Source organism: Pongo abelii, chromosome 14, assembly GCF_028885655.2.
Source record: "Pongo abelii isolate AG06213 chromosome 14, NHGRI_mPonAbe1-v2.0_pri, whole genome shotgun sequence".
Taxonomy (NCBI): domain Eukaryota; kingdom Metazoa; phylum Chordata; class Mammalia; order Primates; family Hominidae; genus Pongo; species Pongo abelii.
The window spans coordinates 55,482,609-55,554,697 of record NC_071999.2 but is presented as its reverse complement, the minus strand read 5'-3'; the positions used below and the strand labels follow the sequence as shown (position 1 = coordinate 55,554,697).

The 72,089-nt window shown below is 38.9% G+C and overlaps 1 long non-coding RNA gene across 1 annotated transcript; it reads left to right on the top strand.

The window, feature by feature from the left end:
- The first annotated feature begins 35,419 nt into the window (after positions 1-35,419).
- On the top strand, positions 35,420-41,907 carry LOC103892240 (uncharacterized). Its single transcript, XR_656459.1, has 3 exons — positions 35,420-35,590; positions 36,825-36,880; positions 41,402-41,907. It is a non-coding gene; the product is annotated as an uncharacterized LOC103892240 (long non-coding RNA).
- The last annotated feature ends 30,182 nt before the right edge of the window (positions 41,908-72,089 follow it).

Below are 72,089 nucleotides of genomic sequence, written 5' to 3'. Positions count from 1 at the left end.
GGAGATGGTTGGGTAGATGTTGGTCAAAGAATACAAAATTTCAGTTAGATAGGAGAAATAAGTTCAAGAGATCTATTGTACATCATGGTAACTATAGTTAATTACAATGCGTTGTACTTCTGAAAATCTCTGAGAGTAGATTTTTAAGTGTTCTCAATATAAAAAATAAGTATGTGAGGTAATGTTCATGTTAATTAGCTCAACTGATCTGTTCCACCAGGTGTACATGTCTCAAAACATCATGTTGTACATGATAAATATATGCAATATTAATTTGTCAATTAAAAAATGAACACTTTTGATACACTCTATCCCATACAAATTATACCTCAGTAAGGTTGACTTTTATATACTTCTTTAAAAAAAATCCCTCTTCAGACTACATTTCCCCTTTCAATTACTGCTCTATTTCTTTTGTCAAACTCTTTCAAAGAATTGCTCATAATATTTTTCTCTAATTCCCCTCATCCTATTCTCCCTTAAATATGTTACAGTCAGGCTTTCCCTCATACCACTCTAATAAAACTACTCTGGTCAAAGTCACTAATGGCTTCCCTTTTGCTAAATCCCTTTGTGAAACCAATTATCAACTTAACTGAAAGTCAAGGAGAGAAGTCTCTAAAGACACTAAACCTGCAGACACTTGATCTTTGACTTCCAATCTCCAGAGCTGTAAGAAAATAAATTTTTACTGTTTTAGCCTACAGTTTGTAGTATTTTATTATGGCAGCTTTAGCAAATTAATACAACTAGCAATAACCAGTTAGAATATAAAATGGACATATTCCATTTATTATAGCCACACAACAATAAAATACCTAGGAGTAAACCTAACCAGGCAAAAACAATGTTTTATTTAATTATTCTTAGCATCTATCATCTCCATGAGACTCTAGGCTAGACAGTGCAGGGACCAGATTTTTTTTTTTTAATCCACCATTGTATCCCCAAGCGCCCGGCATAAACAGTAGTGGGATTATCTGCTCGTGGCTGCTAGAGAGGTCTTGGTTTGACATACGTTTTAGGTGTTAAGGGTGTTAAGAGATTAGATTGGGGCCTTAATTTTGATCCATTTCCATACCTCCAGATCAAGCAGGCTTGCTTTCCCTCATAGAGGCTTACCTAAAGCAAAAGTGATCACTTCAATGACATATTCCTTTAACAAGTGGAGATTTAAGCCAAAGATACTTGTTGCAATGGAAGTACCATGCCTGATCACAGTGAGCCCCAGCCTCTGAGGGCCTTGGCAATCTGTCAGAGGACCCTGCAAATCTCTTCTCTGCACCCTTGCTGCCAGTTCAAAAGGGAGGTTCAGGAGAGCACTGTGGTCGGTCCTGCAGCTTCTCCCCCTGGCACACAACCTCCAGCTGTCATCCACATTCCTAAGACAGTCCAAGATCATACTTACCTTGAGGACTCAGCTGCTACATATTCCAGGAGCCCTATCCTTCCAGAGCTTCACATGGCTGATTTTTTCTCCTCATTCTTTAAGCCTCAGTTTAATGTCACCTCCTCGGAGGCTCATCCAGACTCAAGCCCCACCCCTATGCCCCATCTCCTTCTATCATCCTACTGTATTTTTCTTGGCTTAATGTTTCCCTTTGCTTTCTCCATGGTGGTCTGCATTTCCCCCTCTAGACTGCAAGCTCCAAGGGACTTTCAGTCTTGTCTTCAGTCTTCAGAGTTAACTGCCCCTCCCCTGACAGTGCCTGGAACTATCCCTGGTGCAGGGTAGGCACATAAATACTTGATGAACACATAAGTCATCAGCCCAATAAAGTCAAGCCTAATTCTCAGGGTTAGATTACATGCAGAGCTGTAGTTCCTGACCCTAACCTTGACTACTGAGAGGGATTGCCTCTTTTCCCTCCTGGTTTTCACAAGGAAGGAAATTTTTTTCACTAAATGCCTTCTTTACTCCTCCCACCAAGGGAAATAAATTAACTTGGGTGTAAAGTGATAGCCATTCTCCCACTTTTCTAGGTTGAGATAATCTATCAAAATTCCCAGGGAAAAAAAGACATTTCCTTTCTCCCTCCTTCCTTCTGTAGCTGAACTATAGGGGGCTGAGGCTGAGGCTGAGGCTAAGGCTGAGAGGCTCATTATGGCTCTCATACTGGACTATACCCTCAATTTAGCCTGATAAAGTTGTCCATCTGCTTACTTATATTTTATCAGTTGGCTTATAAATCAGGCAGGAAATAAGGGTGGATTTATTAGGCCCCCTCAAAGATCCCAGTAATGATTATTTACTAGTGTTTTTGTCTCAGTCCATTATATTGTTTCAGCAGAGTGAGAAGGCTGAGACTCTTCAAATGGGCACCTGACCATTTAACTCTTAGTTGAACCATAGAAGGCATAGTGAAGTCAGCTATTGGGAAAGTTTGGTATTCACTGTTGCCATTGCCATCTTGGAATCAATACAGTGGTGAAAGGCATTGAGATTAAAATGTCATCTACAAAAAGATACTGTAAGGATGCTCTCATTGAATTGAGGAGAGTCATTTATCTGCCTACAAAGGCCAAATCTCAGAAGGTTTATTTCAGATGCCAAGCTTTCTCTCTCTCTCTCTCTCTCTCTTTCTGTGTGTGTGTGTGTGTGGATGTGGATCCACACACACACACTCGCACATGCACATGCACAAAAGTGAAATAGCCTTGCAGACTCTCACAGCAGACACTAAATATTTGTTGACTGATTAATCTTGAAATGTGCATGACCTATAAAATAAAATTTAACTTTAATAACATATGGTAAGAAAGAGGAAAGATCATGTCTTTGTATGGGAGACTGAATACTTTTAAATTATTTCTTTGTTCAATAGAGATTTATTTAGAAATAAAATAATCTGAAGTTCATTTGAATATATAAACAAGCAGAAACAGGTAAGAAGATTTTGAAAAGGAAAAGTAATCCAGAATACATGACCAAGTATTAATATATATTATAGCACTATTTTAATTAATCAATGTGATATTGGCAAGAATCATAAGGCTAAAAACAGATTATATTATATATTAGAATTTAATGTTTGATAAAGAACCACAAACTAATAGAGAAATAATGAATTATTCAATATTCTAAGTAAATTTTTAAAAATTACTTAGAACTTTATACATTATATAAAAATAATCTCTAAATGGATTACAAAGTTAAATGTAAAAATGATCCTATAAAGTTGGCATACAAGTGTCTCTATTGGGATGGAGAAAACTTGCTAGGCAAAAAGTAATTCTATAAATCTAAAAGTAAAGTTGATTACATAAAGAATCAAAATGTCTATATATCGAAAATGTCATTAACAAACAACTAAGTGGCAGAAAACCCTGCATCTGGAAGACAATATATTAGTATTCTTAATAGACAAATAATTCTCACGAGTCAATTAGAAATACTTCAAAACCTACACACACACACATACACACACATGCACGCATGCACCTTTAACAGGCCATTTTGAAAAGGAGGGGACTGAGACCAAGAAAAGCTGTGTAACTTACACAAGGCCACACAGACAGCAGGCAGCAGAATCCAGATTGGTTCCAGAATCCATGCATGAAACCACCATACCTTGATATATTCATAGACAAAAGATGGGAAGGGGAGAGCAACAGCAGATGCTAGCAGTGTTTTCTTCTGACTTGCAAACCAATATATAGTTTGTATTAACTTTTTTGGAACATGAGGGTTGTCTCTCTATCCTCATAGATAGATCAATATAGATCAATAGATCCCATGCTGGTGGCTCTGCTCTTTCAGACAAAACCATTTTCTGGTGAGTCCAGGACCATGTTCTAAGCAAAGGATCCCATGCCTGGGTCATTACAGCTCTGGGTTGAGTGCTGGCCCAAAACATAGGAACCTTATAAGCCACAAAGGCCCTGTTGGGGCCCTAAGGCATGGCTTTGTCTCCCTCTGAAGCTGTACCCTGAAACTCTGTCTTTTCTAAAGCAATCCATTCATATGAGACATTCTTCTAAGCAATAAATCTCTTACATTATTATTTCTGCAGGAGTCGGGGGGGCCCAGACTGTCAGAGTTTTCTTGGGAGATAAAATTGTTCTGGAAATGATATGTTGGTACATTTATCTTCATTTTCTACCCTATCCCCCCAACCACTATGTAGATCTGGAAAGTCCTCTCCTGCAGCAGAAAGGGCTGTGTCTTGGCATATGAAGTAAAGCAGATGTCTACCTTTCATCTTTTCTCCACCATTCCACCATGACTTAAAGAAAACCAAAATTTTTGTTGCACTTCCTATAAATTTTCAGATAAGTCACCTTCTGAAATTAGTATCCCAGCCCCTGCATAAATGCTTTTTTTTCGCTATACTTGGGCTTCTCCTACTACATACCAATTACTGAAATTCATCTCATACTTGTCTACAAATGTCACTGTTTTCTTCTTCTGACCTTGTTCCCTGTTGAGTCTGCAACATCCCAGACCACAAAAAGCAAATACCAGGAGTATTTTGGGGAGACATGGCCAGCTGAGTTCACAATTACTTAGTCTGCTCCAGGCTCTCCCAAAGTCAAGGTCTGCTTGAATTTTGCTAGTGCTTTTGTTCCATGTCCTAACTTTCACCTCTCTTTCAACATCTTTCTGCATGTAGGTTGCACATAGCATCATCTCCTACCTAGAAGCATCCTCTAGCTATAAGCAAGTCTCTCTAAGCCTATTTTCACAAAAGAGGCTTTCATGCTTACCTGATTCCCTGGAAGGCAAGCCATCATCCATCACTGTGCTACAGGGTGGTCTCTAGAGCTATCATATCCTCCACTTTACTGCTTCTCTGATTTCTGCTCCCAGACCCTGGGAAATCCCTCTCAGTCTTATGGGTGAGATGAAATTTTAAAACATCAGTTCTCAGTTGGACCCTTGTGGGTAAAAGCCACCTCCCTTCAATCCACACTCAACACTTTCCCATTCCCCATTGCAATTTTTCTTTGTTTACTTTTTTATTATGTGTGCAGATGTCATCCTCACTCTTAGAATGAAACCCCATAAAAGCAAGAATTATTTAATTCATTTTTAATATCCCCTAGGCACTTTTTCACCAGCATCTGGTACAAGGTTTTATTCATAGCAGGCGTTCTGCAAATATTTTATTTACTTACTTTCTTTGTTTGTTTGCTTGCTTGCTTGCTTCCTTGCTTTAAAGAGCACCTAGATTTTCAGGCCAGGGGAGAGTGCTCATGGCCATCTTAAAGTTTCTTCAATATTTTGATTACTAAAGCCAACTGACATGGAGGATATAGGGCTAGAAAGAGAGGGAGCACCGAGCAAGTCTGGAATTCTTTCTTTTGATCTTCTGTAATTAACTTGCTCTGTGAATATGGTACTTTCCCTCCCAAGGCTGCAGCAGATCCCCGTTCTGACCACTACTTCAACATGCAACACTCTTCCTGCTCTGCCCAACCTTGTCCTTGTGACAAGCTGCCATTCCTTCTTCAGGACTCATTCAAGGATTTCCTTCTCTGGAGAGACTTTCCTGCCTCCTGCTGAGGTCCCTCTGCTCTCAACTCCCATAGGACCTGATGAGAATCCCTAACATATCCTGTATCTGTTTGACTACAGTTTGGCTGCATGGAATAAACAACTCCAAAATAACAGTGGCTTAAACAAGACAGAAAGTTTCTTCTCATGTTAGGAGAAAAAAACCCAACAAATTATGAGTAAGCAGTTCAAGGCTGGTGAAGCTACTGCATGGTACCATCAGAGACCTAGGCTTCTAAACTTCAACACTCTAGTACTTGGCCTCCATACTCAAGGTCACTTCATGTTTCAAGAAGGCTGCTGGAGTTTCAAGCCAGAAGAAGGAAAAAAGGCAACTAGGAAAGAGCAGCCCCTTCTTCTCCATTAGCTTCCTTTAAAGCACTCCTGGGAAGTCCACAGAACACATTTCTATTTACATTTCCTTACACAGACAATATTTTTGCTTCTTTATGATTTTCTTAATAATATTTTCTTTTCTCTAGCTTGCTTTCTTATAAAAATACAGTATAAAATACAGTATATATGTATTATAAGGAAGAAAAAACATGTTTACTATTAAGTGGAAGTGGTCCACTTAAGTGGATTAAGTTCTGAAACCTCATCATCTTCATCTTCATTTTAAGTAGGCTGAAGAGAAAGATGAGGGGTTAGTCTTGCTGCCACAGGGGTGACAGAGACAGGAGAGGTAGGCACACTTGGTGTAACTTTACAGAAAGACATCATAATTTCTGCCTGACTTTTTTTTGCTTTTCTATTTCTTGAAAAATGATGTTTCTCTATGGTACCAATTTTTCTTTCACCATTTGCTTTAGTTTTAGTGCCCATATCATGGAAGGGTCCATGCATAAAAGAAGTCAAAAGCAGTCTTGAATAATCACCCTTCTGCCTGACTGTCAACTGTCAATTTGTCTTCTGGCACTGCTTCTGTGTCATCTTCCTCATCACCTGGCAGTGGTTCAGATCCACTCATCTCCATCAAGTTATCCTCTGTTAATTTCTCTGGTGTGGTGTCTATTAGCTATTGAATTGAATAATTGGAGAAACAAGATCCATATCTTGAAACGCTTCATCTTCCACCTTTTTTTGCCTTATCCACAGTCTCTTTTATGATTTCCTGGGTTGGCTCCATCATAAATCCTGTGAAGTCATGCACAACATCTGGACACAGTTTTCTCCAGCAGAAACTTGTTTCAAGCTTGATGGCTTTCATGGCCTCTTCTATAACAACAATGGCATCTGCAACGTTGTAATCCTTCCAGACCTTCATGATGTTCTCTTGGACTCTCTTCCACAGTATTGACAGTCCTTTGCAAAGGGTACCATGTGTAATGAGGCTTAAAGGTCTTATGACTCCTTGATCTAGAGACTGAATTAGAGACATTGTGCTTCGGGGCAAGTAGACCACTCAACACCTTCAATGTTGAAGGCATGAGGCTCTGAGTGGCCAGGGGCATTGTCCATTATCAAAGGAACTTTGAAAGGCACTCCTTTACTGGCAAGGTACTTCCTGACTTCAGGAACAAAGCATCGTTGGAACTAATCCAGACAAAGAGTTCTCGTTGTCCAGGCCTTCTTGTTGTACAACCGAAAGACTGGCAGCTGGTGTTTATCTTTTCCCTTCAAGGCTTGGAGATTGGCAACTTTCTGGATAAGAGCAGCCCGGTCATAAACTTGACCACATTTGCACAAAACAGTAGAGTTAGCCTAACCCTTCTGGCCTTAAATCCTGGTGCTCACTTCTCTTCCTTACTAGTAAATGTCCTTTGTGCCTTTTTTTTTTTTTTTTTCCAGAATAGGGCACTTTTATCTGCATTAAAAGCCTATTTGGGAAGATATCCTTTCTCTTCAATGATTTTCTTAATACCATACGGGAACTGGTCTCCTGTCTCTTGGTTGGCAGAAATTGCTTCTCCTATTATCTTGATATTTTTCAAGCCAAATCTCTCTCTAAAATTATCAAACTACCCTTTGCTAGCATTAAATTCTCCAGCTTTAGATCCTTTACCTTCCTTTTGCTTTAAGTTGTCATATGATGACACTGCTTTTTCTCTAAACATATTAGAGTCTAATTATGTCATATTAGGTATGACTTTCTTATAGCAATCCTGCACCCACACTAGAGCTACATTTTTCAATACAAGATTAAAAGTATTTCACAAAACTGCAAGATTTCCACACCTGCTGGTGTCACTGCAGCAACAGCTTCACAAATTTCCTTTTCTTTTTTTTACTATGGCCCTTACACGGGATTTACTTATCTTGAAATGGTGGGCAACTGCAGCTGCAGACCTCAATGTATGGTATCTGTCAGGCAATTCAACTTTTTCTTGTACTGTCATTACTTTTCTCTGCTTCTTGGGAGCACTTCCAGCATCACTATGGTGTGATTCAAGGTTTACTGTATTGTACCAAACACGATGAAATGTACAGGAGAACCCAAAGAGATCACTTTTTACTTTGATACACAATTCCTTAGCATCACACAGCATTTAAGCAAATACTCACAGCAGGGGAACTCACTGCAATAGCAACTGAAGGTGGCTACAAAATTATAATAGAACAGTATGTACTACAGTTAATTTTATGCAGCTATGATTTAACACTGAATCATTACTTTTAAATATTTCTACTGTAAATGGTGCCATGTATGGTCTCTTTGCATAAGTTTTAATAAATTTTAGCTTTCTATAATAGATTTGTGTATATTTTATGGTAGTAAATCACAAAATAGACTAGTACCTACAAATATTTTATGGATTCATGACATACCCCTTTTTCTAGGCTACACAGTTTGTCTGCAACTTTTTTCAAGCTGTTGCAAATCACCAACAAATTTTCCAATATATTTATTGAAAAAAATCCATGTATAAGTAGACTCACGTGGTTCAAACTCATGTTACTTAAGGGTCAATTGTACCATCTATTTTTAAGACCCTGGAAGGAAATAAGATCAGGCTTCAAACAAGACTCTGCATATAATTTATAAAGATTTGATAGAAGTAGCAGAAACCTGATCAAGCCAAGGTAATATTAGAGAATCTAAACTGACACGTAAATATGGAAGAATTGTACCTTGTCAGCATCCTATCTCTCTTTGCTCTGTGAATCCAGTGTCAGTTGCTCTTTCCCTCTGATTCACTAGAATCAAACAGAGCTTTCACAGACCAGGGGAAGAGGCTAAATGATTTGCCTGCTACTAACATGTTTAGAGAGAAATTCAAATCTTCTGGCTTTAAGTGTGTTAAATTACTCAACATTAAATTACTGACCACATTGTCAGTTCATGGCAAGTTTCAGTTGATAGGTTCTTTTTGATCAGTGACTATCTTTCAATGGTCATTTCCCAGTTTTGGTTTCTACCTAAACTTCACTACTGGTCAGCCAGAAATTCAATTCACTCTTGGTGGCTGGATTTATTCCCATCAAATGGAAAACACTTCTGTTTAAATAGGAGCTTGCTAAGAAAATGCAAGGACAGCACAAATTAATGAACAAATGCTAATCAACCCAATTTGGTGAATCTCCCACAAATAAAACCAAATCTAAGTTCCACAAAATATCTCGATGACTCATTTTTATGGGAGAATGTGTTGTAGTCCCAGAGCTCTCTCTGAGGACATAAACAGTCTTAGACTTCTGAAATAATTTGCCCTTTGTACAAGATAGACTCAGTTAAAAGAAACTATAAAAAAGTTATTAAATTGTTTGACTAGTTATTCTACTTTGACACCATGAAAAGTCTAGTTCATAAGAGATTTTCAATATTTGAATAATTCTTAAAAGAGTTAATGGTTTTGAAAGTATACCGTGTAAAAAGTAAGGGCAGGCTTTTTCAACTTTTGATTACCAAATGTGAGACCCTGTGAAATGGAACCCAATATGACCCTGTTTTAAATGTCTATATTTATTGTCTATTTTATCCTGGGAACAAGGCCTAATCCAGAGACATTTTGAGCTCATCAAATATGTAAATTGTTTCTCAAACACTTTGGGGTTACCACAAAACCTAAATTGTTTTTAGCTAACCAAGCACTTTCTCTCTTTGGTTTCAAAAGCCAATTGTATTTTTTTTTTCAAGAAAATTTAATTCAGATGTTTCTGATTCACTTGCACTTAAATAATTAAAATGCTATTTTGCAAGAACTGATTGGTGTGCAAGAAAGCTTATGAGTCTCTTGTCTAAGCTTCTTTAAATCTGTTTTCTGAAAAACATGAAGTCTTGCTTTGCCAAAAGTAAACCAACTCCAGTGGCATATTTGGGTCGAAAGTCTGATTTCAGAGCAAATCCAAAGCTATCCATTTGGAGAAGGGTGAATCAGGCCAAGGCATCTCTTCCAGAGGCTTTGCTGAAAACCTGCTTCTAGGCCCAGGTAGATTTCCAACACAACATGCTGGGAGGAAGTGATAAAGACACAGAAGGTTTTATCACAAATACAACTGGAGCGTCTCAGGCTGGTAATATTTATTTTTAAAGATAATCTTGCTTTAGTTGATTTCCAAGCATCACTAATGCTTCAAGCTAAGATTTTTTTTTGAACTGTGAAAGTTCACATGCATATTCCCAGGAATCTACAGTTCTCTATCAGAATTTAAGTGTTTGGGGCTGAGGGCAGGTGTTACTTCTATCAATAGCTTCTGGAAATTACTATAAGGACATTCTAGATCATCTGAATGACAATCTTGGAGCCAATAACCATCACACAAACACATTTTTGTTTGAGATCACTGTCTGACTACACCAACTAGTTAGATTTCAACCACACCCTACTAATGAGTAAGGCATTGATTGCCTCCTCTCCTTCCAATCCAACACTATCATTGTGAGGACTCAATGGAATAACACAGGGAATGAGAATCTAGCACATTGGATGCATTCCGTAAATAGTAGGTACCATTATTTTGCAGGCTTTCCTCCAACACATGACACTCAACAGCATATAGTTTTTGCCACTTCTTAAGGTGAACCCATTAAAAATAGTCTGTATCAAGTTATTGCATCTAAGTGCAATATAATCAGCCCAGGTCATATCAGTTTCCTGGGTTTCCTTAGCAGATTTCTAAGACTGTCTCCCCTTAACCTCTTAGCTATGGGATTCAGAAGGTATCCTGTGGCCCTTAAGAAATTCTCACCTGCAGCCAGATTTATAGCTGTTTTAAGGGAAATTTAAACCACCAGCCATTAGCAATGAATATTCCTGGCGTCCATGAGGAAGGGGTGTCATAATACATATGCCATAATCCAGAATACTTCATGCTAACAAAAGAAACTCTTCTTAAAATTCTGAGGTTAATAATGTGAGTTTTCCTCTCTTCAAGGGAAAAAAAAAAATCCTCCATGTCTCTGAAAATTTTCTCTCTGGCTTCCAGATGAACACCCAACCTTGAAGGAGTCTCGGGGTTTTGTCCTTAGTTACACCAAGATCACACCATTGACAAAGGCAACTGGACATAGACAATAAAAAGCCATTATTGAGGATTCTACTGGTTGATGCAATTGAACAAATATGTATTGAGCACCTATTGTCAGTCACCATGCTTGCTGCCATCGAAGACAGAAAACAACGAGACCCAATGTGGCACCTGTCCTCAAGTTAACATGGCTTGAGAAAAGCAGATTAGAAAGAAATATAAATAACTAACAACGCAAGCTAGAATGTGAAAAATTTCATTAGATACACATAAAAAGGTCTAAGGTAGCATAAAGGAAAATGAAAGCATGTGACAGACATGCCATCTGAAATGCCTCTAGAAAGAGTGGTAATATTTAGAAGGACAATACCATAAGTGATTAATTCGTTTTCTACTCTCAACAGTTTCCCTATTAAGGGGTTCAGGCAGTATCTTTGTATACTCAGCTGTTAGTGCCTAGAGCACAATAAATGCTGATTAATGTTGAATTAAGTAATGAGATCATCAATAAAGTTTGTAAACTTAATTTATACTTGGAAGGTACAAATAAAGGTTGAATAACTGAATAAGTAAATGGGTCGAGTACTCCAAATAAATTAACTTTTTGGGAAGATCACATCACCTACCTCCTCATTTACCAGGGAAGAAAACTGAAGTGCAGAGAACTGACTGATGGGACTGGCCTTGCTTACAGGGCTGGAGAGTAGCAGAGCCAAGACTAGAACCTCAGACCTTTAATCCTCAGTAACCTTTCCACTCATTCCAGGAGCTAATCACTTTTTATTCTCAGAATTCAACTGTATTCTGCTAAATAATCTCTAATTCAAATTTATATGATTTTATGGCAAATGGAGCTTAACTATGTCAATTCCTTTATCTCATAGCTGAAGCCAGATTGATTTCTCCACATCACCATGGCGATAGCTGGCTACTCTCTACAGGAACCCAACTCCAAACAAAAGGACTTCATAACTGGCTGTGGGTCCTGCTGATCAGGCCTGGCTGGGAGAAGCTGGCATGGAGTCTGGGGCACCCCCCCACCAACAACAGGGCCACAGTATCAAGGGTGCATGTCCCCCACAGAGCCACAGTGTTGAGGGTGCAGAGATGAGTGGAGAGGGAGCAGAGGGAAGCTCAGGGTCACTGAAAGGATTGTTTTATTTTATTGCTTTTTGTTTCATTTTTTTACAACTGATATCCACATTTCAAAACAAAAGAATAAGACTTCTGGTAGATTTCCTCAAAGGCAACTACTGAGAGATTTGCCAAAGCCATTGCCCCAGGGGTTGGTTTACATAAACAAGGGCATTGGAAAGCCATGTAATCTGAACTTTTCTCTCTGGCCTATGCCAGCATTTTAGCTGCCAATAAGTAGACTTGCTTTTTGTTTCCAAAAATAAAAAGTTATTATACTCTTGCTACCCAAGTCTACCCTTGGCCACTCCACGGACGATCACTAAGAGAAGAGGGATGCACTTTGTGGTGTTGTTTTTGGAAAGCTCCTATTTAGAAAACCCTTGAGGGTATGCTGTCATGAAGGGGCTGGCTGCTGTGGACAGGCAGTGACCATCTAATGGAGCCCCTGGAAGTACCTCTCCTGCCAGGGATACATGGCTTCCATTAGTCAAGAGCTTGCTGGCTTTCTGACCTGGAATTCTCTCCCATTGTTATACATATCCAGTGCTTCTCTAGCCTGGACATGAAGGTAAAGAAGGAAAAACATGGAAAATGGTACATCTTCTGTAACTCTGAAAGAGAAAAAATATCCTAGGTTACTGCCAGGAAGGACTCAGAAATGTCAGCTTTCTCTTGAAATTATGGAAAACATAGGAAGTTCCAAAATCTCCATTTCAAACCGTTTTTCTCTGCTCCTCACAGAAGTCCTCTCCTCACACTCTGTCTTCTACTCAGGGTGACCAACTTGTCCCAGTTTGCCTGAGACTTTCCTGGTTTTGGTCCTGGAAGTCCCTTAATGGCCCACATACAAGGAATGCCATCTTACAATTAACATAGAAAAACAGGAAATAAGAAAGAGGAACATCAGGCCAGCCTCCACTCCTGCAGGCACCATTCAGAATTCTCCACAGAGGGAAGAATATTGTCTTCTAGGCTGGAAGTTAGAAAATCAGCATAAATATCAAGGGTTCTAATAATAGTCTATTGTGAAAGATTTTGAGACCCTTGCACTTAATATGACTTGTGCAAGAAATTTCATCATTACTTTTACATTTCCAAAGTCAATTTTCTTCTAAATGAGTAGTACAGTGAAATGCTCATTCTACACTCTCCTATCTCTGCTTCTCTTGTCACACTGCCTTCTCCCTGTATGACCTTCCTGCATTCCTCTTACAGGTACTTTGTGATGACATTGGGCCCCCTGGATAATCTAGGATAATGGCCCTATTTCAATATCCTTAACTTAATAACATCTGCAAAATTCCTTTTACCTTGTAAGGTAACATATTCATGGGTTCTGGGGATTAGGACCTGGACAGCTTTGAGGGGGCCATTAGTCCTCCTACCACAGGAGAAGAGAGGCTAGAGGTGGGAAGAGAGATGGGACATAAAATGGTAAATCAAGATGACCTGGCCTCCTCAATAGCAATAGGCAAGATTTCTCCCTGAGACCTCTACCAGCTAGCTGTTCTCCATGTATAACAGGAGTTAATGCTCCTCACAGGGACATTTCTGTGAAGAATGCTAGACATTCCCTCCATGTCTTAAAGGTAGGGCCAAAAGCTTCACCAAAACTCCAGTAGGCAGCTAAACTTTTTTTTCTAACGTGGATATTAGAAACAAAAGTCACAAAACAGAGAAGTGTAGGAAAGAAGAGATTTAATTTGGGGGTTTAGAATATGAGTGGGTCACAGCTCCTCTTTTCACCAGTGTTTTAGCTATGCTTATGCAGAAACGTTGTAGATTTAGAACAACTATTTTATTTTGTTAGGGATAAACACTGAAGAAGAAAATATGTATGCAAATGTACACACAAATTACAGAGTGGGACTTGCACCACTCAGCATGTTGAATGGTATGGATAAAATGAACCACAGCTATTTTATTTATTTATTTATTTTTATTTATTTATTTATTTATTTTTATTATTATACTTTTAGTTTTAGGGTACATGTGCACAACATGCAGGTTTGTTACATATGTATACATGTGCCATGTTGGTGTGCTGCACCCATTAACTCATCATTTAGCATTAGGTATATATCCTAATGCTATCCCTCCCCCCTCCCCCCACTCCACAACAGGCCCGGTGTGTGATGTTCCCCTTCCTGTGTCCATGTGTTCTCATTGTTCAATTCCCACCTATGAGTGAGAACATGTGGCGTTTGGTTTTTTGTCCTGGCGATAGTTTGCTGAGAATGATGGTTTCCAGCTTCATCCATGTCCCTACAAAGGACATGAACTCATCATTTTTTATGGCTGCATAGTACTCCATGGTGTATATGTGCCACATTTTCTTAATCCAGTCTATCATTGTTGGACATTTGGGTTGGTTCCAAGTCTTTGCTATTGTGAATAGTGCCACAATAAACATACGTGTGCATGTGTCTTTATAGCAGCATGATTTATAATCCTTTGGGTATATACCCAGTAATGGGATGGCTGGGTCAAATGGTATTTCTAGTTCTAGATCCCTGAGGAATCGCCACACTGACTTCCACAATGGTTGAACTAGTTTACAGTCCCACCAACAGTGTAAAACTGTTCCTATTTCTCCACATCCTCTCCAGCACCTGTTGTTTCCTGACTTTGTAATGATCGCCATTCTAACTGGTGTGAGATGGTATTTCATTGTGGTTTTGATATGCATTTCTCTGATGGCCAGTGATGACAAGCATTGTTTCATGTGTTTTTTGGCTGCATAAATGTCTTCTTTTGAGAAGTGTCTGTTCACACCCTTCGCCCACTTTTTGATGGAGTTGTTTGTTTTTTTCTTGTAAATTTGTTGGAGTTCATTGTAGATTCGGAATTTTAGCCCTTTGTCAGATGAGTAGGTTGCGAAAATTTTCTCCCATTCTGTAGGTTGCCTGTTCACTCTGACGGTGGTTTCTTTTGCTGTGCAGAAGCTCTTTAGTTTAATAAGATCCCATTTGTCAATTTTGGCTTTTGTTGCCATTGCTTTTGGTGTTTTAGACATGAAGTCCTTGCCCATGCCTATGTCCTGAATGGTAATGCCTAGGTTTTCTTTCAGGGTTTTTATGGTTTTAGGTCTAACATTGAAGTCTTTAATCCATCTTGAATTGATTTTTGTATAAAGTGTAAGGAAGGGATCCAGTTTCAGCTTTCTACATATGGCTAGCCAGTTTTCCTAGCACCATTTATTAAATAGGGAATCCTTTCCCCATTTCTTCTTTTTGTCAGGTTTGTCAAAGATCAGATAGTTGTAGATATGCGGCATTATTTCTGAGGGCTCTGTTCTGTTCCATTGGTCTATATCTCTGTTTTGGTGCCAGTACCATGCTGTTTTGGTTCCTGTAGCCTTGTAGTATAGTTTGAAGTCAGGTAGTGTGATGCCTCCAGCTTTGTTCTTTTGGCTTAGGATTGACTTGGCGATGCGGGCTCTTTTTTGGTTCCATATGAACTTTAAAGTAGTTTTTTCCAATTCTGTGAAGAAAGTCATTGGTAGCTTGATGGGGATGGCGTTGAATCTATAAATTACCTTGGGCAGTATGGCCATTTTCACGATATTGATTCTTCCTACCCATGAGCATGGAATGTTCTTCCATTTGTTTGTGTCCTCTTTTATTTCATTGAGCAGTGCTTTGTAGTTCTCCTTGAAGAGGTCTTTCACATCCCTTGTAAGTTGGATTCCTAGGTATTTTATTCTCTTTGAAGCAGTTGTGAATGGGAGTTCACTCATGATTTGGCTCTCTGTCTGTTATTGGTGTATAAGAATGCTTGTGATTTTTGCACACTGATTTTGTATCCTGAGACTTTGCCGAAGTTGCTTATCAGCTTAAGGAGATTTTGGGCTGAGACAATGGGGTTTTCTAGATATAACCAGAGCTATTTTATATCAGAGACCAATATAAGGAGAGAGTCCCCAAAGTCGGTTTGCATGAGGGTTTTGTTGATATCTTAGCAGAGGTTCAAGGATGCACTTAGTCATCCAGTCACCTGGCAGTCTGAGGCTTTCTTACCCCTCCGTTATCCCCGATGAGCTAAGCAACAGTAGACAGTGTCTTCATGCAAGGGGCACTGAGCACAGGCCTCCAGTCTTACAAGCCTACATCCTTGCCCAGAAAGGAAGGAATCCTGCAGATTGGTTATAAAGATCTCCATACAGGGCATTTGGTGTGGAGATAAACATAAACCACACTTTTTTCCCTATAATTATATTTACAATCTTTTAAAAATTCAACTTCTGCAGTAAATCTAAGTGCCAATGTGAGAAGAGCTAAGCTGTCCATTTTCACTTTGCCAATTTCCACAAAGAGAAACAAAGATTTTTTTCATGTGTGCAAGAATTCCCAAATTTAGTCAAGACTGGAATTTCACTGTTTTTATTTTTATAGCAGCAGTGTTTTGCCCATGGGGTGGGAGGAATAAAGAAATGGGAAAAAGAAACAATTTGCCATTAACTTAACAGGAATTGAGGGTGAGGAGTAAAAATCATAAAGTATTTTTGATTTTCTTCATGAGTGATTGGGTCAGTTATTTGGTCAAGCCCATAGGAGGATGTCAAATAATGCTGATACAGGGACCTTGAAAAATCACCTTTTGTTTTTGTGGAAAAAGGAGAGAGGAAATTGAGGTGAAACTGCAAAATGTTTCATTTTTTTATGAAACCAGCAAAAGAGAAGGTCCTCTTCAGCTGCCAGTGCAAATGTTTTTGCAAAGTTCAACTGCCAAGTGTCCTTTGATGCCTGCCAATTTTCATAATTGAAAGATACCTTTTTAAATGACCTTGCTGGTTTTCTATTGGGCTAGAGCAACCTTCCCACATCTCGGTCATTCTCTTCCCTCCAGTAAGACCCAGTTCCTTCAAGGACTTCAGTGAAGATATGTGACATTAGAAGGCATATTGCCATGAGAACGCGATACTCGGTGGCACTATTTTACACCAAAGGGATTTTTCACCATAGTTTAAGACTTTTTACTACAAATTACACAGTGAAATGCAAACCAATAATCTCCAAGCAGTGTCAGACAATCAGTTCATACATGAGAACCCTATTGGTCTGCTAGGAATAAAACCAGCTCTCACCCTGTTATTGAACAACTTTGCATAAAACCTGAACTGGGAGAATAACCAAAGAAGTAGAGTGGATGCAAACACTAATGTCTATAAGAAAACTATTATTTTTGTAGAGGGAAAGGCTGCAGAAAGACACCAAAAGTGTGTTTTCATTGCACTTCATCAAGTCATTTAATAAAACTGCCATTCCTAACACACTACTGGCTACTTTGGAATTGTTTTCACAGTTACTCAGCAGGAAACTAACATTTGAACTTACCAGTCTTTTGAGTTGCAAATTCAATTTTAAACTTTTTATTTACAAAGCCTCAAGAACATCTGTCACTCCAGGCAGAGGAACGATAATAACATCAAGTTTTATGAATTATTACTTTCCAATCAAGGGTGACAGACTTGCTTATAAGAACAGGGTGAGACTTTTCATAAGCAGTAGAGTTCCATCCAAGTTCTCCTGATTCTATTTTGCCAAAGAAAGGAAAAGTATATTACATTTTAAAATAAAATTCCTCCAAATAAAATCCTACCAATGCTTAATGTCTGTGAGTTCTTGTGGTGGCTTTATGTTGTAAATGCTAAGGTTTTATATTACTTATATAAGCTTTAGTCTCCAATAGAGCTGGCAAACAAAACCCAAGAATGCTGAAACAGCTGTAGTACTGTATCTGAGTCATTTGGACCAAAACAGGCAGCGGGGCACGACGCCGGAGCAGTGTTCTTTCAGCCCACTACAACTCTTAGCTTTTCATTTCAGCTTCATTTCAGCTTCCAGACAAAGAACTAGTGATGGCTGCGAATCTCATGAAAACTCAGTGAGGTATACAAGTTGGATATTAAGGCAGGAACTTGCTAATATTTTTAAAGGGTCACTTCAAAGGAAAATTCCACATTCTTAGAATTAAATCCAATTCCTTAGAGGCTTTGATTCTATTCTTGCAAAGGGTGAATCTTACAGATATCCAAACAGCCAGTGCCAGTCAAGAAGAGATGTATTTTAAATAAGAAAGCCACACAAGGATGGCTACAAATCCTCTACATTAAACTGCATTAGTTTTCACTTCCATTAATTCAGAGTCAGTTACAGAACTGGCCTGAAGTTTGGTAATCAAATCAAGGATAAAAAGAATTATAATTTAAATAGTTTAAAACAGTTTATTAGTCTTTTAAAAATAATTTAGAAGGATTTCTTCAATTATAAATCACTGACATATTAATTATAAATAATGCTTAAAGAGTGGCACTCTAATTATAAATAAGGCTCATCTGTAGGTCTTCCAAGACACCCTGCAAGGCAGCTGTTCTTTGCATACATAGTTCAAGTTACTCAGTGTGTGAGAAGGTGGTAAACTCTAGCTTTAAACACAGTTTATTAAAATGTGTGTCTCACAAATTCAGGTTGCCTCATTTCCATTAGCCTAAAATAGTAAAATTTTTACTGTAGTCCTTTAGTGCACATTTATTCTCAGACCACCAACTCATCGTGGAACCTTAGGTAAGTTAATTAACCTCTCTGAGCCTAAATGTATTCCTCCAGAGAAATATTAGTTTCCATTCGATTAATGAGTTAATGTATATAACACACTTAGTAGAATACATGGAACAAGGCAGGCCCTTAGAAAATGATGGCTATTATTAATACTAGTTGTAATCATAAAAATGGAATATGATAGATTCAGCTGATGTTTTAAGCCACTAATTTAGAATTTCTCCGATTTTTTGAGCCACAAATCTATAATAATTAAAAATGATTTTGACAAGAGTTCAAGAGGAAATGGTTCCCTTGTTTGCCAAAGTGACTTGGTAAATAAGGGCTGGGTATCAGTGAGGAAAGCCATGTGAGTGAGGAGATCCACAAAGACTCAGACTGATCACTGAGATAAAATCACATTTCACCATGTCCCTGGCTGCCTTCCCCTCTACACTCCAAGTCTCCAGAAAATGATGGTCAACATGCTGATTTTAATATGACAGCTTTGAAAGGCTTGTGCCCCTTCACCTCCATTTTCTGGAAACCTCATTTTTCTTAACTCTCCAAGGCAGCTTTCCAGCCAAGGAATCTATGAACTAGTTGGGTAGAGCTAGTTAGGTTCTTAATCCAAAAGAATGTCAGGTTTCAGTGTCAAAAGGGAAGGGAATCTGAAGCCATTCTCACATGCATCACTGTCTTTCATATGGGAAAGAAGGCTTTGGTGGTGAGTGCTATGAGTGTGTGTCTCTACTCAAAGGATTAGTAAGGGTCTTTTCCCCTTAAGTAATTAGAGAACAGACCTTTTTTATTAAAACATATCTCCTAGAAAGATATGTTTGGATATCTTCATTGAGCTCTTTCTACATGCCAGTTATTGCTCTACATTCTACTGAGGAAAGAGGAGTGATAAGATGTGATTTTTGTCCTCCACTTACAAATGCAGGTACCATGTGCAGGACCTGTTGCTATTTGCAGCTCCAAGTCTTAGACCTGTGGTTCTGCCCCTAACCTTCACCTAGAAAGAGACATCACAACCCAACATAGATCTCTGTTTTATGTTTTTCCTTGCTTAGGAGGAGCTGTATGATACAAATTTCCTTTGCAATAAAGATATTCGTCTGACAGGCAAAGGTTTTATTTCTTAAAAGTGAGTTCAAACAAGCCTCCAGAGATCGGTCAAAAAGAAAGTTTACTTCTTCTCAATTATGGTATATATTTTAAAAGGGATTTTTCAAAATATAATTTTCCTTTCCTAAAAGTTCTTCCTCAGCTCTGCCACTTATCTGCTGTGAGAGATCGTGGCCAATTTGCTTACCCTTTTGTGCCTCAGTTCCTGCATCTGTAACATGGGAAAACAATAGCCCCTGCCTATAGGGCTGTTGTGGAGGCATAAATGACAAAAGACAGAAGTCTCTTGGAACAGTGCTTGGCACGCAGTAAGCATCCAATAAAGGTCAGTCATCATTATGACTGTTATTTTTCTTTTTCTTTCTTTTTTTTTTTTTTAAGACAGAGTTTTCCTCTGTCGCCCAGGCTAGAGCGGAGTGGCACGATCTTGGTTCACTACAACCTCCGCCTCCCGGCTTCAAGCGATTCTCCTGCCTCAGCCTCTCGAGTATCTGGGATTACAGGCGCCCACCACCATACCCAGCTAATTTTTGTATTTTTAGTGAAGATGGGGTTTCACCATCTTGGCCACGCTGGTCTCGAACTCCTGACCTTGTGATCCACCCGCCTTGGCCTCCCAAAGTGCTGTGATTACAGGCAAAAGCCACCGCACCTGGCCATTATTGTTATTTTTCAATTACATTAATATTGGTTGTAGTATTCTCCTGCTAGGTTGTTAGGCAGACACTGTGATAGAGTGTCACAGAAGAGTGAAGCGGTTCTATATGTATTATAGTATCTCCTTAGTAGACCACAGTGCCATTAAACCCTTAACCATGCTATGTAGCTTAGAAAATAAAACCACTAAGTAAGAGTATAAAAACTTTATTTTAGCCCCAGTTCTTCTATGCATTTGCTACATCATTTTGGATAAGCCAATTGCTAGGATCACCAGGCAAAAATATAGAATGCTCAGCTAAATGTAAATTTCATATAAATAATATATTTTTAGTAGAGTATAAGTATGCCTTATGCAAACGATAAAAAGTTATTCATTATTTACATGAAATTCAAATTTTCCTAGAAGACTTGCATTGTAATTTGTTAAATCTGGCAGTCCTGAGCTTCAATCTCTTTATAGATAAAATAATGATACTGAATTAGGTCAGTGTTTTCCTAACCCTACAGAACATTTTCTAGGAGATATGTTTTAATAAAAAGAATTCATTCTCCAATTAATTAGGGAAATGCAACAGGTTGTTGCCCCCTTTTAGAAATTTACAGTATAAAGTAGTATACTGAATGTTACAAAAACCCCAGCAGTAAATAAACCTGCTTGACTTTGTTTAAGCCACATTTACTCAAAGTATTTCTTCTGTCCCTTTGCATTTATAAACATCTCTAGAACACCTTTTGGGACATGACAGACTAGATGATACCTAAGGATGTTTCCAATTCTAAAAGTTTAGGATTCTAAGGATCCAAGATTGAAATTATGCAGTCTTAAAGTATCCCCCAAGAAACAAAATGTAAGCATTAATCATCTACTTAGTACAAGGTGTCATCCATACAGACAAAATTTCTGAGTAGAATTCAATACCTGGTCTTGACTAGAGCAGGTGGTGTTACCAGAAACTGAAAATAATAATGTTTTCACTCCACCTATTCAGCACTCAACATAGTATCAAATACAGACAACTAAATAGTGTTGAGCATTTGTTTGACTGTAATGTCTATCAAAGTGACATTGCATTCAGTCAGCATTGTTTAGAGGAGTAATGGCTCAGCTGACTCCACTTTTCATCAAGGTTGCCAGGTGAGTTAAACTAAATTCTGTTCTTATTAATTCAATATAAGTTCAATAAATGGTGGCTTGTTTAGGTGTCATTAAGAGGGAATTTCAGAATTCTTTAAAAAATTCATTAAAAAAATAGAACTTGAAGTGATGTCAGTGAAAATGACAAAGTAATGACTTCTGAAAATCCTCTCCCCCATAAAAGCAACGAGAAAACCAGCAAAAATTGTCAGAATTAACTTTTTCAGAAGTCTGGAAAGGAACCAAAAGCTTGCAGCAATCCAGATAGTGTTTATTCAGAAAAATGGCTGAATCTCAGTAAGTACAGAGAGTTTTGTGGCATTTTAACTTGTCCTATTCCAATCCACTCTACCTTCTCCAGCTCTACAGTAGATATAAAATAAACAACCCACAATCACAATGAAAAGCAAAAGCATTGTAGTCACTGGAAAGGGCAAAACAAGGTTGGAGCTTCTTTGAATCCCCATGCCCAGAAAATTAAAATTATTTGACCTCTCTGGAGGTTCCCTGGAAGACCCTACTCAAAAGGTTGTCCTTATAAGATCTGCTTCAAAAGTCATCTAATGCAAACAAGCCTTTTCCTCTGGAGCATTTGTTGAAAACAATCTGTTGAATATTGCAGCTCCCTGAAGCAGTGAGACACAGTTGATACAAACAATAGACTAACCAAAAGGCTTCAAAGGAAAATCTGAGATGTTCATGGGGAACTCTGAAAAGCTAACATATTCCTGGGAATCTAAAAGGCTACATGCATATGTGGAGCCATGTGCAAGTTCAGGACTATGCATATTGTCAGGAAAAACAGAGAATGCCCTGTGCTCTCAGTTCTGGCTAAACTTGAAGCTTTGTATAAGCAGGAAGTAAAGGCTAAGACAGAATTGTCAAGTTCTTGACTTAGTGTCAAAGCCATGCTCCAAAATGTACACAGAACCTCTCAGCAAAAACTTTAGTACTTATTTCTTCCAGGCATGTAAAATACTTTCTGTCTGATCATTAGCTGACCACTGAGCAGAAACTTCAGCGGCTACTCATAACAATAACAACAACAAATACAGGCTTTGTAATTAGTTCAGAAACCACTACCACCAGCAAAGAATTAGCTCAGAAAACAACTACCACCAGAAACCCTAGAAGAAGGAAAGTCTGATTTTCAGTGCCACATCAAATTATTTTAAATACCCAGGAAAAAAATAGGACATGCAAAGACAGATAATAGTCTATCTACAGAAAAAATAGAGTAAGCAACAGAAATTATCCATAAGAAAATACAGCCATTGGACTTACTAGACATAGACTTTAAGTCAGAAATTTAAAAAATGGTCAAAGAACCAAGGAAAATATATCTAAATAATTATGGTAAGTATGAGAATGATATTTCAGCAAATAGAGGATATCAATAAAGAGATAATTATAAAAATGGACTGAATAGAAATTCTGGAGTTGAAAAATAAATAATTGAAATAAAAATTTACTACAAGGGCTCAACAGCAGATTTCAGCAAGCAGACAAAAGAATCAGTAAACTTTAAGATAGGTCCATTGAGATTATCCAGTCTAGGTAACAGAAATAAAAGAGAATTTAAAAAATAAGCAGAGATAATCAAGCCTAAAAACATGCATAAATGTAGTCTCAGACATCAAGGATAAAGAGAAAGGGGGAAAAATTAAAAATAATGACTGAAAACTTTCCAAACTGGAAGGAAAATGTTAGACTATATATCCAAGAAGCTCAACGAACTCCAAGTATGACAAAGTCAAAGAGATCTACACCTAGATACATCATAATGAAACTGTTGAAGGACAAAGAAAGAATCTTGAAACCCGAAAGAAAGAAACAACTCATCAGGTCAATGGATTCTCAATAAAAATAACAAATAATTTCTCATCAGAAACCATGGAAGCCAGAAGCAATGGAATTATATACTCTAAGTGTTAAAAAAAATGTCAACCAAGATGTCGACCTAGAATTTTATATCCAGCAAAAGTATTCTTCAAAATAGTGAAGTTAAGACATTCCTAATAAACAGCTGAGAGGATTTATCACTAGCAGGCTGCTCTACAAGAAATACTCAAGATAGGCCAGTCATAGTGGCTCATGCCTGTAATCACAGCACTTTGGGAGGCCGAGGCAGGTGGATCACCTGAGGTCAGGAGTTTGAGACCAGCCTGACCAACATGGAGAAACCCCATATCTACTAAAAATACAAAAATTAGCCAGGCATGGTGGCACATGCCTGTAATCCTAGCTACTCAGGAAGCTGAGGCAGGAGAATCACTTCAACCCTGGAGGCAGAGGTTGTAGTGAGCTGAGATCACACCACTGCACTCCAGCCTGGGCGACAAGAGTGAAACTCCATCTCAAAAAAAAAAAAAAAAAAAGAAATACTAAAGATAGTCCTTCACACTAAAGTCAAAGAACACTAGACAGTAACTCAAATTCAAATAAAGAAAATAAAGAGCATTAGAAAAAGTAACTACATATACAAGACAGTATAAATGTATTTTTTTATTTGTAACTCTGATTTTTCTAACTTATTATTTCAAATCCTCTTAAAGTAATAATTATGAATCTGTGTTGTGAGTATATGATATATAAATCCAACTTGTATTACAGTAACAGCACAAAATTTTGCTGCTAAAATTTTAAATATAGTAAAAAAACTAAGGAAAGTGAAGTTATTTCTAATAAACAACTGAAAGGATATAGCACTAGCAGACTGCTCTACAAGAAATACTAAAGATAATCCTTCAGACTAAAGTAAATTTAGTAAATAATAGCACAAAGGAGGCAGAAGGAAGTAGAGCTATACAAATGCAAAATTTTTATATATCATCTGACAAAGGGCTAATATCCAGAATCTACAATGAACTCCAACAAATTTACAAGAAAAAAACAAACAACCCCATCAAAAAGTGGGCAAAGGACATGAACAGACACTTCTCAAAAGAAGACATTGATGCAGCCAAAAAACACATGAAAAAATGCTCACCATCACTGGCTATCAGAGAAATGCAAATCAAAACCACAATGAGATACCATCTCACACCAGTTAGAATGGCAATCATTAAAAAGTCAGGAAACAACAGGTGCTGGAGAGGATGTGGAGAAATAGGAACACTTTTACACTGTTGGTGGGACTGTAAACTAGTTCAACCCTTGTGGAAGTCAGTGTGGCAATTCCTCAGGGATCTAGAACTAGAAATTCCATTCGACCCAGCCATCCCATTACTGGGTATATACCCAAAGGACTATAAATCATGCTGCTATAAAGACACATGCACACGTATGTTTATTGCGGCATTATTCACAATAGCAAAGACTTGGAACCAACCCAAATGTCCAACAATGATAGACTGGATTAAGAAAATGTGGCACATATACACCATGGAATACTATGCAGCCATAAAAAATGATGAGTTCACGTCCTTTGTAGGGACATGGATGAAACTGGAAATCATCATTCTCAGTAAACTATCGCAAGAACAAAAAACCAAACACCGCATATTCTCACTCATAGGTGGGAATTGAACAATGAGAACACATGGACACAGGAAGGGGAACATCACACTCTGGGGACTGTTGTGGGGTGGGGGGAGGGGGGAGGGATAGCATTGGGAGATATACCTAATGCTAGATGACGAGTTGGTGGGTGCAGCGCACCAGCATGGCACATGTATACATATGTAACTTACCTGCACATTGTGCACATGTACCATAAAACCTAAAGTATAATAATAATAATAATAATAATAAAAGAAAAAAAAATGTAAAAAAAAAATATTATTGAAATTAAGTTTATTTTAATCTGAACACGATTGTTACAAATTAAGACAACTGAAAAAACTTGTGGACTGGCATGTCAGCAAGATAGCTGTCTAGACTTGCCTGGTATTCATCTTCCCCAGCAAAAAGGGACCAAAACAATGAATAAACAACTGTATTTTCACTAGCATGAATGAGGAAGTACACTGGAGAGCACCAGGAAAATTGCAAAATCCTTGTGGAGCACCAAAACCCAGGATAGCACCATAGACAGGAGAGTGAAGAACCCTATTTCAGCCATACTGTTCTCCCTGCTGAGATCAGCTCAAAGCCAGGATGAACTTCTTATGGGGAGAGGGTAAGCTACAACTGCCCAGCAGTCCTCATCACTGCTGCAGATGCCTGTTTTCTTTGCTACAGGAGAGGTAGATAGTCCTCACATGTCCTAAACCAGTTAGGAGAGTTGCCTAGAGTTCATGTAACTGCATTGCCTCAAAACATTTTGTGCACACACACACACCCCACTCCCCATACCAAAGCTGTATGACACAGTGCCATCTTGAAACTGGACCCACTACTAGAGTGAGTCCTGCCCTGGGATCCAGTAGCCACTATGTTTCTGTATCCCTGAAGTCATGCCATCATTCCAGTATGCTCGCTTGACTGGCAGCATCACCACTACCCTAGCTGCTTGGAGCCTATTGCTGTGTGGAATGGCTAAGCTTTTGGTGTTCAAACACATAGAGCACCCCACCCACAAGGGAATAGGTGGACTTGCACAGTATGGAAAATGACACACAGCTGGACAGTCTAATATACCTACCCACTTGGCCTGCCAGCCAGCCCAGCAACCCCTACCCCCACCCCACCTCGCCCAGCAAAACCATACCACTGCCATCACAAACCAACAGCCGAGGCCACTGACACAATTGCAGACACTATAAATGAGGATTGCAGCTGAATAAAATGCAAAGACCATGCTACTGAGTCCATCTAAAACCAAAGCCAACACACGATACTTAAACAACATCGTATGACTCATGTGCAGGAAACAGTCTCTCCCTCTGAAAACTACTCCACCAAATTTGAAAAGATGACTGTTCCACTGGTATGCACAGATATCAACAAAGGAACACACACACACACACACACACACACACACAGAAAAAGTAAGGAAACATGACACGTCTAAAGGAGCAAAATAATTCTCCAGTAACAGAATCCAAAGAAAAGAACAAAATTCCAGAGAGGGAATTTAAAATAATGATCTTAAGAAAACTCAGTGAGATACAAGAGAATACAGCCAATATTCAATGAATATTGAATACAGCCAATATTCAATACAATTCAATGAAATTAGGAAAACAACAGAGATTGATATGATGAGAAGAACCAAACGAAAATCTTGACACTGATGAATGCATTGAATGAAATAAAAATACAATTGACAGTTTCAACAACAGACTAAATCAAACAGAATAAAGAGTTTCTGAACTTTAAGACAGTTCTTTTGAAATAACTCAGAGGTAAGATAAATAAGAATAAAAAGAATGAAGAAATCCTATGGGACCTACAGGACATCATTAAGCCAACAAATATTCACATTATAACAATGCCAGAGGGAGAAGAGATGAAGATAGGCACAGAAAACCTATTTAATTAAATAATAGCTGAAAACTTCCCAAGTCTTAGGAGAGATATAAACACCCAGATTCAGGAAACTCAAAGGTCCCTAATTAGATTCAACCCCCAAAAAATTCTCTTTGAGGCACATTATAAACAAACTGCCAGACTCTAAATAAACCTATAACAAATACATAAATTGAATTAATAATCACAAAACTTCCCACAAAGAAAAGCCTATGACCAGATGTACTCACTGGCAAATTCTACCAAATGTTTCAAAAACAAGTAAGTCCAATCTTTCACAAACTCTTTCAAAAATAGAAGAGGGGGGACTATTTCCCATCTTATTCTATAAGATCAGTGTTGCTCTGATATCAAACCCAGACAAAAATATCCCAAGTAAGGATACTTCCAGAACAATATCCCTTATAAACATAAATGCCAAAAAAAACCCTCAAAAAATACTAGAACACTTAATTCAGTGTGCAACATTTTAAAAAGAATTGTACCAAATGATCAAATGGAATTTATCAATGGAATGCAAGGTTGGTTTGATATACCAAAATTTTCCTATGTCATATACCATGTTAATAAAGAAAGACTAAAATTACAGAATCATCTCAAAAGATGCAGAAAAATAATTTGTCTGAATCTATAATAAAAATGATTTCATGATGAAACACTCAATAAATGTGATGAAAGGGAACTTCCTCTACTTGGTAAACAACATCAGAGTAAAATACACAGCTAATATCATGCTTAATGCTGAAATCCTGGAATCTTTCCCACTAAGACCAGGAAATGAATGTTCTTTCTAGCCTCTCCTATTCAACATTGTATTAGAGTCTCTACCCAGAGCAATTAGTGAAGAAAAATAAATAAAGGCAGCCAAATTGAAAAGGAAGAAGTAAATCTATCTGTTTGCCAATGACATTATACAGAAAATTTTAAGGAATTCACAAATGTCTAATAAGCCAGTTTAGCAAGGTTAAAGGATACAGGAGAAATATAGAATACTCAATTGTATTTTCATACACCAGCAATGAACAACCAGTAAATAAAATTAAAATAATTTCATTTATAACAGCATTAAGAATAAAATAATTAGGAATAAATTTAACAAAATAATTCCAAGACTAGTATACTAAAAACTATAAAATATTATTGAAAGACACTAAAGAAGACTTAAATAACTGGAAATACATCTTGTGTTCACGGATTGGAACACTTAATATTGTTAAGATAACAAACTCCTTGAATTCATCTAGAGTTTTTGCACTGTCTCCATCAAAATTCCAGCTGCCTTTTTTGTATAAATGTATAAGCTAATATTGAACCTCACGTGGAAATGCAAGGGGTCCAGAATAACAAAAATAATCTGAAAAAAAACCCAAAGTTAAAGAACTAACACTTACTGATTTTGATATCTACAGCACAAAGCTACAGCAATAAAGATTGTATAGTAGTGGCATAGGATATTCATATTTATCAATGGAACAGGATTGAGAGTCTGAAAATAAACTCATACATTTATGGTCAACTGATGTTTGACAAGAATGTCCAAACAGTTCAAAGGAGGAAACAATAGTCTTTTAAACAAATGGTGCTGCAAAAATGGGAGATACACATATACACATATCAAAGAATGAAACTGGATTCCTATCTCTTACCCTATACAAAAATTAACACAAAATGTATCAAAGACCTAAATGTGAAAGCTAAAAGTACAAAACTCTTAGAAGAAACCATAGCTGTAAAATTTGTGACCTCAGATTTAGGCAATGGTTTGTTAGATATGACACCAAAAGACAAGCAAACAAAGAAAAAAATAGATAAACTGGACTTTATCAAAATAAAAAACTTGTACTTCAAAAGATAATATAAAGAAGTGAAAAGCCAACCCACAGAACGGGAGAAAATATTTACAAATCATATACTGTTAAAGGTCTAGGATCTAGAATATATTTAAAAACTATTGCAACTCAACAATAAAAACATAAATTATCCAATTAAAACATAGGCACAGGATTTGAATAGACATTTCTCTAAAGAAGATATACAAACATCTTGTATACACATGAAAAGATGCTTGATATTATTAGTCATTAGAGAATGCAAATCAAAACCATAATGAGATAACACTTCATATCTACTAGGATAGCTACAATAAAAGGCAATAATTAAGTATTAGTTTAAATAAGGAAAGACCGGAACTGTCATACAATGCTGGTGAAATATAAAAACGATAGTTACTTTGGAAAACAGTTGTGCAGTTTCTAAACATAAAGCTACAATCCAATTCAGCAATTTTATCCCTAAGTATCTACCCAGGAGAATTAAAAACATATAACAAAAGCTTACACATAAATATTCCTAACAGCATTAATTATTATAGCCTAAAAGTGAAAACAACCCAAAGATTTATTAATTGATGAACAGATAAACAAAATATAGTATATTAAAACCATGTAATATTATTCAATCATAAAAGAAATGAAGTTCTGGTATATGCCATGACATGGATAAATCTTGAAAACATGTCTAAAGTAGGCAAATCCATTGTAGAGGCAGAAGTAAACTTCCTTTCTGCCCTTTCTGAAGGTTCACTGAAACAAAGTGACAATAGACAGATTAACATGAGAAAAAGCTTACACATTAATTAATATGCATAACCATGGGAGCCATACAAAATATGAAACTCAAAAAAGGGCCATATTGAGGTTTAAATGTCCTCCTCATAGGGGAGAGAAAAGTAGGGAGCTGTAACCAATCGTAGAGGGGTAGTAAGTGATTTTCAGAGGAAATGAATGGACCTAGGAGGCAAATATTATTTTGTAAATAATTATCTTAGGAAACTGAATGGGACTGGCAAGTTAAGGGAAGGAGAGGGGTGGAACTGCCTTGTGAACGAAGGTTGTCTTAGTATGTAGAAAAAGTCTCCTAGGTAATCTCTCCAACCTGCCTTCAAGAGAATAGATGAAAAGTCTAACTGCATGTAGTGATGACTTTTATAGTCTCTTCTTTTCTCAGGTGGGTAATCTTTCTGGATTATTTCATGAGATTCCTGTAGAGTGAGTCTTCAGACAATTGCATTTCTTTTGAGAAGTTTCCTTAGTTAGATAAGGAAATTCCAGACAGAGTCCCTCCTTGCTCTTGGAGTCAGGGGAGAAGAAACAAAAGAGGGTTAAAACGTTTTGTGTTCTGAGGCAGCTTCTAAGGTACTCCAACTCCATTTAATTCAAAGTGTTCAGTATGCCAAAGCACCATTGTGTGGGGTATCATTTTCTTAGACCCAACACCATAAATACTAAGAGTAGCTTAGTGGTTACCAGGGATGGCAGAAAGAAGTAATCAAGGGTTACTGATAATGAGCATAAGTTTTCTTTTGGGGGTGACAGAAATATTCTGGAATTAGATCATGGTGACATTTGCACAACTCTGTGAATATACTTAAAAGCCACTGAATTGTACTCTTTAAATGGATGACTAGTGTATGTGAGTTATATCTCAATTAAAAACAAAAGTCTAGAACTTGGCATATCATTCCAAATACTCAAATTAGAAGAGTCTGCTTCTAAGGTAAATAAGTGGAAAGTGGTCACAAGATAAGAACAGAGGCTATTAGGAGATGAGGAAAATCAGGAATGAGAAGTAGGAAGCCAACTCTTCATAATTTTTTAGGTGAGCAGCAGAGGGAGCCCTTGATAGCAAAGAAAATTACAAAAATAATGTTTATACTTCTGATCATAAAGTTAATATAGCCTTTTTACAGAAAATTTGAAAAAGTACCACATAAAGGTAATAAAAACCCACTAATCATTCCACCATCCTAAGAACCACTATTAACATTTCATTGACGCAAATCCTTCCAGTCTTTTTTCTGTGGGTGTACATATATGTATGTATGTACATATATAGCCAAGCCCACCCACAGCTCTATTGTACATGCAACTTTGCCTCTTACATTTTTCACTCCATGTTACCTTTTATATTTTTTCTAAAGCCTCAAATATTCATGAGAATGTGGTTTTCCATGCCTACAGATGAGCTGTCATTAATTAAACCTATTTTTAGAATTTTTCAGTCACAAGTAACCCTGCAATAAATATCCTTATACCTAAATCCTTGTATTTCCTAAAAATATATCCAAAGTAAGGATAGATTCCTTAAGAAGGAATTATTAGGTCAAATATTGTTTACAGCTTTAAGTCTTTGAATACATACATATTGCCAACATTTCTAACCAGAAAATTTAAAAGATTGTTATACTTCCACCAGCAGTGGATGAGAGTTTCCTTTATCTTGAACTTTTACCCAACTATGTAATTATCAAGGTTTTTGAAATTTAAAATATTTGCTAATTTAACGGACAGAAATTTGTGTCTTTTAAAATTATTTTTAAATAAATAGTGAGCCTGAAATTTTTTCATGATTTATTGTCTAATTTTTTTCTGCTCGTACAAATTCCTTTTTTGTGAATATTGAAAATTTTTCTGCTTAGGATATTTATCTTCTAATCATTGACTTCGGAAGCTCTTCACATATTAACCATGTTAACCTTTGTCTTCTATTTTGCCTTTTTTCAAGTTATTCTTTGCCTTATGCTTTTTTATCATGAGTTTTGATGTATATGTTTATAATTTTTATGTAAAAACATTCTGTCTTCTCTTTTATAGATTCTTCCTCTACCTTTTTGTTTAAAAAGTGCTTCCATACATTGAAAGTTGATGGATACTTATCATAATTTCTTTTACTTATTTGTGTTTTCATATTTTAAAATTTATTTAATTCATCTAGAATTTATTTAGGGATATGATTTGGGTCTCCTCCTTCCCTTAAAAACTGAATTAATTTCCTCAGCACTATTCACTGGCATAATCTTTCATTTCCTTCCCTAATTTGAAGTGTCTTCATCAAATACTAAATTCTTATATGTATTCGAGTGTGTTTGGGGACTCTATTCTCTTCTCTCTGTCTAGTTGTATACCAATATCATGTTATTAAAGCTTTATAACAGGTTTTTAACATCTGAAGTACAGTTTACCTTATTTGTTTATAAATCTTTCTTGGTTATTTTTATCCACAAATTATTCTAGATAAACCTTACAGTCACATTTTCATTCAAAAATATTCCAATTGGGATTTTGATTAGAATCATATTGGACCTAACAATCAATTTGAGAAAAAGTGACATCATCCAATAATATAAAATATGTCTCAATTTATTCAAGCCTGATTTCATATTAACTAAAGTTTTACAACTAAATTGATAGAAGCCCTATATAAACAAACAAGTTTGTTTCCAGGTTTTATTGCTCTTATTCTTGCCTGGTTTGCTTTGTTTTTCCCCTGTTGTTTAAGAGCTCTTTTCCCTCTTTACAATTATTATCTGATTATGGATATTTTTTATATTTTGTATCCAGGTATCATAATGAAGCATTAGTTGTAATAGTTGATTTCTTAGGTTTTCCTAAATAGGTTATCCTTAAGAATTTAGAAATTCTCTACATAGTCATGACTTTGGGGTCTCAAAACCAATTCAACTTTTGGAATTACAGCTTTTATGCTTCATAAGCATAGCTTCTTTTTCTAAATAAAATTGAAAATTAAGTATGTAAAGTGACCAACTAAAAAGCACAAACAACTCTAAAACATACAGATTCCACTCCTCCACTTGGCTCTTAAAGGGTTAATATTTACCATGAAGAATTTTTTTTAATCTAATTAAAAAATCAATCCAAAATATTCTTAAAGAGGCATTAGTGACTCAAAATGTTATTTGGTTTTATATGGCCTCCAAAACTACAGTGTTTTTAAAAATCAGGTTTATCAAGTTGTAATTTACATACAGTAGAATTCACCCTTTTCAGGCACACAGTTCTACAAATTTTTACAAGCATATACAGTCGAGTAATCACCACCTCAATCAAGACAGAATATTTCTGACACCCTGAGAAATTATCTGTGCCCCTTTGAAGTCAATCTCCTTCCTCTCACCCTCAGCCCCTGGCAATCTCTGATTTATTTCTGTCACTAGATATTCTGCATAGCATTTTTGTTTTTCAAGCTTCCAATCGGAGTCAAAGCTGGCCAGTAGCAACTAGCACAGAGTCCTCTGCAGCCCTTTTGAAACCACCTTTTCTTTGCTGACAACCAACAGATCAGTCTCCATAGTCAGCAAAACTGAACTCCAGCTTTAGACACAGGCCAATTCCTCCCGTAAAACTTGGCCTGGCGTCAACTGGGCGGACATGCCCGGACAAGCCTGCTGGGGTAGCCGCGCCCTCAGGAGGGGGTTCCTTACAACATGGAGCACCAGTTGCACACTGTCCCCTTTTGAGCTCAGTTCTCCTTTTTAGTTTGGAATTGTGTGCGTATGTGTGCATGTGTGTGGGTGCATGCATTGCAGAGCCCCAGTATACTTTGACATGTTTTCTGCATCTACAGTGTGAGTAATACACTGGAGGGTAGATGAGCCAGCCCCTTCTGAGAAATACAGTAGTCCTCTTTGAACCTCTCCTCCTCCTGTCATCTGATTGCTGGATGGCGTGAGTCTGTGGTGTACTGGTGAGAGCCGGAAGGTCTGGGACTGGATCGCTCCTACTGAGTCAAAATACAACATAAAAACCTTGGGGGAGGATCTGAGGCTGAGAACCAGCTTCAGAAAATTATAAGTTGCCAAAGAAACACAATTTTAAGCATCATGTCTGAAGCAGTTAGGAAGGTTTTTCACTTTTGTCATTTCTGCTAAGGTCCCCTTTCTCCTCTGATACTTCTTCGCCCAGCTTTCTCCACATGATTTGGGCTGCTTTCCTAGTTCCCTTAAATACCGCTGTAAAGAAACCTGTCTGTGGTTTTATGTTACCCCATTGGAGTGTTGCATGTGAATATAGGGCATTAAAGGGGATAAATTGCCTAACTCAATCCACCCTCGAGGCCTGCCACATTAAAAAGATATACCACGGAACTTTCGTCTGCCCTGAAATGATTGGAAATACTGTGAGACTGCAGAGTTTAATGAAAACTCCAAGTCTCAACTTGAAGTAGATAGATAACTCTCTGATCTACTCTTGGGCCTATATATAACATTTTATATTTGTCAAGGCCTCTCAACATTCATGGTTAATAACTAGTCCTGGAAGAATATTTATAGCTTATGTTAATTCTTATCCTGGAGACATGCAAGGTTCAAAATAGGTGGGAGAAAAGCACATTTGGGTAGGCTTAAATTCAAACCCACAGGCACACCAACTCTACTATCCACCAAAGTCTGCAGCTGATCAGGTAGGACCACTTTATCTCAAGCACAAAATATCTGAATTGTATGCTACACAAAGAAGTTGCCTTATTTATTTCATCAGGTTTTCTTTTTTTTTTAGTCTGTTAATATGCCCTGGTTAATTGTTTACTTACTTGGCAAATTGCTTAGCACTATGTACAGAAAAAGGCACTAGGTTGTTTGTTAAATTGACTCAGAAAAAGTTAAAATGGAGAAACTTCTATCTGCTCACTTGGTCCTTTATGGGGAATTCTACCGCTTTGCTTGGTCCAGCTCACTCAAGGCCAGTGCCACGACAACTCCTGGGCTGAGAATCACTGATTTAAATGGCATTTGACCACATCTGTCCCCACCTGTGGCTCTCTGCTCTGTAGATTTGCTGACTCACAGAGTCTACCGGTAGAGATGCTGACAGGCATGAACTGGTTGCATGACACTTGGAAGGCATGGCGGGACATCTGCCTCACCAGCTTCCTTCAGGTGTTCCACTGAGCCCCAGCATTCAAATTTTCATCTGTGGGAGAGGAAGGGAAGGGAAGGCTCTGGTCTGTGGTACCGTAGGATTCCAGTGATGCCTCTTAAGCATCCCCCACCATTCTCTGATCGTTTCCCACATGCAAAGTGCCAACCTGGTCGTGCAACAGTGTACACATGTGGTGAACACCAGGCGCCCTCCCATGAGACTTCTACAGCATTCCAGCACTCCATCCTCCCCCAGCTTCCAGTTTAGGACAGGCCCAGGAGAGGAATGGTGAGGACAGAGTTAAACGTGACTTTTGCTTCATTGTGGGTTCCTTCTTCCCATCCTCCCGGCCATCAGACCTCCTCCTATAAACAGATGTGTGCTCAGATTAACTACTTTTTGGAAAAAACAAGGAAATGATAATACTAGAAAAACTTTATTGAACTAATGTTTGTCTATGTACCAGGAACTGTGCTAAATACATCACATTTATCTCATTCAATTCTGACAAGAATCCTATACAGACAGGTGTTGCTGCTGTAGATGGGAAAACTGTGGCACAGAGGTGAAAAAGACTTACCTATACAGATACATTGCATCAAAATTCAAGCCGAGGTTCTGACCCCAAAGCCTGTGCTCCAAACTAGAGTCCTCCTGTGCACATTTCACGTCTGGAATTATTATAAAGCATTTTGCAATGACTAAAATAGGCACATGAATGAAGACGTATCCAGGTCTGCCTGAGAGGAGACTCGAAGCCAAAGCCCAGCTCAGCAAGGCCAGAGAATTTCAGTATATCCCCGCGGGGCGCTGGAACTTCGTCTGGGTGCATTTGTTTTTATAAGCCTGGGTACTGCAGAGTCATTTAAAAACATGTGCTTGCCAGGGCAGAACATCATCTGATGGCAGCAACCACCTGGTGCTAGCCACGACTGAGGAGGGAACACATCAGGTGAGTGTGGGCCAACCCTTCCTGCACAGAACAGGAGGGCGGGGGGTGGGATGCTTGATTTTTAGTGGGAAGATGAGGAAAGCAGTTCTGAAATGTTTTTCACAGAAATAGAAACTAGTGAAATAGAAGCTGGCATTTGACTACTTTAGAAAAAAAGAGAGGAGGGTAATAGGGAGGAAAGTGATTGGCTGCTGCTGTCAAACTCAGGAACTTTTAAAATTTTGTTTGTTTCCCCAAAGAAGTGCATGCCCAAACCACCAAGACAGGGTAAGTGATGACAAGCAGATCTGCAAGTCGGGGCCCCCGTCACAGTAGCAAGCACCCCACTTTGCTGCACTGGCAAAGTTGCAGCTTCTGCTACAGTGCGCATGCGTGCGAGTCCCCTTCTCCCCTCTCCCCTCTCCCCTCTCCCCTCTCAGCCCATCCTCCTCAGCCCAGATCCCTCCCTGCACCAAGACCATTCCAGCTGCACGCAATAATCAGGCAAGCAACTTCTAACCCAGCCTAGGGGACTCAGACGAGATAATGCTTAATTTTTCTGCAACGCCTTCTTAAGGCTCCAGGGATCTGTACCCCAGGGTGGAGAATGCTTTCCCAGAAGCAGAGCCTGTTTCTCCAGCCTGAGAGTGTGTGCTGCAGAGCTGGGACCCCACCCTGTATCTAAAGTAATTGCTGTATCTAATGGTGTGGTGCTGCTGACTTCCTTACCAGCTGTAGCTTTCTGTTGCCCGACCCTGTTATTACTGGCTCCTGCTTTATTTTAGGGATGTTAACCTGCTCGTATGTGTCCATCTTAAAGGCTCTTCAGAGAAGGGCTTTGTGAGTTTTCCTTTTACAGGCCTTTATTGCATTTCTTTTCTCCAGGTTCCTCTCTCTTCCTCCTCTCACTCCTTTCTGCCTGATTAGAGCAGGGGACGTTAGCTTTTCTTAGGGACACCTTAGAGCCAGCCAGTCACATTATATGAGAATATGTTGTTCTAAGAGCCTGCCCCTAGGTCACAGATTCAGACCTGTGGAAATGGCCTAGGCTATTCTGAAATGCTCTGGTGGGGTTCCAGCATTCAGCCTCCAGCTAAGCTCCATCCTTGTGAGCTATAAGTCGGAATGAGTAAGTAGGCCAAACATCTAATCCTCCCTGTGCCAGCATCCCACCTGAAGGGCATGGCAGAGAAAGGGGAGCATGGGGACCCAACTCATTCACTATCAACAGGTCTTGTTCATTTCTTTTCTCTAGGAAAAAGCAACACTTCTCTCCATCTGCGAGAGGTGGACGCCAAGGCCCCGTTCATTGTAAGCACACTTTTCTCCTCTTCACAGAGTACTGTCATTGCTGCCCTATCTGTGCTATGGACCTACACAGTTTAACAGAAGCCCACTAGGGGCTTAGGTGTTCTTTCATCTAAGTAGTTCCAATATCCTCAACCACTACAGTAAGATGTCTACATGGCAAATTAATTCAGGCATAAAATACAGTGTGGGCAGCATATGTGGGTGGTCTCCAGCCACTTCTGGTGGCTGCTTGGACCACTTCATAGAGACTTGTTCCAAGGAACAAGGAGAGGGTTTTGTGAAGTGCTTTGACTCCCACTGAAATGGCTGCTACAAGAGGTTATTTCTCTCTGCAGGAGGATTTGGGAATAGGGATAGGGGATAGGAGATTATAAAGCCAGGGTTTTTTTTTGTTTTTGTGGTTTTTTTGTTTGTTTTTGTTTTTGTTTTTGAGATGGAGCCTTGCTCTGTGGCCCAGGCTGGAGTGCAGTGGCGTAATCTTGGCTCAGTGCAAACTCCGCCTCCCGGGTTCACGCCATTCTCCTGCCTCAGCCTCCCGAGTAGCTGGAACTACAGGCGCCTGCCACCACGCCCAGCTAATTTTTTGTGTTTTTAGTACAGACAGGGTTTCACCATGTTAGCCAGGATGGTCTCAATCTCCTGACCTCGTGATCCACCCACCTTGGCCTCCCAAAGTGCTGGGATAACAGGCGTGAGCCACCGCGTCCAGCTATAAAGCCAGGTTTTAAGTCCAGCCCGTTTTGACCAGTTTTGTGGCTTTGGGTGTTTCTGAACTACAGTTTCCTTATCAATACAATGAAGACTGAATACACCCTACAGAACCATAGTGAGGTTCACATCACCCAATGTGAGAAATCGCTTTGTAAGCTGGAAAACACTACAAATAAAAAGAGGCTATTGTTATTGGGCTTATTATTCTGAGGCAGGAGAACCAAGGTATAGAAAAGAGAAGTAAGAGTTAGATATCACACAGTCTGAGATGCTGGGAGAACAACACAAGCCTCTGTAGATCCTCCTAGGACCTTTCTTCTGGAATGTTCTGCGATGACAGTGGCAGAAACGGGGGGGCAGCACTGCTCTTGTTACTGATAAAATGTCCAATTCTGCAATTCTATCAGCTGTGATAGAACTCAGTCCAAATCATTTTATTGCTAATCCTCAAATCACCTGACTAGTTATCAACTCATTGGAAAGATAGTGTAGCGTTAAGAGCATGGAGCATGGGACCTGGCTACCTGGACGTGAGCCCATCACTGTGTCCCTCTGACTAGACAATTTTAAGTAACTGACATGACTCATCTGTGTTTCAGTATACCCATCTATAACATGGAGATGATAATACTGTCTACTTCATAGTGTGAGAATAAAATGAAAAAGAAATGGAAAGTACTTCGAAAAATTTCTGACATGTATTAATGGTAAGCTAAGTGTAGCTACTATTGTTTTCCAATAAAATAATCCACTCTTAAAAAACAAAATGTGTGTTCTAAATTGTAGGAGGAGATGGATTCTTCAGGCACGATGGAGAATAAATCCAATCCCTCTTCCTCCACTCTAGCATGAAGGGTCTACCATGCCAAAATAAGTTAGATTACAGAGTCTGGTGGAGCTAATATAGTGTGTATATAGAGTTTGATCCTGGAAATAAAGAGTGGTGACATTTCCTCTCACTGGCAGAGCCCAAAACTAGATAAAAACAGGCAGTGTGGCTGAATCTGCGCTCCTGCATCAACTGCTGTGTGACTGTGGATGCCTGACATCTCTCTGTGCCTCACTTCCTAAACTTGCAATGGAATCACAATAGCACTTGCCCTCTAGGGTTGTTGTTTAGAGCAGTCACTGAATAGCTACACAATAAAATCCAGCTATTATTGATGTTATTAGGATACCATTTGCCATTACCCAACTTTGTGATTCGGGATCTTGAGAAATTGCATAAATTTCATCTTTCAAGTTAAAGTAGAAGAACCAAAAGCCAGATAAATGTAACCTAAAGCCATATGTTTTGTTAAAGACAAGGAAAGGAAATGCCACATCATTATAATCATGTTATTTGGTCATACAGTATGACGGTATCTACAATCATCAATTCATGTCACTTTTAAAAAAATTACAGTGGGTTATTTGAATTAGAAAGCATTTCCATACATGAAAGCTTAATCCCCTTTAGACATTCCTCAATGTTCACAAATAAACTGACCTGGCAGGCATGGGTGTTCCTAGTCTTTTTTTTTAACAGCAGGTGTGGAGGATAAGGGTAATAAACAATGTCTACTGATTCTGGTCATTCTGAAATGCCACTTTTTTTTTCAGTTTCGCTAGAGCTTGGCACACCTTCATATTTAGAGGCAATCTATCTTCAAGGATCACTCATCAGAATATTTGCACAAACTCATAAGTGCCAAGAACTGAAAATGCCTTGTGATTTTCAAAGTTTTAAAATAGTCCTATGGGGCTGGTGACCTCAGTCAGGTCAGCCATCAAGTTTGGGATCCGACAATTAAAGTCATAAAGTGAGTCAACTGAGTCAGAGAGGATGCAACAGCATTATTTTTCTCTTCTAGCTTCTCTAGCAAAGCAAAAGTTTTGGTGTTAGGGCTGTCTCTGCAGACAGGGAGTTTGGTTTCCAACACACTGGGAGCATCCCTGGAGAATGCTGAAAAGCAGAACAGGCTGTCAGAGTCCAAGAGACGATATCAGTAAAGTTAGCACAAGATTTAATAGACTAGAATATACCCGCCTAATCCATTTCTCCAGCCTGATAATCCAGAGCAATTAAGAGAAATTGTCCTGGTATTTTTAGCATTTTTAAAGTTTCATCTGGGCAAACACAGAAATGGATAACTATGTTATCCAGATCTTACCACTGTTTGTTTTTGAAACTCTAAGATTAAACTAAAGACTGGCCTAGCAAAGCAGATATGTTTGCCCTTGCCTGAGAGGAGACAGAAACTTGGGAAGAAACAAGGGTCTTTGGAGTTACTGGGCTTCTACGAGGATCCTCAAGGTTTGCAAACACCAAATGGACAGGACTCCCTCCCTGAAGCGCAGGCCAGTCCTACCTCCTTCACGATGACGTGCTGACATCACGGTGCAAATTTGCAAACATTTTTTGCCTTATTAAGAAAATTATTCAAAACTAGAAAAATGCAAGGGTTAAAGCCTTGCTTTCATAAACATAGCCTGTGTGTGTTGCAGGGTGACTTTTAGATATTATATGGAAAAATGCAGTAAAAAATGCTGAAGTAGCCCATTCCGTTCCATTGAATTGTTAGGCAATTATGGTCATCCCAGCCTCAGTAAATTAAAATACATGATGAAAACCCAATCTAAGGACATCAACTGCTATGTACTAAATAAACTACACATCCCATTTAAAAAGCATTTAAAATTGTGTCAAGAGAGGTTATGCTGGAGGGACTATAATTTTAAAATCATTTACTGTACAACCATATATTTAAATTTTAACTTGAAGCTAAATGTTGCAAAATTAAATTAATTTTATTTGATAACACGAGGCAGTTTATACTCTTTCATTTGGGGTCGATGGAGCCCCTGGCACAGTCTTGAATTTAAGACCCCTACCCCACAGGAATAGTTAACTCTTGATCCTAGCATGCTCTCTCCTCCTGGAAGAGTTATTTAAAGTTAGATGTGTTTCTTTCTGTTTTTTTTTCTTAGCCACTTTTCTATCCCAAGCCCAGCAAAGACATTCAATTCATTCCCCCTACACCTCTCTCTCTCTTTCTCTCTTTCCTCCCTCCCCTCTCTCTCTTTCTTTTTCTCTCTCTCCCTCTGAAGTTTCTAAATCAGTTCCTACAGCTTTAGTTTTCTTTTTCTAAAATTAAAAACGTGGCTTCTGGCTATATAACGAATCTCCCACCTTCAGCAGCCCCAGTCCCCTGGGGCTGTTACTGGCGTGATCTATAAATTAACTGGAATCACTCAGAGCCCTCAGTTAGCTTTTAGTCAAACATTAGCAGCAGTGTTTACCCTTGTGTAATCTGCAGTTGTTACTTAATTTAATGCCCGTCAGCATTTTTTTAAAGAACACGTTCAGCAAATCCTTGGCACAGGCTGTTTGAATTCCTCACTCTTCCCTTCCCCCACCTTGACCCAAATCAAGCTAAATGTATCTGAGTAGAAGCTTGCTAATATTTTTAATTTGCTAGTGTAGTTTTCCTTCTTCTTGAGGAAAGAAAGAAGAGTTTGCTTTCTGTGCCAATCCAACTACATCCTACTCAGAGGCCTGGGCTTCGTGTCCCCACTGCACCTTACATCAAAGAGGGTGAACTGTAAATTGTTAGGGTTTTTGTTTCTTGTTGCTCTGGCAGTGATCTGTGAGTGATGTAAGATGGGAAGCATCCTCAGACTCCCATTTGGAGGATGCTGGTGTGGCCCCCTGAAGAAAATCCATTGAAACAAACTTTGAAGTGCTGCCCAGTAGAGAGCTAAAAGCTGAACATATCACATCATAATTCATACATAACTTTGTGTGTTTTGAATCTTCCTCCTCCACAGCCACCACCTCAAATGTAAATAAATAGAGCCCTGGCCTTCCTACAGGGTTCTGTTGCTCCTTTCATAATGTGAGATCCATCTAGATCCGGCAGGAGAACTTCTCTAAGGCCATCATAAAGGCAGTAGGAAGTACTGATCTCAAACAGCACAGAGGAGGCTCCCCTCCAAAGAAGAGTGAAGCACATCGTTAGAGAATAAGAACACAGGGGGAAATTAAGAGGTGATCTTCAAAGTCTACAATGAACAGCTCCTCTCTGCTTTCACACACTGTACAAGAAAAGACCTCCTTCAGTTCAGGAGGCTTTGGTTAACAGCCACATTCTCAATATTCTGGGTTTCAAGGCCAAGAAAATAAATGTCACGGTGGAAACCTCATGCTTTTTCAGGTGATATAATCCAAAAAATGTGTACATCTCAATAGTATAAAGGACTCTGAATCAGCCAGGGCTCAACTTGCCATTCTCTTCCTTGCCTGCAAGACTTGACCTTGAGTTTCAGTGTCTCTCAGCCGTACTTCTGCTTCCTGGTGACTAGAAATCAGGATTCTCTCCCATTTACCACTAGGGAAAACCCTACTGCTAAGGACCGTAAATGTCAGGGGATCCCCCTGAGTCTCACAGATGGCACTTGAAGAGGAGCAGTATGGAGACACAGGACACGAAGAAGGAAACAGAGACCCTGAGGACAGAGGCTCATCCAACTACTGCAAATGAACAAACACCAAAACAGGCATTTTTGCACTTTCAGACAGGGAGTTCCAGGACTGAGTGCACATACAGTCCATGGTTAGATTTCCAGGAAAGCCTCAGTGAGGGGCTGAATTATGTGCCATTAACACAAGATACAGCCATCTTGGGAGTCAGCATATCTGTCTAAGCCCAGGTTATAAGTGCACACTGGTGGTCTATGGTTGCAGGCCGGTGTCACTGTCCTGTCACAGTCCTGAGATCTCCAAAGCAGCCCAGGTGACACATATGTCCCTGTCTTTGACTCTCCTCCAGCCCAACTCTGTGATATTACTATCAAGGCTCCAAAATGCAGCTGTTTTGCTACACAAATTATGAATAAGTTCTACAAACTTCTTGAACCATCTGGAAAGTGCTCAAAACACAGGGCTGCACAGACAAGGACTTTAAGGCTCAACTCACTCCCAGGTAATATTAGTAGCTCTTCTCAGCAAGAACATGAGCCCAGGTCCCAATAGCACTATTGAAAAAGGCAGTTCCGCTGTAGAATGGGTCCCTGTTTTTGCTATTTCCACTGCTGAGTGCCCCCATCATGGGCATGCAAGATTTCTTCTGCCATTTACCTTTCGCAACTTTCATCAACTGCCTCTTCGATTTCCCTGTCTTGCACAATCTCAACCCAACTCACTTAACAGCACTAATTGTTCAGTTCTTATGGACAGTGCGTGCCTTTAGTCTTCCTCCAAGGCGAGTGCTTGACAAACATAAAGTGGAAATCTTAGGAACACTTTTACACTATTGGTGGGAATGTAAATTACTTTAACCATTGTGGAAGATGGTGTGGCGATTCCTCAAAGGTCTAGAACCAGAAATACCATTTGACCCAGCAATCCCATTACTGGGTATATACCCAAAGGAATATAAATCATTTCATTACAAAGATACATGCACGTGTATGTTCACTGCTGCACTTTTCACGATAGCAAAGACATGGAATCAACCCAAATGCCCATCAGTGATAGACTGGATAAAGAAAATGTGGTACATATACACCAATGGAATCCTATGCAGCCATAAAAAGGACATAGGTCATGTTCTTTGCAGGGACACAGATGAAGCTGGAAGCCATTATCCTCAGCAAACTAACGCAGGAATAGAAAATCAAACACTGCATGTTCTCACTTGTAAGTGGGAGCTGAACAATGAGAACACATGGACACAAGGAAGGGAACAACACACACTGGGGCCTGTTGGCAGATGTGGTTGGGGAGGGGGAGCATTAGGACAAATAGCTAATGCATGCTGGGCTTAATACCTAGGTGATGGGTTGATAGGTGCAGGAAACCACCATGGCACATGTAACAAACCTGCACATCCTGTACACGAGCCCAGAACTAAAAATAAAAATAAAAACAAAACAAAAACAAAAGAATGGAAATCTTTTCAGAAAAATGTGTCGTTGAATTGGAGGTGGAATCCAAAATGATCAACAAAATAAATTCTTTTCTTCTCCATTAGATTATCTCCCTCAGTCTGTGTGTGTTTTCATGTGTGTGTGCCGTGCCGGGTCCCCACTTTCCTCAGCACATTTGTGCATGTGTTTGTTTACTGACCAGTGCCCAGTTTGCGAGGCTCCCCCAAAGGCAGCCTCATTCTGCTAGTGCGTGCCCAGGACCCTGCACCAGTCAATGAGAAACCAAACAAACTGGCTGCAATAAGCCGTTTACACCAGTTCCCAAAGAGAAAACTTTGGGCCCATTCCCAGAAGGCCAGGCATGTGAGTGAAAGGAGCCTGACTTGCAAAGCTTCCCCCACACTCAGGGTTTATTCTGTTTATTCTGCCATCCCTGTTTATTCTTTCAACTGTGGTTTCTCCGTGGAGCAACGCATCACACTGCACCCAGATTGTGGAGACACACAGAAGACATCCAGAAAGGGCCAGAGAGAACACAATCCCGCCGATTCATTCGCTAAGACATTTGTTAACAAGCTGGTTTGGGGTTTTTCTTTTCCACAATTTTTCAACACTTGAGGAATTGAAACTGCCAGCTGTTCTCATCTTTAAATGAAATAGCCTGAATAACTGGGAATTTAAGCTAGTTTTCATTATTATAGTCCCCTTCAGAAATACATATGACCAAAATAATGAGCTAATGAAATAATTTGGACATCCTGACCATGCAAAACGGACGTGTAAAATATTAAGTGCAGAGCCAGTCAATACTTAGTAAATGTTGATGCAGACTTGGTTTCCTAAGGTTTAAAATGTGTAACTAAATGACATATAACTTCTGAAATATCAGAGCACCAAGGACGAATTAACAAAAGGCCATCAAAAAGCAGACTGCACATGATGTAGCAGAGAGGCTGTAGAGTCAGACATGCCCAGATTTAAACTGGATTCCATGCTGGCTGTGTCACTGGAGCTGATGGCATGTTCTCAGCAAGCCTCAGTGCTCTCACCTCTAAAACGGGATTCAGAAGAATAGGGCGCCAACTCAGTAGATTGGTATGGGGATTAAAATTTAAAAATGCATGTAAAACACTTGACTAACTACAGTTTCTAGCTCACAATAAGCTCCTAGTAAATGAAAACTACTGAGCACTCTTGTCTTACAGATAATGGCTTTAAAAACTGGGAACTTAAAATAATTTTAAAACTCAGGAAATAAGGAATACCTCTTTGAGGGAAATATCTGACTCCTAAACCAGGTAATGGAACATCTTGGAAACCCAGACCTCTCAGAGCAGACTTGTTAAAGTGCCCAGGGACAGGGCTCATACCCAGCTGACACTCAATAAACATTTATTGATACTGACCATGGTTTCCTCAGGTTTAAAGTTTACAATAAAATGTCTGGAAGAATTACAGAATTAACCACTTGTGGTTATTCCTGAAATATGATGGCATCAGTGTGAAAATTGAAAACACTACCCCACATAAAAAGCTGTATACCAATTTTGTTTAAAAGACTGGAATGACCCTAAATACAAAGATTGCATGAAAAGCAGAGATTTGTTAAATTGTAAGAACAAAATTAAGAAGGATTTCCTAGAAATGGAGGGGGCCTCACTAACTTCAGCAGAGAAATTTTCTTCATCTATCATCCCCTGACTCCACAGGGTAATGTAACAATGCCAGGGAGATGTCTGCATATACCCAGGGTGAGACCACCAACCCTTTGCATTTAGCCAAAGGGCTACCAAATTATGGTGCAACACTGGCTGACTGAATCATTCAGAGTCAAATTCAAACAGATGAACTCACAGAGGAGAGCTCCCACACATAGATGGAGAAAATTAAGGGAGGCCATAGTTTAAAATTTTTCTTTTTATCAAGGTAGAGTTTGCAATGTGACAATGATTAAGCTGTAGGGGAGGCTTTTAACAGAATTCCTTCTGGCCTTCTACTAACTCACTGAAATACATCATTTGCTTTTCTCAACTTCCTTTAATTTTAGTCTAGAAATAACCATTTATCTTAACATTCACTCTCACATGGGACAAAAGAAAAAACAAATTTTGCAGAATTCAGAGAGGCATTGATTAATTCATGCTGATCTGTCTTTGAGGAATACCTGGGAATTAGAAGGCAACCAAGATATATTACCTCCATCCTTGAAAATAAGTTCCTAATCTTTAGGGACTAACCCTTTAAATGAGCTACCTCTCTTCACTAAATATTGAATAAATTGATCTCTGGGACACTGAAAATGCCAGGCTGTGTGTCTGTATGGTATAGTAACACCCCCCACACAGACAGGCATGCACACACACACACACACACATACGTGCACACACACATGCCCCTGAGTTGAAAAGAATCAGCAGGGACTGTTTTTTGGTGTGCTGTCCACGGTCATTTGCACTTTTCCAGCACAGAACAGAACCATAATAGTAAACCCTTTGCAAGAAATGGGCACATCTCCACATTAAGAAGGTTTGGCTGCAGGTGGGTATGAAAATGCAGAGTTTATGGAAACTTTGCCTTTTATTTATTTTTTTATATCCTGTGTTGCAACTGCAGATCTATGTGAGTGTAGCCAGCCTCCCTGCTATGCCTTTTGGGAAACACACCTTGAGGTCTCTGCAGCCTCCTGGCCTGATGTTTGCATAGTTGAGTTGAGGAGGCTGGTAGTTTTCGGCTCAAACATCAACACAGAGGTTTACTTTGCCCTTGTATTAGATTAAAATGCTTGAACATATTTATAAGCTAAATTTGTTGTTGTGTTGTTGGTCAGTCTTCTTTCAAAAAAAAAAAAGAACTTATTCTATAATTATATTTAGCAGAAAGCCATCTTCTACTTTTTCCTAGTGTAGGTCTCATGCTTAACTGTTCTGACATAACCTGGCCCCTCTATGGCTTAGCAACAAAAACTTCACTGAAATGAAGAACGCAGTTATTTATGCTGGCTGCTCTGGCAGGAAAGAAATTTAAAACATAATTTTTTAAAGTTATAACTATGGCTTGCATATAAACATGAGCATGTGGCAAATATTTACGTAATTCATTAATGAGATAATGAGCAGAATGATAAAACCAGTGCAAAGAGTATTTGAGAAACTAAATATATGCAGGCATCTGAGAATGAATGTTGGAAGAAGATTGCTGGATTAGACAGAACACTAGTTAATACTACACTTGGCAATAAAAGTATAACCTTTAAAGTCATCCTTTTTTTTTTTTTTTTTACCAGACCAAAATCACTTGCATCACTACTGAATAAAATCCTACAAATTAGCATGTCATCTCATAGAGTCTGAGCCTTAATTAGTAACAAATAATATGTCAAATAAGATACATTCCCCTAGAGAATCGGGTCATCTTTGGGTAGGTCTTTTAGAAAATGCTCTTAGAAGACAATGAAAACTGAGGCTATTCTACTGCCTTATTTCAAGTTTGATACTCTGTCTTAACATTAGTAAAGGGATTTTGGGAGGGCAAAGGTGCCTCATATCAACAGTTATTAACAATTGAGGTCATGGGACAAATAGTTTAGTAATATTAATAGAACAACATCACCCCTCAGATTATGTTGAATACTAAAATATAGAGTTGGATATAGAAGCAACCAAGTATCCCTCAAGGAATGAATGAATAACATGTGGCCTATCCATACAATGCAATATTGTCCAGGCTTTAAAAGGAAGGAAATTCTGACACATGCTACAACATGGATGAATCTTGATGACATTATGCAACGTGAAATAAACCAGTTACAAAAAGAAAAATACTGTATAATTCCACTTAAAAGTTATCTAGAGTGGTCAAATTCACAGAAACAGAAGGTAAAAAGTTAGTTGCCAGGGCTGGGGGAAGGGGAGAATGGAGAATTGTAGTTTAAGAGGTATATAGTTTTAGATTTGCAAGATGAAAAAGTTTTGGAGATCGGCTGCACAACAATATGAACATAACACTACTGAACTGTACACTTAGAAATGGTTAAGATGGTAAATTTTATGTTTTTTACCACAAAAATTTAAAACGTTTACAAAGTTGGTATCATCAGTTCAGATGCCAGTTATAAGGTAAGGGAATGATTCCCACCAGAGTGAGATCAAAGTATGCATGGCAGGGAACCATCTTTTTACTGTCTGAAGTAACCGTTTATGACTTAACTTACAATGGGACATGAAGGAAATGAATGCAAAGATGCCAACCTAGCTGTGGTGGACTTCAGCTCGCATCATGGAAACCATGAAGCAATTTAGCAAAGTTGGCTGCCTAAGCAGCCAAGGGTCCTGTGGTGCCTGTTAAAATCCAGCAAGAGCAGGGATGAGGTGCATTGGCCAGGGCCCAGTGTGTAGCCCCACAGCTGCAAAATGCTATCTGGCCTTTGAATCAGCCCTCAGTGCTCCCCTTACCACTCTTAACTCTTAACTTTAAGAGTTAAACGCTGGAAAAGCTCAATCTAATATTCACTAAACAAACACTGAGAACCAGCTTTCTAATCATCACGTTTGCATCTTTTCTCATTACCTCCAGACTTCTGTCATAGGCCCTCGAAAAACTGGGTCTCTTGAAAAAAGTGCAAAGAAAATCTTGTTGTTCAAGGGCAAAGTTCTCACCCTTTTCTGATGTGACTACCTTAAGCGGTCTATACACTCCAGCAGAAAGTGGGAAACCTTCACATAAGAATCTTTACCACATCCCTACAAAATATTTTTATTCCTTTATAAAGTTGATTAATCTTCACAATAGAGCAATTATGTCTCTTTTCTCTCTCTTTCCTTCCTCCCTTCCTCCCTTCCTTTCTTCCCTTTCTTTCTTTCTTCCTTTTCTTTTTTCTTTCTTTCTCTCTTTCTTTCTTCTTTCTTGATCAATAGAAACTTTCTCTAATTTTTATGGTGAACTAACATGATGCCATGGAATGCTGATTTAGATGGAACATTAAGCCCTGTTGGATTTTAAAATCCTTTATGGAATCAAGGAAAACTACGCCCACCTCCATTAGGCAATGTCCTTCGATGCCTTGCATTCCACCCACAGTCAGAGTATTTTACCACATGGTCATTAATTTTTCAGCATTATAAAAATTGAGAAATTTATTTATTTTCAAAAAATGTTTAACACTAACACTTAACCCTACACTAAAAATAAAAAGCAACAATGTCTAGAAATATGTTTTGTTCCATCATAGCTTCCATCGTTAAAATGTGGAACAACAAGCTGTCAAAATTCAAACACCCCTTAGCGCCAAAAAACAAAAATCATTCTGTTTGACTTAGGAGCCTCCTCTTGGTATGATTTGCTTCACCCTAATTGAATTCATTGAGGATTACAGAGGTTGTGCATTGAAGTGTCCCTTCCAAAACCCAAACAAATCTCTCATACAAAGAGGACAACAGTAAAAGAAGCATGCAATTTACCAGGGCAGGCTGCTTACTGTCTTTTTTTCTGATTTGCTTTACTTGTTTTTGTTTATGTTTTCATAAATCCTGTTTTGTTTAGCAACAGGTGTAACCCAGCTGCACCCACCCTAAAGTTGCCGTCTTTCTATTTCAGACTGTCTCCTGACATAGAATGACTCCAGAAGGCTCAGCCAAGAAAATAATTACGACGAGCTCAGAGAAATCTATAAAATGTTTAAATAGCTAACTAGCATGTTAACTACTGGAGGAAGCAGGTAGACTTAAATGGAAATATTAACTTTGAGATTAAAAAAATAAGAAGACAGAAAGAAAGCAAGCCACAGGAAAAGTAAGGGAAAGGAGCAGTGAGCCAGGAGCGAGAGGAGGCTGGCCTTGGAAGCAGCAACAGTCTGAAAATATAGGTGCTGTAAAATATTTACTTGTCCTAAGTGCTTTCTCCTCCCCTACCTGGTTGTGCCAACTCACAACCTCTTGTAAACTCTTCCATTTTTTATGGTTTTCTAGGTGCAGATGCTCATCAGCTCAAAGGTGAACTGCAACTATTTCGCAGAAAATAAACTCAGAGTATGTTTATGTGATCGTTACTCCAAGACAGCAAGAAAAAAAAAATGAATTCATCACACGAGCCATTTTAAAAATCTTGATCCTCGCCAAACCCCAAACCAAATTTGTGTCTTACACTGTTCTCTTCAGCCCCCTTTCACGTTCCTCCCCACCAGAATATAATCATTTGGACAACCCTAAGAGTCGCAAGCTAAGTCACTATTGTCACAGCTTGGCTTGTCTGGCAGTTTGGACACTGCCCAGTGTCCCCTCCAGGGAGCAGAGGAATCCGTGTAAAGATTTTACTTAATCATTATTTTTAACCTTTGGGGGTTGCAGCTAATGATATGAAAAAAGGCTTCAAAACCACACAATATACTGGGGCATAAAAATGGCCTATATTTGAAAACAACTCCAAGTTTAGCTGTTTTGGAATAAAGCAAATGTTTAAAGTAGCCTGAAGTGAAACTTGAATGTTTCAATAGGCCCAGCTGCCTCTGAGGCTGGCGTGGGGCTGGGGGAGGAAGCGGTGGTTTCTCTTTGAAGCCTGGCTGCAACAAGTCCAGGAGCGGCCAAATTGCAGAGAGAAGCTGCCTCCCCAGCCTGCAGGTCCCCCCGAGAGCCGCAGAGACAGAGCCATCATCATCTCACTTCTTTCCTGAAGGCAGAAAAAGAAGAGGAAAACAAGAAACACAAAAGGAGGACTTGGAAGATTTAGGGCTCTGAGTGCAAACGTTTTTGTCGCAATTAAAGTTTAAAGAAACCAAGCCGGCCCGCAGCAGGAGGAACTATGTTGAACACCGAGCAAACTGAGGAGGAGAGAATTGGAGTTTTTATTTTCTGCTTTGATAAAACAAATAAACAGACAGACAAAAAAACTGGGATCCAAGAAATGAAGGAGACAAGATGACCGAGTGAGAACATGTCTCCAATGGGTTGTTTCATTTTTTGTTTCTGAGAATGAACCACCAGCAAATCCGAAGTACCCTACACCCTACACTGTCCCCTCCTTGTCTTCTAAGTGACCTAGCAGCAAGCTTTTTTTTTTTTTTCTCTAAATTCTGTGGTCTATAGTGTGTGTCAGAAGCGAACCTCCTCCCCCATTCTCTTTTCTCAGCTGAAGACTGGCTCCCTATGTCACTAAGATTACAAAAGAGGAACTTCCAAGCACTCCCATGTCCATAAATACTCACCTTTGTCTGCAGACCTCACATTCTGCTTCCTCTCCTGTTACTCTGTATGAACAGTCCACAACCCTTCGGCCACCCTCTACCTATGCGCTGGAACCCAAACGCACTCACCTACTACAGGACATCATTTGTCCCGTCTCTTCTGCTGCATCATCAACTTCTACTTTTGACTATATTATTCCCACATACAAACATGCCGCAATTCTCTCATTTCAGGGGAAAAAAGTTTCTCTTTACCCCACTTCACCACCAGCTACCATCCCATCTTCTGGTCCCCTTTATAATAAAACTATGAAAAGCATAATTTATATCAGTGCTGTCCAGTAGCCATATAATGTGAGCCACATCTGTCATTTTAATTTTTCTAGTAGCCACATGAAAATAAATTTAAAAAGAAACAAATGAAATTAATTTTAATAATAATTTTTTGGAGTTATTTTCAGATATAGGCCATTTTTATGCCCCAGTTCTGTACAGCCCCAATTTCTCCTCCTTCCATCCTCTTTTGAACCCACGTCTCAGGGTTTTGCCTTCACCACTCAATTGACACTGCTCTTATCAAAGTCTCCAATAATTTGCTCTATCTAGAGGTCAATTCTCAGCCTATCACTTACTTGACCTGTCAGCATTGTATTAGTCAAGGTTCTCTAAAGGGACAGAACTAATTGGATAGATGAATGTATGAAGGGGAGTTTATTAGGAGAATTGACTCACATGATCACAAGGTTAAAGTCTCACAATAGGCCATCTGCAAGCTAAGAAGCCAGGAAGCCAGTCTGAGTCCCAAAACCTCAAAAGCAGGAAAGCTGACAGTGTAGCCTTCAGTCTGTGGCCGAAGGCCCAAGAGCCCCTGGCAAACCACTGGTGTAATTCCAAGAGTCCAAGAACTTGGAGTCTGATGTTTGAGGGCAGGAAGCATTCAGCACAAGAGAAAGATGGAGACCAGAAGACTCAGCCAGTCTAGTCCTTCCACGTTCTTCTGCCTGCTTTTATCCTAGCCGTGCTGGCAGCTGATTAGATTGTGCCCACCCATATTGAGGGTGGGTCTGTGTTTCCCAGTCCACTGACTCAAATGTTAATCTCCTTTGGCAACATCCCCACAGACACACCCAGGAACAATACTTTGCATCCTTCAATCCAATCAAGTTGACACTCAACATTAACCATTAAGCATCATTTAACCCAGCAGATCACTCTTTCCTGCTTGATAAACTTTCTTCCCTTGGCTTCAAGGATACCACACCACACTCTCCTGGCTTTCCCCTTACCTCACTGGTTGCTGCTCCCCCATCACCTTTGCTGGTTTATTCTCGTCTTTTTGCCCTCTAAATTATGTCCCAATGGAAAGTCCCAGCACTCATTCTTCCATCCTCTTTACTTTCCTAGTCACTCTGTCTCCTGGATGTTGTCATCCATTTATTTGTTGACAAATCTCCACCCTGGATCTCCCTTCTGAACTCCAGCCCCATAATCTCCCTTCAGGCCCATGTATCTCCATTTGGACATCGCAAGGCCTATCAAACCTAATGTGTGCAAAAATTGATTTCCTGATTACCAACCCTCAAACTTTCTTCTCCTGCTACTTATCTCATCTTAGGATATGGCAACTTCTTGCTCCGGTCTTGAGAACATCCTTGCTCATCTTTCTCATACACTACCTCCAATCCTTCAAAAAATCCTCTCAAGTCTACCTTCAAAATATATCCCCAATCTGCCCATTTCTTTCCTTCTTGTCTGGTTTGCTTCTCACGGTAGGTGGCTGGTACTAAGTGGTCAATGATAAATGAATGACCACTTCCTGAACCCATGAGAAGCAGAGACAGGCTGGTGTTCCATCATTTTATGCCCAGCTGCAGCTTATGTTACAGACACTATAGTAATACTACAGAGCTGGGGGTGGGAACCAGAGAGGGCTGGAGATTTCCCTGAGTAGGGAAGAAGAGACACAGCAGAGTAGCTCAGCTGTGATCATTTGCAGCCTAACTAGGTGGAATGCCATGGCTGGGCCACTCCACTTTGCCATTCCTTATCCATCCAGTGCCATTAACCTAAGTGTGCTAATCGCCTCCTCCCACTCCCTTCAAGAATACCATCAATCTCTCTGGCATTGGTTGCTCTGATTATAAAGGCCCTCATAGCAGTCGCATGTGTCATCTTCCCTTCTCTCTCAACTTGATAAAAGAGGGAAAACACTTGTAGGCTCCTACTGTAAGGTCTAGAAATCAGCTTTGTGCTCAAGGAATTTTTCTATGTCATTGAATCTAACATTTTAAAATCAAGTTGGAGAAATCACAAACTAGAAGATTTATAGATTTTGTATATAAAAATAAAAAATTACTCTATTCATAAGAGACTAAACAATCTTAAAAATTACTCAACAAACTGGAAAAAAATAGTCGCAGAAACTAAGTCACATAATTAATATTTAAATAAAGCTGTAGGATCCAAAAGATAAATACATATGTAAATGATATGAACATACAGTCGTCAAGAGACAATACAAGTGGTTAGCAAATATTGAAAACTAAGTTGGGCAAGGTGGCTCACGCCTGTAATCTCAACAATTTGGGGGCGCTGAAGAGGAAAGATGGCTTGAGCTCAGGAGCTTGAGACCAGCCAGGGAAACATAGGGAGACCTCATCTCTAAAAATATGTTTAAAAATTAGCCAGGCATAATGGCACACACTTGTGGTCCCAGCTACTCAGCAGGCTGTGTGGGAGGATTGCTTGAGCCCAAGAGGTCAAGGCTACAGTGAGTCATGACTGCTCTACTGCATTCCAGCCTGGGCAACATTGAGACCCTGCCTCAAAAAAAAAAAAAAAAAAAAAGGATTTGGACATTGCTAAGGAAATAATAAGAAATCTGAAATAAGAAAAATAAAACTTGTATTCAAAAGGTATTATGGTGAAGGTGGCCAAACAGGAACAGCTCCAGTCTAGAGCTCCCAGTGTGAGCGATGCAAAAGATGGGTGATTTCTGCATTTCCAACTGAGGTACCAGGCTCATCTCACTGGGGAGTGTTGGAAAGTGGGTGCAGGATAGTGGGTGCAGCGCATCCAGCGTGAGCCGAAGCAGGGCAAGGCATCGCCTCACCCGGGAAGCGCAAGGGGTCAGGGAATTCCCTTTCTTAGTCAAAGAAAGGGGTGACAGATGGCACCTGGAAAATCGGGTCACTCCCACCCTAATACTGCGCTTTTCCAACGGTCTTAGCAAACGGCCCACCAGGAGATTATATCCTGTGCCTGGCTCGGAGGGTCCTATGCCCACAGAGCCTCGCTCATTGCTAGCACAGCAGTCCGAGATCAAACTGCAAGGCGGCAGCGAGGCTGCAGGAGAGGCACCTGCCTTGCTGAGGCTTGACCAGGTAAATAAATTGGCCGGGAAGCTCGAACTGGATGGAGCCCACCGCAGCTCAAGGAGGCCTGCCTGCCTCTGTAGACTCCACCTCTGGGGGCAGGGAATAGCCAAACAAAAGGCGGCAGAATCCTCTGAGGACTTAAATGTCCCTGTCTGACAGCTTTGAAGAGAGCAGTGGTTCTCCCAGCACACAGCTGCAGATCTGAGAACGGACAGACTGCCTCCTTAAGTGGGTCCCTGACCCCCGAGTAGCCTAACTGGGAGGCATCCCCCAGTAGGGGCAGACTGACACCTCACACAGCCAGGTACTCCTCTGAGACAAAACTTCCAGAGGAACGATCAGGCAGCAACATTTGCTGTTCACCAACATCTGCTGTTCTGTAGCCTCCGCTGCTGATACCCAGGCAAACAGGGAGGAGTGGACCTCCAGCAAACTCGAACAGACCTTCAGCTGAGGATTCTGACTGTTAGAAGGAAAACTAACAAACAGAAAGGACAACCACACCAAAACCCCATCTGTACGTCACCATCATCAAAGACCAAAGGTAGCTAAAACCACAAAGATGGGGAAAAAACAGAGCAGAAAAACTGGAAACTCTAAAAATCAGAGCGCCTCTCCTCCTCCAAAGGAACGCAGCTCCTCACCAGCAACGGAACAAAGCTGGACGGAGAATGACTTTGACGAGTTGAGAGAAGAAGGCTTCAGACGATCAAACTACTCCAAGCTAAAGGAGGAAGTTCCAACCCATGGCAAAGAAGTCAAAAACCTTGAAAAAACAATTAGATGAATGGCTAACTAGAATAACCAATGCAGAGAAGTCCTTAAAGGACTTGATGGAGCTGAAAACCAAGGCACGAGAACTACGTGACGAATGCACAAGCCTCAGTAGCCAATTTGATCAACTGGAAGAAAGGGTATCAGTGATGGAAGATCAAATGAATGAAATGAAGCGAGAAGATAAGTTTAGGGAAAAAAGAATAAAAAGAAATCAGCAAAGCCTCCAAGAAATATGGACTATGTGAAAAGACCAAATCTACGTCTGATTGGTGTACCTGAAAGTGACGGGGAGAATGGAGCCAAGTTGGAAAACACTCTGCAGGATATTATCCAGGAGAACTTCCCCAATCTACCAAGGCAGGCCAACGTTCAAATTCAAGAAATACAGAGAACGCCACAAAGATACTCCTTGAGAAGAGCAACTCCAAGACACATAACTGTCAGATTCACCAAAGTTGAAATGAAGGAAAACATGTTAAGGGCAGCCAGAGAGAAAGGTCGGGTTACACACAAAGCGAAGCCCATCAGACTAACAGCTGATCTCTCGGCAGAAACTCTACAAGCCAGAAGAGAGTGGGGGCCAATATTCAACATTCTTAAAGAAAAGAATTTGCAACCCAGAATTTCATATCCGCCAAACTAAGCTTCATAAGTGAAGGAGAAATAAAACCCTTTACAGACAAGCAAATGCTGAGAGATTTTGTCACCACCAGGCCTGCCCTAAAAGAGCTCCTGAAGGAAGCACTAAACATGGAAAGGAACAACTGGTACCAGCCACTGCAAAAACATGCCAAATTGTAAAGACCATTGAGGCTAGGAAGAAACTGCATCAACTAATGAGCAAAATAATCAGCTAATATCATAATGACAGGATCAAATTCATGCATAACAATATTAACCTTAAATGTAAACAGGCTGAGTGCTCCAATTAAAAGACACAGACTGGCAAATTGGATAGTCAAGACCCATTGGTGTGCTGTATTCAGGAAACCCATCTCACGTGCAGAGACACACATAGGCTCAAAATAAAGGGATGGAGGAAGATCTACCAAGCAAATGGAAAACAAAAAACAGCAGGGGTTGCAATCCTAGTCTCTGATAAAATAGACTTTAAACCAACAAAGATCAAAAGAGACAAAGAAGGCCATCATATAATGGTAAAGGGATCAATTCAACAAGAAGAGCTAACTGTCCTAAATATATATGCACCCAATACAGGAGCACCCAGATTCATAAAGCAAGTCCTTAGCGACCTACAAAGAGACTTAGACTCCCAAACAATAATAATGGGAGACTTTAACACCCCACTGTCAACATTAGACAGATCAACGAGACAGAAAGTTAACAAGGATATCCAGGGGTTGAACTCAGCTCTGCACCAAGCGGACCTAATAGACATCTACAGAACTCTCCACCCCAAATCATCAGAATATACATCCTTCTCAGCACCGCACCACACTTATTCCAAAATTGACCACATAGTTGGAAGTAAAGCACTCCTCAGCAAATGTAAAAGAACAGAAATCACAACAAACTGTCTCTCAGACCACAGTGCAATCAAACTAGAACTCAGGATTAAGAAACTCACTCAAAACTGCTCAACTACATGGAAACTGAACAACCTGCTCCTGAATGACTACTGGGTACATAATGAAATGCAGACAGAAATAAAGATGTTCTTTGAAACCAATGAGAACAAAGACACAACATGCCAGAATCTCTGGGATACATTCAAAGCAGTGTGTAGAGGGAAATTTATAGCACTAAATGCCCACAAGAGAAAGCAGGAAAGATCTAAAATTGACACCCTAACATCACAATTAAAAGAACTAGAGAAGCAAGAGCAAACACATTCAAAAGCTAGCAGAAGGCAAGAAATAACTAAGATCAGAGCAGAACTGAAGGAAATAGAGACACAAAAAACCCTTCAAAAAATCAATGAATCCAGGAGCCAGTTTTTTGAAAAGATCAACAAAATTGATAGACTGCTAGCAAGACTAATAAAGAAGAAAAGAGAGAAGATTATCAAATAGACGCAATAAAAAATGATAAAGGGGATATCACCACCGATCCCACAGAAATACAAACTACCATCAGAGAATACTACAAACACCTCTACGCAAATAAACTAGAAAATCTAGAAGAAATGGATAAATTCCTCAACACATACACCCTCCCAAGACTAAACCAAGAAGAAGTTGAATTTCTGAATAGACCAATAACAGACTCTGAAATTGAGGCAATAATTAATAGCTTACCAACCAAAAAAAGTCCAGGACCAGATGGATTCACAGCTGAATTCTACCAGAGGTACAAGGAGGAGCTGGTACCATTCCTTCTGAAACTATTCCAATCAATAGAAAAAGAGGGAATCCTCCCTAATTTTATGAGGCCAGCATCATCCTGATACCAAAGCCTGGCAGAGACACGACAAAAAAAGAGAATTTTAAACCAATATCCCTGATGAACATCGATGCAAACTCCTCAATAAAATACTGGCAAACTGAACCTAGCAGCACATCAAAAAGCTTATCCACCATGATTAAGTGGGCTTCATCTCTGGGATGCAAGGCTGATTCAACATATGCAAATCAATAAACGTAATCCAGCATATAAACAGAACCAAAGACAAAAACCATATGATTATCTCAATAGATGCAGAAAAGGCCTTGACAAAATTCAACAACGCTTCATGCTAAAAACTCTCAATAAATTAGGTATTGATGGGACGTATCTCAAAATAATAAGAGCTATCTATGACAAACCCACAGCCAATATCATACTGAATGGGCAAAAACTGGAAGCATTCCCTTTGAAAACTGGCACAAGACATGGGTGCCCTCTCTCACCACTCCTATTCAACATAGTGTTGGAAGTTCTGGCCAGGGCAATCAGGCAGGAGAAGGAAATAAAGGGTATTCAATTAGGAAAAGAGGAAGTCAAATTGTCCCTGTTTGCAGATGACATGATTGTGTACCTAGAAAACCCCATCATCTCAGCCCAAAATCTCCTTAAGCTGATAAGCAACTTCAGCAAAGTCTCAGGATACAAAATCAATGGACAAAAATCACAAGCATTCTTATACACCAATAACAGACAAACAGAGAGCCAAATCATGAGTGAACTCCCATTCACAATTGCTTCAAATAGAATAAAATACCTAGGAATACAGCTTACAAGGGATGTGAAGGACCTCTTTAAGGAGAACTACAAACCACTGCTCACTGAAATAAAAGAGGATACAAACAAATGGAAGAACATTCCATGCTCATGGGTAGGAAGAATCAATATCATGAAAATGGCCATACTGCCCAAGGTAATTTTATAGATTCTATGCCATCCCCATCAAGCTACCAATGACTTTCTTCACAGAATTGGAAAAAACTACTTTAAAGTTCATATGGAACCAAAAAAGAGCCCACATTGCCGAGTCAATCCTAAGCCAAAAGAACAAAGCTGGAGGCATCATGCTACCTGACTTCAAACTATACTACAAGGCTACAGGAACCAAAACAGCATGGTACTGGTACCAAAACAGAGATATATATCAATGGAACAAAACAGAGCCCTCAGAAATAATGCTACAACCATCTGATCTTTGACAAACCTGACAAAAGCAAGAAGTGGGGAAATGATTCCCTATTTAATAAATGGTGCTGGGAAAACTGGCTAGCCATATGTAGAAAGCTGAAACTGGATCCCTTCCTTACACTTTATACAAAAATTAATTCAAGATGGATCAAAGACTTAAATGTTAGACCTAAAACCATAAAAATCCTGAAAGAAAACCTAGGCAATACCATTCAGGACATACGCATGGGCAAGGACTTCATGTCTAAAACACCAAAAGCAATGGCAACAAAAGCCAAAACTGACAAATGGGATCTAATTAAAGAGCTTCTGCACAGCAAAAGAAACTACCATCAGAGTGAACAGGCAACCTATAGAATGGGAGAAAATTTTTGCAATCTACTCATCTGAGAAAGGGCTAATATCCAGAATCTATGATGAACTCAAACAAATTTACAAGAAAAAAACAAACAACCCCATCAAAAAGTGGGTGAAGGATATGAACAGACGTTTCTCAAAAGAAGACATTTATGTAGCCAAAAGACACATGAAAAAATGCTTATCATCACTGGCCATCAGAGAAATGCAAATCAAAACACAGTGAGATACCATCTCACACCAGTTAGAATGGCAATCATTAAAAAGTCAGGAAACAACAGGTGCTGGAGAGGATGTGGAAAATAGGAACACTTTTACACTGTTGGTGGGACGGTAAACTAGTTCAACCATCGTGGAAGTCAGTATGGTGATTCCGCAGGGATCTAGGACTAGAAATAGCATTTGACCCAGCAATCCCATTCCTGGGTATATACCCAAAGGATTATAAATCATGCTGCTATAAAGACACATGCACACGTATGTTTATTGTGGCACTATTCACAATAGCAAAGTTTTGGAACCAAGCCAAATGTCCAACAATGATAGACTGGATTAAGAAAATGTGGCACATATACACCATGGAATACTATGCAGCCATAAAAAATGAGTTCATGTCCTTTGTCAGGACATGAATGAAGCCGGAAACCATCATTCTTAGCAAACTATCGCAAGGACAGAAAACCAAACACCACATGTTCTCACTCATAGGTGGGAACTGAACAATGAGAACACATGGACACAGGAAGGGGAACATCACACTCTGGGGCCTGTTGTGGGGTGGGGGGAGGGGGGAGGGATAGCATTAGAGGATATACCTAATGTTAAATGACGAGTTAATGGGTGCAGCACACCAACATGGCACATGTATACATATGTAAGTAACCTGCATGTTGTGTACATGTACCCTAACACTTAAAGTATTAAAAAAAAAAAGTTTTATAGTAAATATATTATTTTTCTGATAATAGTAAGATAGTTAAACTATTATATATGTAATATTATATTTAATAATATATATATACTTGGTAGAATATTATGGAGTCATTAAAAAGAATGTTATACAAGAATTTATGATGATATTAAGAAATACTTACGTTAAAAGAGTAGATGTTAAATTATATATATGGTAGGATGCCAAATTATAAATTGAATAATAACTACACCTGGAAAAAGATAGGATGAAAAGACACTAAAATATTAGTATCTTTGAATAGTGATAGTATGAACATTATTGATATTACCTATAATAAACATGTACTATTTATAATGCAAAGAATGACCTTATTTTCATAATAAAAGAAATGAGAAAAAATATACTTGTCATTCCATCGACCTGATTCTCACCTAAGCCTCAATTGTTCACTAGTTGGTTTGTATTTAATAAACACAATTTTTTGTCCATTTAAGGGCATTATTTTAGAACTTAAATTATTGGCAAACATGTTTCCCAAAAACTGTAGCAAAGAGACCAGGTTAACAAATAAGCAATCCTAATTTCTTATTGGCTTAACAGAATAAGAAAGAATTTTAAAGAATGTATCCCCCCATCCCTTCCTGTTCCCCAAGGAGCTAAATAGGGCTTTAGATCCCCGGGGTTTCCCTTCCTTGGAAAGGGACAATCAAAATGTGACTTCTTCTTGTCTTTCTTGAAAATGCAGGATATAGAGGTAAACAATTGAATTCTCCAAGCAAAGAGTAGAGAGACCGATGTGACACTAATCCAAGAAAGCCAATATAACACAAAACAAATTAATATTAATTTTGTATCATTGAACACCCTTTAAATATTCAAAATTTCCAGGTAATCTTGAAAATGCCTTTGTACTATTTGTTTCAATCAGGATCTAAATAATACTCATTACTTGATTTGGTTATATGTCTCTTAAACCTAAAAGCAGAGTATTCAAAATGACACAAATGCCCAGTAATAGGAAAATGCTTAAAGAAATTATGTCATCACCATGGAAAGAAGAAATACACAATTGGTAGAAAAAAATAATAATTGTTTTAAAAACTATTTACTAGTATGGGGAAATACTCCTGAGATGAAATTAAATAATAAAAATGTCATGCTCTTATTTCCATGGGAAAAGTTTCTAGATATGAAATTTCTGTGTCAAAATTTATATATGCAATTCCAGCAAAAGTGTATGAAAGTTCTCACTTCTCCTCATTCTCACTAGCACAGGATATTGCAGGTTTTAAAGCAATTTGATAAGGGAAAAAGTATACCTGGATACTTTAATTTGTGTTGTGATACAGTTTGGGTATTTGTCCCCTCCAAATCTCAGGTTGAAATGTAATCCCCATTGTTGGAGGTGGGGCCTGGTGGAAGGTGTTTGGGTTGTGTGGGCAGAGCCCTCAGGAATGGCTTTATGCCCTCCCCATGGTAATGAGTGAGTTCTCACTTTATGAGTTCACATGAGAGCTGGTTGCTTCAAAAAGCTTAGCATTTCTCTCTTTCTCCCTGTCACCATGTGACATGCCTGCTTCCCTTTTGCCTTCTGCTATGAGTTAAAGCTTCTTGAGACCTCACCAGAAGCCAAGAAGATGCTAGCACCATCCACAATTGTGAGCCAAATAAACCTATTTTCTTCATAAATTACCCAGCCTCAGGTATGCCTTTATAGCAATGCAAAATGGACTAATACAGAAAATTGATACCAAGAATGAGTGGTGCTATAAAGATACCTGAAAATGTGGAATTGGCTTTGGTAACTGGGTAATGTGCAGAGATTAGAAGACTTTGGAGAGCCTAGAAGACAAGTGGACAAGGGAAAGTTTGGAATTTCTTAGAGACTGGTTAAGTGGTATTGAGCAAAATGTCGATAGAGGTATGCACAGTAAAGGCCAGGCTGATGAGGTCTCAAAAATGAGGAACTTCTTGGGAACTGGAGCAAAGGTTACCCTCGTTACATCCTAGCAAAGAACTTGCCTGCATTGTGCCCATACCCTAGGGATTTATGGAAAGTTGAACTTAAGAGTGATGACCTAGGGAATCTGGTGGAAGAAATTTCTAAGGAGCAAAGCATTTCAGAAGTGGCATGCTTACTTGTAACAATCTATGATCAGATATGGGAGTAAAGGAATGACTTCGAATTAGAACTTATAATTAAAAGAAAAGCAGAATATAAAAGTTTGAAAAATTCACAGCCTGGCCATGTGGTAAAGAAAGAAAGAACTTGCCTTGAGTCTCAGAAGAGACTTTGGACTTTCAACTTTTGAGTTGATTCTAGAACGAGTTAAGACTTTGGGGGACTATCGGCAAGGGATTATTGTATTTTACAATGTGAGAAGGACATGAGATTTGGGGGGCCAAGGGCAGAATGATATAGTTTGGATATTTGTCCCCTCCAAATTTCATGTTGGAATTTGATCCCCATTGTTGGAGATGAGGCCTAGTGGGCAGATCCCTCATGAATGGCTTGGTGCCCTCCCTACGGTAATGTGTCCTCACTCTATTAGTTCATATGAGAGCTGGTTGCTTAAAAGAACCTGGCATCTCTCTCTTTCTCCTTCGCTCACCATGTGACACACCTGCACCCACTTCATCTTCTTCCATGAGTAAAAGCTTCCTGAGATCTTACCAGAAGCCAAACAGATGCTGGCACCAAGCAGAACTTTGAGTCAAATAAACCTCTTTTGAAAATAAATGACCCAGCCTCAGGTATTCCTTTATAGCAATGCAAAATGGACTAATACAGACTGTTTTCATGTTGAGGTGAAGGTAAAAATTATCCACATATTTATTGGTCATTGTATTTCTTTGAAGGATTGCTTGTTTCTATATTTTACCTAGTCTTGTTTGTCTTTCCTTTCTTTTAAAAATACTTCTATTAATTTATAGCAGCTCTCTGTGTGATAAAGCTATTTTTTGTTTTCTATATGTGTTACAAATATATTTGCTCATTTTATTGCTTGCCTTTTAATGATAAAAATTTTTAATTAATATGTTTTGACATATAAAAGTTTTGAATTTTTATGTAGTTAAATAAAATTTTCTTTTGTTTCAAAATTTCTTCTAAAATTTTTATAGGTTAACATTTTATATCTAGGTCTTTAGTTTATCTCTATTTTTGTATATGTTAGGAGAGGAAATCTAAGAATTTTTTTCTAAAAAACATTGATATCCTAATATAATTTCTTAATGATACATGATTATCTCATTGATTTGAAATGACATCATTATTAAATCTTAAACTGACACATATATATACTTGAATCTGTTTCTAGATTCTACTCTTTTCCAATAATTTACTTGTCTTTCTCTGCAAGTACCACATTATTTTTATTATAGTAGCTTTAGTGTATGCTGAAATATCTGGGCAAATCTCTTTTCACTATTCTTTTCCAAAATGTGTTGGCAAGCCTTACACACTTTTTCTTCTACAAAATGTTATAATACATAAGTAAATTATATACATTTATCCCTCAATATCCATGGGGGATTGGTTCCTGGACCTCCTGTGGATACCAAAATCTGCAGATGTTCAAGTGCCTGATATAAAATGGTATAGTATTTGCACATAACCTATGCACATCCTCCCATATACTTTAAATCATCCCTAGATTACCTATAATACCTACTACAATGTAAATGCTATATGAAGAGTAGTTATACTGTATTGTTTAGAGAATAATGACAAGAAAAAGTCTTGCATGTTTAGTACAGATGCAATTTTTTTTTTTTTTTTTTTTTTTTTTTTTTTTTTGTGATTAGGGAGTCTCGCTCTGTCTCCCAGGCTAGAGTGCAGTGGTGCAATCTCAGCTCACTGCAAGCTCTGCCTCCCAGGTTCATGCCATTCTCCTGCCTCAGCCTCCCGAGTACCTGTGACTACAGGCGCCTGCCACCACACCTGGCTAATTTTTTTGTATTTTTAGTAGAGACAGGGTTTCACCATGTTAGCCAGGATAGTCGTGATCTCCTGATCTCGTGATCCACCCGCCTTGGCCTCCCAAAGTGCTAGGATTACAGGCATGAGCCACCGTGCCCGGCTACAGATGCAATTTTTTCCGAATATTTTCCATTAACAGTTGAATCCATGAATGTGGAACCCATGGACATGAAGGGCCAACTATATATATATACACAAAACTATATATATATAAAACTATATATATAACTATATATATAAAACTATATATACAACTATATAACTATATATATAAAACTATACATATAACTATATATACAACTATATATATAACTATAACTATATATGTATATATTTATATTTATAACTAAGTAAAATAAATAAAAGTTCTCAGTTTCTTTTTTTCTTTTGTTTTGTTTTGTTTTGTTTGAGATGGAGTTTCACTCTGTTGCTGGACAGGCTGCAGTGCAATGGCACGATCTCAGCCCACTGCAACCTCCACCTCCCAGGTTCAAGTGATTCTCCTGTCTCAGCCTCCCAAGTAGCTGGGATTACAGCGGCATGCCACCAAGCTCGGCTAACTTTTTTGTATTTTAGTAGAGATGGGGTTTCACCGTGTTGCCCAGGCTGGTCTTGAACTCCTTAGCTCAGGTGATCCACCCACCTTGGCCTCCCCAAGTGCCGGGATTACAGGTATGGGCCACTGCACCCGGCCCTCAGTTTCTTAAAGATGCATATTCAATTGCAATAGCATTAGATTTGTATATACATTTAAAGATTGACAAAAGCACATGAAAATTATGTTCTCTGCAGTAAAGTTTATAACTTTAAATAATTTAATACTACTTAAATAATATTTAATTTAATAATTTAAATACTCCAAATTATTATAACCCAATAGGGGAATGGTTAAATAAGTTATGGTATATCCACACATGGTAACTAGTCTCCAACACTGGCCCCCTACTGAACCACACCTCCAAAGATGAAGGTATGGCTCTTGTCTATTTCCCTCCCACATTAAACCAAGGCTGGCATGTGTGCCTAATAGAATATAGAAAAAGTATATTCAACATCCAAGATTGGTCTTAAGCATTTCAGATTTCACCCTGGTCACTGGGAACACATGCTCTGGGGGAAGCCAGCTGCCATGTGAGAAGCCCAGATACCCTGAGACCTTCCTGTTATGAGAAAGCCCAAGCTAGTCCTGTGAGAAGTCACATGGAGAGAGAGAAACTACCTGCTATTCTCAGACTGTTGCCACCATTCTAGCTTAGCCACCAACAATATGTAAATGAAGAAGTCACCTTGGATATCCAACTCAGTCAAACCTTGAACTCCAGTCCTGCAGTCCTGCCACCATTTGACAGCAACCTCATTAGTAACTTAAAATGAAAAGTACACAACTGAGCTTGGTCAACCCACAGAACAGTGAGAGACAAAATAGCCGTTTTCAGTCACTAACTTTTGGAGTGAGGGGTTATCTGGCCATTGATAGCCATGACAGAAATTGGTACCTGGAAGTGAAGTGCTACCTTAAAAAAATCTAAATCTAAAACATGTGACATTGGCTTTGGATGAGGCAGTGGGCAAAGGCCGGAAGGCCTTGAAAAGGTGATGAGGATAATATTATTGGAGGCTAAAAGAAGTAGAACTAGTGTTATGTAATGGTGAAAAGTTTGGTAATATCTTACCCATGACAATGTTGAAAATACAAAATATTTCTAATGAATTGGTGAATTTGACTGGAGAGTTCCAGACAGAACATTCAAAGTTCTGCCAAAAAGTTTATTTTAGCTACATATAAGGTAGATAAAAAGAGATGAGCAGGAGACAGAACTGTTCCCTTTTAAAATATAGTTTGGAGAAAATATAGAGGTCCTAGAATCCTCTGTGTAGCCAACAGAAGGGTCTCAAAGTAAGAAAGAGCCTTAGGGTTAGGATAAAGTAAAAGATGTGGCTGTAAGACATTTTATGAAACCTTAGAAAGATTTAAGGTTACCTATAAGAGATTTATAAATATTGCTTTTGTCCAATTGAATGAGCCCCAATAAGATTCATAGGCAATGCACAAAATTGTTAACAGACTAGTACTTAGAAAAACACCATCAGCTTAGACTGAGACAGAAACTGTTCAAAATAAAAAGAGCCACAACATTCTACAGTCAGCAAGCCAACTGAGAAACCACTCAGAAACAATTACAACCCATTTCTTATGGATAAGAAGAAATGACTCAGAAAGCAGAGATAAGAGTTCTAGGTAACAGGACTGGGCCCTAATTTGGCACCTGGCACTATTGTGCCAATCTGAGATTCAGAATTGCTGTGAAATAGTAACTGCTGCATGCTGCAGCTCTCCCCTTTTTTGTATTATCCTATGTCAGCTTTACCATTGTTTTTTGGGTCTGGGGGCCATATAACTTGTCTCTTTAGTTAACGGACCTTCAGATGGTAAGGAACCACACTCAACAAGTTGCACCTGAGAAACAGTACATGCAGTGTACTGAACCTGGTCCTGATTTCAATAGTGAGATTCTGGATCTTGAGACTGAGCCTATTTCTATGATGGGATGAGAACTTCAGGGCAGTTTTAGGAGGAAATAAGTGTACTTTTCACATGAGAGATAAACTGTGGTGACCAGAAGGCAGAGTAGGGTACTTGTCACCAAGTGGCTACGATCAATTCCTTTTCTCCTGTATGCATATGGCACTCCCCTGTCAAAAAGTGGAGTCAGGGAGATCTGTTGTGCAGTGATAACCAGTACACCACACAAGGAACACTATGGGACATTCAAAGAATGTGATAGACTTACATGCACCTGGAAGTAAGCCTGTAATATAGCATTAAGAAAAATAAGTATTTAAAATATGTAGCATGATTCTATCATTAAAGGAAATACATATATATATATATATATACACACACACACATATACATATTTTCTATGTTTATCAGCAGGGATATAGACACATAGATACATACATAGAAATGTAGACAGATACAGACTTGGTATATGTATAAATATATCTGTATAAGCATAGAAAAAAATAGTCAAACTATACCTCAAACTGCTATAGAAGTTATCTCTAAAGATTAAATTAGATGGACAGAGGGAAGTAAAACTTTTGTTTATTTAAATACATTTTTAAATGTGCTGGAATTGTAAGTAATTTATGTGCTTTGGGGGATTTTCAGGATATTTTAAAATAAAATTTTAATTTATTATGCTTAAACGAGTGCTAGTATGTAGAAGGCAGTGTGTTCCTTGTCACTTGTCATTTAAGTTACAATAACAATATCAACCATCCTTTAAAAGTAAAAAAAAATTTTAGAAAAACTGATGTATTTTTATGATCAAAGAAAAACTATGTACTTAATGCAAAAGATGGAAAGAAATACAGCAGATTCTCCTATAAAGCTATGTTGTTTTCAAAAACCTAGAACTCTGCAAAGTCAGGTACTGTCAATAATAGGACTTATCAGTAAAAACAGAGTCTATACAGCCCTGAAAACTTATAAAACTGTGTAATGAAAACAATCAAGACAATAGCACAGTTAAATCTTCTGTGGCATTTGCCCAACATTACAGTCGGATGATCTTTTTCAGCTTTAAATACTGGAACTTAGAATTCCTTCTTCAAGAGGAAAGTCTTTGAGGGCATTTGCTTCTAATAGAGACCAGCTTCATCTCAACTTTAAAATCTATTTAAACTCTATAGGAATTCAAAAACATGTGCTGGGATAATAAATAATTTTTATTATAAATCAGCTTTGTTTCTTGAAGCATATTGACTGGGCTTTTTCATGAATTGTAAGAAAGCTTGCTTTTATCTCTTCAAAACATTAAGGTGCTGGGAAGAAAGATCTCATATGAACCTATGTGACTTCTACCACGATATAGCAGAACAGATGGTGCAAAAAAATACAAATATTAGTTCTTTCTAGCAAAGCTGCATCACAGGAGAGGATCCCCAAAATGATGAGACTTAGAGCTTACATAGGGCAGCTAGTGCATTTGCCCCTCATTCCTTCTGGAAAGAAAGAGAGAGAGACTTTCACTCTGGAATGTAAGAAACCCTCTCTGAGAATGTGAGGGAAAGGTCCCTAGGTTTTTGCTACCCAGAAATGTAATGCAAATGACTCTATGGCAGCGAATTCTCTAAATCTGTCTGGAACAACACACTATTTCTAGCTTCTCAGGCATATTTGCTATTCAATTATTGTTTAACCATTTTTGCCAATTTTCTTTGCTCAGAAAGCCAAGACTGTGCAGAAACATAAAAATATTCATGGAAAATTGTCTCCCAACACTACCCTGGAACTTGTCGTCACCCCAAACCTCTCTACCACCCAAATCACTAAATCAGGTTCCTACTAACTCCTTTCTAGCCAGCTAGCTAGTTCGACTCCTCAGATTACAAGTGTTCCTCAACTTCTTCAGGACCCCCATTCCATTGACTCTTCTACTCTCTTCCAATCTATCAGCCTTCTTTTTCAAATTCCTCCTTTCCAAGCTTGAATTCCATTATATGTCATTTCAATAACATATTTGCCAGGGCCCCAAACTCCATTCCTTTCTGTCTTTATATCAGCAGCTGCTAACAAGATCCCAATGTTGCCTGAACCCAACTGTCTTTTTTTCCTTTTTTTCTCTTAGTCTTTCTAAACCCAAATACAGAAGTATTGCTGATGAAAGCCACACACAGAGTGGATCTGCACTGTTGTCATGAACATCAAAACCAGCACGTCCTCAACACATCTCAGCAAGATTTCCACAAGCACCTATCAGTTCTCTCTCCCACCTCTCTGGTGAATTTCTCAAACTTTCTCCAGTCTCCTCAGATTTCTGACTTGCCTTTTTATCTCGCACCTTTCCTCCCACTCTTAACAAATGACCTCACTTCCTACTTTACACAGAAAACAAAAGCCACAAGACAGGAACTCCCACAACGGACCCTTATATCTGCACCCATCCCATTTTTTCTCCTTTCTGTATAATAAAATTAGCCCTTCTCCTTTCTAAGGCCAATTGCTCCAATCATTACACCAGCTTTCAGGAACCTTTCACTAGCTCTTTTTTCTTTTTTTCATTCAGCATTTCTCTCTTGCATGGATCTTTCCCACTGACATTTACTTACTCAAGTTTCTCCCATCTACAAAGGAAAAAAACAAAATAAAACCTCCTTATGCCTTCTAACCAGTCTCCCCACATTGATACTTGCTGCCTTCCCAATCTGTTCTCCACCCTGCAATCTTTGTGTTCTTTGCAAATTACACAGTCACCACCCCCCTCCACAACCCTGCCCCACTTAAATCTCTTCAGTGGTTTCCCTAACCCTTCAACTGACAACCCAAACCCTTCACATGCCTTACAAAGTCCTGAATGACCTGACATATGCCCATATTTTCAGCTTTATTTTGCACCACTCTCTTCCCTCACTCTCTGTACTACAGCCTGACTGTTCTGTTCACAGTCCATCAAATGTACCATAGCCCTCTGTCCCCAAGGCCCTTGCACATGCTGCTCAAGAAGTTACCTGTGGCCTCATTCTGTTAACCTCTCCCCAGCCCTAGGTGGCCAGCTCACCCACTTCAAAAATTATCTCATTTAGGCAAGACTTCCCAGAAAAACCAAGTCAGATAACTTTCCTTTAGAATAATTACCTCTGAAATACATATTTGTGATTATTTGATTAGTTATCATGTCCTTCCACCAGATCATAAGTTCTATTAAGGAAAAAAAATACAAAATTATTTCACTGAAGCCCAGCTAATAGTAGGTAAAGTACTAAAAATACTTTTGATAAATGGATGAACAAGTAAAAAAATGAATGAAAGAATGAATGTATAAATAAACCAATGAATTAATTAAGACTGACACATTACTGGTCCTGTAATCTAGTTAGGCTCTATAAGAGGTCATCCACCCAATTCTAACTAGATTACAGGACCAGTAGAAGTTGTCACAACCACATCACTGGTGTTCTATTTCTAAAATAACCTGGATTATATATTGAAGGAAGGAAGGGCTAAGAGACCCATTGCAGTCTTCTGCACATCCCCTACCATCTTGCTAATCCCCAAAGGAGGGCACTCACCACAAGGCATGGTAGTCGTTTCAGTGTCCATTATTCTTGGCATGACTGTTGAGTGATATTTCAGTTACAGCCCTCTTACCTCTGATTGCGGGGGTCATCTGAGCCTAAGAGAGCTCACTCTTAATCCTGCCCAGGAAATGCAATATCATATTCCAGTTTCGTGGCTGAATGTACCACATGGGTACACATGGCCAAGACATTGCAAGCTTATGGACTCTGTGGGGCCTATATGCTTGCTGGAGAAAATTCTGAGGTTTAAATACTTGAAAGAGATGACCACGGGAGTTGAGCTTTTAGATATATTTTTAGGGGGTCTGATTTGGAAGCTACTTTCTCACCATTAGCATAGAGTCGGCATTCTGAGAAGAACTACTATAGGAAGGACAGATGGTTCTCATTTCCAGGTAGACTCCTCAGAAAACACTGGGGTGAACTTATCATTAGGGTACCTAAAGAATTAAAAACAATTCAATTTAGTGGCTGCAGATAACAACAACAATAATAGTAACTACTTATTATGGATCTTCTAGAAGCTGATGTTTCACATAATGTTTACAGCAATCCAATGGGACAGAAAACGTCTTTGTCATTTTATATATGAGAAAATTGAACATTGGGAAAGTAATTTTCCCAAGATTCGTCAGCTTGTAGGTGAGAAATCCAGATTTCAAATTTCAGATTTCAGATTTTTCTGAAACAAACAAACAAAAAAAACTCTTGATTTTTCTAGAGATAGCACTATGAAGATACCTGAAGTAATGTTGAGAGTATGACTTTCAGAGGGCACTGTATTTCTCCAGAGTTTCCTCACCTCCTGTATCCTTACTTCAAATATTCAGGTCTTTCTTTCTCTCATCTCAAACCATTGCCTTTTGTCTGAAGGAGCACAAAATCAGATGTCCTAGAGAGATGGTGGTCTGGATGGAGCCCATCTAGGAAAGATTCCCTGACCATCACCCTCATCTACACTGAGCAAAAAAGCCCTCTGTTGGGTTTCAAAGCACCTTGAGTCTACACCTATTTACCAGTTTATGGTTCTCTGATACAGAGCTTCTGAATTGGAAGAGCCATGTCATTGTCACATTTGCATTTAGAGCATCTGGCCCTGGATCTGGCACATAGAACATGCTAAAATATGTTTTTGGATTAAAGTACATCAAGATATCTCCTTACTGCCCCCGCCAGCGTCCTTATGAATGGACTCCATACTTTTGAAAGTAAAAAATACAGAAAAAGGTCTCCAGAGACACACAGTACCTGCCTAAAAACAGTCTTCATGAAAAGAATGAAGAATGGACTCCTGACCCCATGCCACCACTCTAACAAGCATTAAGTAACAAGTAACAGTTATTAATGGTGGAAGAATTAAATGAGTATGGAAAGAGACCCTCTCTAAGGCATAGTGTAAAATAAAGACCTAAAGCTGAGGATGGATATTAAGAAAAAGCCTTCTGGCAAACCAGCCTCCACCCAACACACAAAGTGTCACTATAGGAATTTGAAGTCTGTAGTACATTGTAGTCAAGCAGAGAAACAGCAATCTCTATCCCAATTAAATCCCTAAGTAGATTGGTTCAATAATCCACATTAGAGTCCTAGCAGAAGGAAATGTGCTCATTTCCAGGAATAAAAATCATTTACCTGGCCATCACGGTGGCTCACACCTGTAATCCCGGCATTTTGGGAGGCTGAGACAGGTGGATCACCTGAGGTCAGCAGTTTGAGACTAGCCTGGCCAACATGGCAAAACCTTGCCTCTACTAGAAATAATAATTTTAAAAAATTAGCCAGACATGGCAGCGCACACCTGTAATCCCAGCTACTTGGAAGGCTGAAGCAGGAAAATCACTTGAACCCGGGAGGTGGAGGTTGCAGTGAGCCTGGATTGTGCCACTGCACTCCAGCCTGGGTGACAAAGTGAGACTCTGTCTCAAAAAAAAAAAAAAAAAAAAAAGTCACTTACTTTAGTATATATTGTCCTACAGAAAGTACACAGCTTTCAACCAAAAAATTACAAAGCATACAAAAATAAAGCAAGAAAAACAACACACTGGCATGAGTAAATCAACAGAAGCAGACTCAGATATAACACAGATATCAAAACCATAAATAGGAAATTCAAAATAACTACAATTAATATGTTGAAAGTTCTAATGGGAAAAGGAGACAACACACCGGATCAGATAAGTAATTTCAGCAGAGAGAGAGAGTACTAAGGAAGATTTAAGTAGGAATGCTACAAATAATAATAATAATAAAGTAACAGATATGAAGAATGCCTTTGAGTGTATCATCAATACATTTGACATAGACAAAGAAAGAATCAGTAAGCCTGATAT